General features: G+C 50.0%; 1 protein-coding gene and 1 long non-coding RNA gene across 4 annotated transcripts; both read right to left on the bottom strand.

The window, feature by feature from the left end:
* Positions 1-1,426: 1,426 nt before the first annotated feature.
* C1QTNF3 (C1q and TNF related 3) lies at positions 1,427-19,477 on the bottom strand. 3 transcript variants are annotated; one of them, XM_028518841.2, is made up of 6 exons: positions 18,862-19,477; positions 13,666-13,777; positions 11,093-11,247; positions 9,356-9,485; positions 7,305-7,404; positions 1,427-2,518 (listed from the first exon to the last, which is right to left on the bottom strand). In XM_028518841.2, the coding sequence occupies exons 1-6, from the start codon at positions 19,354-19,356 to the stop codon at positions 2,359-2,361; spliced, it is 1,152 nt and encodes a 383-aa protein (XP_028374642.2). In that variant the 5' UTR covers positions 19,357-19,477; the 3' UTR covers positions 1,427-2,358. The 3 variants fall into 3 exon arrangements, with proteins under 3 accessions (XP_028374642.2, XP_035876117.1, XP_035876116.1); XM_036020224.1 differs by having other exon boundaries at positions 19,081-19,465; XM_036020223.1 differs by having other exon boundaries at positions 2,106-2,518; positions 18,901-19,477.
* Positions 19,478-32,554: 13,077 nt separating this feature from the next.
* On the bottom strand, positions 32,555-53,017 carry LOC118499296. Its single transcript, XR_004901822.1, has 3 exons — positions 52,721-53,017; positions 41,894-41,899; positions 32,555-32,565 (listed from the first exon to the last, which is right to left on the bottom strand). It is a non-coding gene; the product is annotated as an uncharacterized LOC118499296 (long non-coding RNA).
* Between the last annotated feature and the right edge of the window lie 8,044 nt (positions 53,018-61,061).

Raw genomic sequence — 61,061 nt, 5'->3', positions numbered from 1 at the left:
GGTTTCGTTGGCAGAGTTTGCTTTCCCTTGGACTTTAGAATTTAAAACTTGGTTGATGAGCTGATAGCTTTAAATTTCCCATGACCCCTCCCTTCTATTTCCTAGAGTTTCAAATCTAATTCTGGCGATGAGTCAAATTGTGAAACAGGGATTATTATCTTGGCCTTCTCCCAACCTTGCTTACTAATCAGTCTCATCATACCCAGGACTCAAGTGCAAGTGCCCCAAGTGCTTTCCACCGGCCAAAACCAAATCTTGGTGAAAACTGGAATTGAGGCATCGACACAGAAAGACTTCAGCTTGCGATGAAGAGCCCTTCCTCTTCAAGATATTCAGATTTCATTAAGGGGCCTCTAAACACCGATGCCTTTAGAACTCAGGTTGAAGTTATAACGTAAGGTAGCTGAGAAGTGGAGTTTGGGGTGGACAGGTGACGCCGCTCTGTGCCCACACAATACACCGTGTGACTTCACATCATCCGCAGGCAAATATTTTAACTTCGTGTGGACAAATCACAGTGACTTACAATTGTACGACTATTCAACTTTATTAAGAACATTATAAAACAGTATATTTAACAGAGGTGTGTTCATTTTTCACATAATGTTTATTGCATTTTTCTTGCCTCATTTTGATCTAAAGCCAGGCCAATGTCTTCCTCTAGGTACTTTAGTTGAAGTGTATGTTCTTTACATACGGAATTCTTTTGGACAGCATGCAACATCCACATATCTCCTGCCAATGCACTTTTACAGACTATGATATTTGGTAACAGTCAACTTCAACCCCATGACCCCACCGCTCCAGAGGAAGGGGTGAGGGCTGGGGGACATATACAAAATCACAAAAACATTACCAGTCAAGCACGTTATAGCTAATATCCATTCACCTTTAAATCACATTGCATGAGGATTCAGGAAGAGTTTAAAAGTATTTGCAAATGGAAAGAAAAGGGTCAAAGGCTGAATTGAACATGAAACACATCGTTAGCTAATAGGGCGGCCTTCCCTCATTGATTTTCTCTGCCTCCAGCCATATCGGGGTAATCAATCCAAGTGAACCCACAGTTTAAAAGCTCTGTGGAAATTCAAATTGTAACAGAAAATAAATTAGGGGCTCATGACTTCTAAGGGACTTTATTATGTGATATTTGTCAGATAGGCAACTCTCAAATGGTGCATTTTAAATGTGATTACGCATCAGGGGAAACACATGTTTCATTGATGCTTTTTTCACCTTAAATAAACCAGTTTTAGGTACTATCTTCAGATTGTATCGATGGTGCATTCTCGTGAACATTCCTTTGATGACTAATTTAACCCTTGATGGAGAAATTTGGGGGGGCGGGGATAAGCAAAACTCCAGTGGCACAGCTGCTCTGTGGATACTGGTTAAATAATCAAAAAAGCCATATCATTTTTATAACAAAAAGGTTAAGAGACTTGTCGTATGTCTCCTAAGTGGAATGCCCTTGTATTTTGTATCCATTAGTTTGACTGTGTATAACTGAATCTAAGCTTCTTCCATGTGACTTGTCAGCATATGTCCAGTACATCAAGGTAATTTCTAGACTGAGAAAAAGAAGGTGACGATATCCATGCAATGTGGACCTCAGCTCACCCCAGCCGGCTCTGCAGGGCAGTGTCAACAAAGGTCTATGGCGCTCTAAGAAATGTAGTGAGTGGCGAAGAGTCAATTGCAGTATTGTTACTGAAAAACAACGAGTCGGTTATCTGTGGGCATTGTGCATACTTTTGCTATCTAAAAGCTACCAGGAATTCCTAAAAAACAAAACAAAACAAAACAAAAAGACCCTGAACTTTATTTATGGATATTGACCCACTGGATCAAAGTGTAACTTCCCGGTCTTGGCTTTGCAAATGTTTCCGGCACCTCGATCCTGACAGTGCCCCGTCCTTGCCCAGCCCCACCGTAATCACTGCATCCTGTTTGCTGCAGCATTATAATGATGAGCCCCAACCTCAGCCGTTTCTGAAAGCTGCTATTTGATTAAAAACAGAGCCGCCCAAACTCTCTGCAAATAACTTCTCTGATGGGAACAATTATTTCCAACCTGTATCAAGAGGGGAATTTTCTTTCAGGTGCCTAGGGAAGAGTGATAAAAGTGGTAAGTATATCAGTCAAAGTCACATGAGAAAGCTGTTTTGTGTTTTCCTCTTCTGAGCCCCTGAGTCATCCCACATTATTGCTGTATCTGCAACATGATTAGCAATGCAACCAAAAAGTGTCTTTAAAAGATACACTACATAGAACCCTCCACTCTAATGTTCCTCAGGTCATAACAATACCAGTTCAGCTCCAACTCTTCCCCAAGGTGGAGCTGGTCTCTTCATATATTCACTTAGTTTCGAAAAGCAGGAAGCCCGCGAAGGTGGAGAAGCGCTGGTGGTCCCCGTGAAGAGCGCCGTTGCCCATTCTCAGCCAAACCTCGTCTCCTTTGGCCAGCTTCAGCACTGCATGATTGCTGGACGTATCCGATTTCCCTTTTGTTTCGTAGCTAGGAAGAAAAAAAAAAGGCACCAGCTACTTAGTCTTTACAGGGGACAGTCAGCTGTTTGCCAAAATCTGCCCTTCTCTCTCAGCTCTCGGGCATTAGGTACAGTCCTATGCTTAAGTTCCTTAGATGACATGTGCCCCTTGTATTAGAATTGGCCCATGCACTCCTCACAAACACTGCTCCTTGATCGTTTCTCATTATGATTGTGGGGAATGCTAACGACAATGACCGGAATGACCGTGGAAGTTCCATGTTGGAGCCTGAGTTCTGGAAGACCGTGTAGAGGAAAGCTCTCTGTCGTCCACCACAACCGGACAAAACACTCGGGACCGTTCCGTGAGAAGAAAAGGAATTTCTACTCTGTGCAAGCCTTTATGCTGGCCAGTGTTACAGCAGTTTAGTCTACCCTAACTAATTCAGAATTTGGTACTAACTAGGGTGCTGCCATATCCCAAACTAGAGGACAGGCACTCCTCAGTTTATGGTGGGATTATGTCGAGATAAATCCATGGTAAATTGAAATATCATAAGTCGAGAACGTATTTGCTACACCTAACCTACTAAATGTCATAACTTGGCCTGGCCGACTTTAAACATGTTCAGAACACTTGCAGCAGCCTACAGTTGGTCAAATCGTCTCACCCCATGAATGCTCTATCGAGTATCAGCTCTTTACCCTCGAGATTACGTGACTGGCTGGGAGCCGCGGCTCCTGCCGCTGCCCGGCATCGTGGAATTCAAAGTAGGGTTTCTACTGAATGCATATTGCTTTTGCACATTCATAAGGCAGAAGAATTGAAAGTCGAACCCTCAGAGGGCAGGGACCGTCTGCGGGTTGCACTGGCTCATGGTCAGGCAGAGAACAGTGAAGAAAACAAATACCGTGGCCTTGAAACTGGAGAGCCACGTTATGCTGTGGCAAAACATTTCAGAAAGCATGTGATAACTTGGAAGGTAGACCTAAATCGTACAAGGTTATCCTCTAGGTAAGGGAGCTATTGAAAAAGGTAAAGTACTCTTTGCTTCTTTTAGAAAGATGTTGCTAGGATAGGTGAGCTCAGACAGGAACCAACACGTTGGAAGCAGAGGAAGCAGAATGTTGGGGCCTAATAGGGTTGGAAGAGCCAAGTGCTTATATACGAGGAAGAACAGGGCTACAGTTGACCTTGGCCTATTAAGACTTCTCATTCAGCCAGACAGACACAGCCTGTGACACAGTGTGGTAGGTGAGCCATAGTGCCTTTCGAGGACAGTGTCTTTAACAAGGAGTTGGGGAAACTAGACAGCCACATGCCAAAGAATGAAACTGGGCCACTCTTTTATGCCCTGTACAAAAATGAACTATACCTGGCTGGCATAGCTCAGTGGATTGAGCGCGGGCTGGGAACCAAAGTGTCCCAGGTTCGATTCCCAGCCAGGGTACATGCCTGGGTTGCAGGCCATGGCCCCCAGCAACCGCACATTGATGTGTCTCTCTCTCTTTCTCTCTATCTCCCTCCCTTCCCTCCCTAAAAATAAATAAATAAAATCTTTTAAAAAAATGAACTCAAAATGAATGAAAGACTTGAATGTATAACCTGAAACCATAAAACTAGGAGAATACATAGGTGGTGAGCTCCTTGACATCAGTCCTGGTGACCATTTTTGGAATTTGAAACTGAAAGCAAAGGCAAGAAAGCACAAGTAAGTAAGTGGGACTATACCAAACGAAAACGTTTCTGCCCAGCAAGGGAGCCCGTAAACACATGAAGAGACGTCCTACTGAATGGGAGAAGATATTTGCAAATCAGATATCTGATAAAGAGCTGGCATCCAAAATACATTTTTTAAAACTTATACAACTTAATAGCAAAAGAAAAGAAAATACAAAAAATCCGACTAATAAGGGAAAGAGGATCCGAACATTCTTCTAAAGAGGACATACAGTTGGCCAACAGGTACGTGAAAAGGTGCTCAACTTCATTAATTATCAGGTAAGTAAAAACCAAGATCGCAATGAGGCATCGCCTCATACCAGTTAGAATGGCTAGTATCAACAGACAAGAAATAACACGCATCGGCAAAGGGGAGAAGGAAAGGGAACCCTTGTGTATTGCTGGAAGGAATGTGAACTGGTGCAGCCAACATGGAAAGCAGTATAGAGGTTGCGCAAAAAAATCAAAAAAGAGCTACTGTATGATCCAGCAATTCTGGTCTGGATATTTATCCAAAGAACATGAAAACATTGACTTCAAAAGATGTAGGTACCCCCATGTTCACTGCAGCATTACGAAATATGGAAATAAACTAAGTGACCTCAATGGATGAATGAATGAGGAAAATGTGGTGTATACACAAGCAATGGACTATTATTGTTCAGCTATATAAAATGAAGTCTTGCCATTTATGACAATGTGGATCAATCGTGAGGGCATTATGCTAAGTGAAATAAGTCAGACAAAGAAAGAGAAATACTACATGAGCTTGCTTACATGTGGAATCAAAAAGAAAAAAAAATATTATATAAAGAACAGATGGGTGGTTGCCAGAGGTAGTAGTGGGGGCGGGTGGGGGGGGCAAAATGGGGGAAGGGAATCAAAGGTTCAAACCTCCATTTATAACATAAATAGGTCATGTGGATGCAGTGTAAGGCATGGTGACTACAGTTAATGATATCGCATTGCATGTTTGAAAGTTGCTATAAGAGTGAATCTTAAAGGTTCTTATCACAAGAAAAATTATTTTACAATACATGGTTATAGATGTTAACTAGACTTATTATGGTGATCATTTTGTAGCAGATACAAATATTGAACCATTATATTGTGCTTCTGAAATAAATAGAAGGTTGTATGTCAATTATACCTTAATAAAAATAGTTTCAAAAAAATTACCATGCTACCAAAGTATATTGTTTTTGAAAGTCTTCTGGAAGCCACCACGAAGTTGAGAGAAAAAGACATGAAGACCAGAAACAAAGGAAATAACAGGCTGAAAACCTAGAGGTCAAGAAAATACCATGGGATGTGGTTTACTAACATATAACGGACTGGTAGCAAATAGAGAAAAAATCTGCCTAGTTTCTGAGAAAATAGTGTTACCTCCCCTCTCTCCCTCAAAAAAAAAAAAAAAAAAACAAGCCTGATCTAAAAAGAGCTTGGGATGCTCAACTAGACCCTCTCAGCCTTCAATTTGCATCAGCAGAGAGTGGGCTGGGAAAGGCCCCGGGGAGAACTTGCTCACGTTTAGATGTAGCCACAGAGACAAAGAAACAAGGAAACCTGCCTAGAGGACAGAATCGGGGTCCCAAGAGGAAAACAGCCCGGAAACTGACTTGAAGGAAAGGGCTGCTCGTCCTGGGGCTCTGGGCTCTGAGCTGCATGCCTTCACTGTGGTGTAGGGGACGTCCCATGCCGACAGGGACGGGGAGACATGTGTTTGTTCATTAAATCTTTTAACTGAATTTCTTTCATCACCATTTATCCCCCCTGATACTCCCTTACCCCGCCATTACCACACTGTTGCCCATGTCTATGAGTCCTTTTTCCTTTCTGCTCAATCCCTCTACCTCCCTAACCCCTCCCCCATAGCCATCATCCTTCTCTCTATCTATGAGAGGAGACATGGATTCTAAGTGTGGGAAGAAGGGGTCAACAGATACTCAGTAGCCAGGGGGGCAGAGAAGGCCAGCTGTTCACCAGACTTTACGTCCCCCTGCCCCAGGAGCTCCTCTGCCTGGCCTTACTGTGTTTGGTTGGGTGAAGTTGAGCAGAGGACAATGTGACAAAGTTCTCCGAATAGAGAGCCTCATGTGTAAACATTTCTACAAGCTTGTTGCTCTTTCCTCCTTCTGACTGTGGCAAAGACAATGGCCAGTGAGAATTTGGGGATCAATTTCACAGAAGGCAGAACTGCTTTTGCCAGACTACATCATCAAAAAGAAGGCAGGCACCCACCCTCTCCTCCTTCACACAATCTCCTCCTTCTCCCTTTCTGCCTCATACCTTCCCCAACCTGGAACTGGTCAAGGAAATTGCATTCTGGGGTGGAGGAGCCACTACATTCTGGATCTCTCTGTTGCAGCATCTTCATCAACCTGACTCATTTCTTTTTTCTTTGGCATTTCAAACACAACCCCCCACTGGAGGTCAGGCTCCAGAAGAAAATATGGCAACCCCCACAAGTCATCAACAATAACATGGAAATGAGAATAGTCCCAGAGTTTTTCATAGATCACTCACCAGCCAATTTACTTATGGGGAAGATGTTGGCTATCTGCCTTTCTCCCACATCTTAAGCTTACATCAGAGCAAATTGAATTATTTCTTTTTAAAACATTTTTTTGAAGGAGCCCTGGTTCCAGGTTGATGGGGTAAATATCAGAGTAGAAGCACAGCCAACAGAGAAGAAACTACCCCCAGCTCTCAGCCCACCGGCCCACAGGGATGGCAGAGAAGGCTGTCCATGGAGCTGAACTCTAAGCTAAGGGCATTGGGGAGTAGAAAAGCAGGAGAAAAGGAAGAGAGAGAAGGGAAGAGGTCACGAGCTGAGAAAAGAACACAAATTATTGGCTGTGGGGAGTGTTGCTAGTAATTAGCTCAAGGCCTCTTGGCCTGTTTACGCTCACATTCGTCAGGTGTATCTCTTCCCAGTGACATCATCCGGCCATGTAGTGATGCCGGGAGCTCTCAGTGATGACAGGGTCCATGACAGGCTCCGGTGATTCCTGCCAAGTCCCCTGGCCTTGGCCACCCTTTGAGTAAACATGGCGGCATGGATGTTACCTATGATAGAAAAGACCACCCACCTGTACATGCTGAAGACTGTGTTTCCATTGTGCATGAGGTACACATACACTTCCTCAACATCCTCGTGCTTCATCATGCTAAAGGTGAAGAAGTACACACCTGAAAAGAGGCAGACATTTATTCACATTTGTATTACTATACAGAGCACTAAAGACCACAAGGTGGCAGGGAGATAAGCTACATGACTTCACACTTGTTGAAAATCTATGTGGTGTGTAGGTTCTTTTCGGCCCTTAATAGTCTGAGTGACTCTTTGTCTGCTCTCACCTTGAAAAAGCTTTAAATGTTTTGACACAATATTGATTTATAGATAGATAGGGAAATACACGTGTGTGTGCATGGGTTACTATAAAAACATACACAAACATAGCAGTAGCAATGAGCACACCAACCACCAGGATCTTGGTATCTAAATCCTACTCTCCAATAGCAGAAAAGGGTTCCTTGGAAAAGGGGGTGTTTCCAAAGCTGGGACGGGGGAAAAGGCAAAATGAGCCTGAAGCAGCTCATGGTGCTAGAAAGTAAGGAAGCTGTGGGGGACTGATGAACGACTGTCGAATATTCCCACGTCCTAAAGTCCCCAGCATCTATAAATGTTACCTCATGTGGCAACAGGGACTTTGCAGGTATTATTATGTTCAGAATCTTGAGATGGGGAGGTTACCCTGCATTATTCAGGTGGCCCCAAGGGAATCCCACTGTCCTGATATGAGAGCCAAAATGATCAGAACCTGTGAGGGGAAGGTGGTGTGACAGTGGAGGCAGAGATGAAAGTGATTTGGCCAGGGGACAGGGGATGCCGGCAGCCTCTACACACTGGAATCGTCCCTGATGCTTCTAGAAGAACCAGCACTGTCTACACACTGAGTTTAGCCCAGGTGGACTGATTTGGGACTTCTGACCTCCAGGGTTATACAAGAATAATTTTATGTTTTAAGCTCCTTAGTTTGTAATTTGTTACAATAATGATGGGAAATGAATACAGAAGGGCTTAAAATTTTTTTTTAATGTTTGAAGATTTTTAAAAGGATCAGACCCTCCTTGGGATGGTGGCAAGGAGAGAATAGTGTTATGACACATTTAGCCGTGAGGCTTATGGTATAAGAACTTTCAAAGTCAGGGATAACTATGCCCTCTTAGGGATTATTTGATTCAGTTCAAATCAGAGACAGTAATCTTAGTAACCATGGCCATCATTTTTTAAAGATTTTTTAAAGTGTTTTTGTGTAGGAGACCATTCTGCGTGGCGTGGACCCAGCTCCCACTGGGAGATGCACAGGACCCATGCCCACGGATAGGTTCTCCCGTGGGGAATCAGGTCTGCATTGTGCCTAGGTCGCTTTGAGTCTTGTTCTTGCTAAAAAACTCCCTCGCCCTGAATTGAGGACATTTACTGCAAAGTAACTTCCTAAAATCCATGCTAAACCCTCCAAGGATAAGTGTAACCAGTTCAACCACTTTTGCCTTTTCATTTGCAAATATCCCTCTTTTGTGGCGTGATTAGCAGCATTGGCTCTTTTGTTTTCTGTAAAAGGTAACCACCTAAAGCAAGCCTGTGCATAGTAAATGAGGACCATCAGGTAATGTGCGGAGAAACCCAATGAAGACCAGGCCAGACATGGCAAGGGCCAAGGCTTTTGCTCCCCTTGAGAGAAAAGCCATGCTGTCCCTTTTCCTCCACCAGACTCGGTAGTTCATGTGAATGTCTCATTTCATCCATAATGTTGCGGACACTGTGGGTCAGTGTCTGCATCATTTTTGTCTTTTCAGATTCTAATTTATTTACTTTGAAATTCAATAGAAATCTGTAGATCATCTGCTTGTTTTAACCGGAATTAGAAACAATCCTCAATTTTCTTCATGTTTTCTTTTCCTTGTTCCCTCCCCCTTCATTCCTTCCTTCTTTTCCTCTTCCCTTTCTCCTTTCTTCCCTCCTTCCCTTTTTCCTTCCTTCCTCCTTCCCTCCCTCCCTCTCTCCCTCCCTCTCACTTTCTTCCTTCTTGATTGCTAGATTGATTGATTTGGCCATTCACTTGTTTTTACATCTCACCTGACACTGGGGCCCCGAATCTACCAGTCATGACATCAAAGAAGTTTCCGATGTTGGTCTCCACACTGCTGAAGATAATGCCGCTGTTCTGATTGGTGAAGTGTGTTGCCAGAGAAGCCATGAATGCAATCTAAGGAAAGAGTTGGGGGGTCAATTAATAGGCCATTTATTTTAAAGATGTAAAGCTTTTATACACATGAGTTTATTTCAACACTACTTGTAACAGCAAGATGGGGAATCACTGAAACATGAAGCTATGAGGAGTGAATTCAATGAATCATGGCATTTCCTAACGTTTTTCTGCTATGTAGCCCTTAAAATATCATGTATATTAACAGTTCTTCTGAGCGTGTGTTTCAAGGAATGTTAGACTTTAAAATGCTTTTTAAAATGTGAAATTTCTATGATCAAGCCATGTTGGAAAAATTGGGGTGAAATCTTACACGTATACCCATTAAAAGCACATCAGTGTATCAAGAATCTTTGAAGCCCTCAGCTGGGGTACAGCCACTCACAGGTTGGGGGTTAGAGTCTCAGCTTTGAGAAAGTTTATCATCCGTGTTATCATCTACCTTTAAGCTGGCCAAGTGGCCTCTGTCTTCTTTTCTTTGTAAATTTATACTGACACATGGCTCCCAGGTTGCTAAAATTATTAAGCAACATTCATGAAAAAGTTACAAAACCACAAAAGCAGTTCGAGTAGCACACAGGACCTCTAGCTTACGAGGCCCAGAAAAATGACGGAATTCATCCACAGTCAGACCACCACCGACTGTGCCCAAATGAGAGGCGAAGTTTCCCCCTACTGACCTTTCAGACAAGACTTGCTTTATATTTTAGTTCTTGAAAAAGCTCTCATATTACAGCACAATTCCCTCAGTTACTTTAGTTCAACCGTGATGTCCTGTTTCAGGAAGACACACCCGCTGGAAGCAACTTTAACAAAGAATGCTAACTTTCAGTTTCCTAGGTGTCCCCTGGGAGGATTGGTTTAAAAAAATATTAGCCAAAAACAGGTCAGACCTAACTTCATAGTTTTAGGTTTTAGATGTTACTGGCAGCAAAGAAATGTGAAGATCACTTAAAAGAGAAATAAAAAATAGGCAAATAGGTGCTTGGGATACAATGTCTAATTCCAGCCATCATAAATAATGAAAACTTTAAGATGAAATAAATATGATCTGGTCTGGAAATCTGTGGGTGGATAGCAAAATAAAATGTCTCTAGTGATAAAGAAGTTACTAATGAGAAATACTTAAATAAAAATTTTGCCATAAAAATCTGAGTTGATAGAAAATAATATTTGTACCTTAACATGTGACTTAAATATGTAAATGTAACAAATTAATAAATAAGTGCAATGTTCAAATGTCTACTTATAATAGTTTACATATCTAGAAATTTATATATTCAAGTTGCCAAAAACCTTTATATTTAGCATATCTTTGAGTTTGGGAAATGGGAAATGAGCTCATATTCAGGATTCCCTTGTATTTGGTCTATTGAGGGAATCACATGTCATCCTTGAAAAGCTGTTCTCCTCCCTGAGAGTGATTGCAAAGCGCTCGGAGCAGCACGGGCCTTGCACAAACATCCCGCGCTAGGGACGCATGAACGAGCCTCGGACTCACTCTGCGATGGTGCGAGCTTGCGGAAGCACCCCAGCCTTCTGAATCCTGGCCCCCAAGGGCGGGGACAACGTAGAAATCACCTGGAGACGTGCTCAGGGTGGTTTACCTGCAGTTCTGGTGGAATCCCCGGGTAGCCCTTTTCTCCTTTGGGGCCATGCTGCCCCCGCTCCCCTCGCGGGCCCAGGTCGCCTTTGTCTCCTTTCTCCCCTTTGGCCCCTTCGTGACCAGTGGCTCCGTTATTGCCGTTGTTTCCGTGGTTTCCTTAAACAACCAGACAGCACCGCGTGAGGAAGCCCATCACTCATACCACCCATTTTTATACAAACACAGCCCCAAAATGTACACACTCAGCTGTGAAAGGGACCATTGGAAACAGTCCCAGTACAGCCAGGGAGGCGCCATGGAGTGGGGTGTGTTTAAACGAGACACTGAAAACAGACTTAGAGACTCTCAAGGCTCCGAAGCCTGTGATTCTCATCAAGCGAGACTTGGATGAAAAAAAAAATTGTGCAGAAAACTGATCATCAAAGCATCACTTATAACAGCAAAGACTAGAAACCACCTAAATGTCCACCAGTACTGGAAGGGCTAAAGTTTTTTAAAATTATACAATTAGGAGATGATATTATATAGTCACCAAAAAGAATGCTAAACAAAAATATTTAATAACATTAATAATATTCATTATATTTTTAGATAAAAGGCTATAAACCAATAAAGATAGCATAACACCATGTGTGGACGTTATGCACACACACAGTGTCACGTATGTACGTGTGTGTTATATCCAAAGGGGGAAAAGACTAGAACGAATTACATGAAAATGTTTACAGTGTTGCTTTCTTTTTTTTTTTTTTTAAAGATTTTATTAATGGATGAATCATGAGTGATCTTTGTACTCTTACACATACTTTCCTGTCTTTGTGAAGTTTTCAACAAAGAACATTTAAAATCTTTGATAAAAAATTATAATTTTTTTAAAGATTTTTATTTATTTATTTATTTAGAGAGGGAAGGGAGGGAGAAAGAGAGAGAGAAACATCAATGTGCAGTTGCTGGGGATCATGGCCTGCAACCCAGACATGTGCCCTGACTGGGAATCGAACCTGCAACACTTTGGTTCACAGGCCGAGCTCAATCCACTGAGCTACGCCAGCCAGGGCTAAAAAATTATAATTTTTTATAACTTTGGAAACAAGAGTTGGATAACAATCTCAGCCCTTCCCTTCACTTTGCCACCACGGGCAATTTCTGTACCTCTTTTTTTCTTATATTTGTTGAATTTCAGGACCTTCTGTTGTTTACTCTGCCTGCCACCTTTGATCGGTTACCACACCAGGACTGCAACCCTTCCAGCTGGATAGACTCTGACTTTGTTTACAGGTTAAGGAGCTCATGACAAAACTGCTCCTGAGGGGGACATTTAGCCAAGGCCAGCCTGTCCCATCACATGGGAAGAGTTTACACCCGGGAAGACTTGAGAAGGGTCTGACCATCTCCTACCTCCGGCCACTGCACCTGCTGCCAGCTGCCCCTGAGGGTCAGTGACGTTGATTCCATGCCCGTAATCCCAGCTGAAAGTCTAACAGGGTGTTTTCTCATTTTAAATTTGGTTACATTCAGGAGACCACTTAAAGGCATGTAAGAAATTGAATGTCATTTGATAAAGATTAGTATCGACAGGGCAAATCGAGAGAGAACAAGGTTGCAGTGCGGGGGAGGGTAGAAGGGGGGTAAATGGTAATGGAAAAAACATAATTTTTTTAAAAAAGAAAGAAAATAGCTTTACAAAACAGAACCAAACAAGAGGCCTTTTGTCAAGCCCCACAGGCCTGGGGCACCCCGGTGGAAAGGGGACAGCAGAGCGGTGGGTCTGGAGGGCACAGTGGAGCTCCACGGCGTTCCCCGCACCACCGCCGGCGCAGGGACAAAAGTGCTCCCATAGCCCCCGAGCGGCGTGACGGCTGCACGTGACAGGCCCCCGGCCTGGGGGCGGGGGGGGCAAAAATGGAGCCGAACCGAGAGTCTGGCAGAAGAACGGCAGCTCAGTGAATGGCAGTGTGGAGACACCCATCACCCGGACCGGTAACCTCTCCGCTCCTTCACTTCCTAAATTCTCTGGAAGTTGTGTACAGTGTATCGCATGAACCACACTGTGGCAGAAACACTGAGACAAGCGTACAACCCCATTAAGATCAGGGGGTTCCCCGCTCCATGATGCCAAAGAGCCTCCAGCCTGTGAATCCGGAGGGGGGCGCTCCTCGGGCGGTGGGACCCTTCCAGTGGAACAGACAATGAATGTGACAGAGGGTATGCTGTTCCACTAGACTCTCTCTATACACCCAGTCTACCCAACTCTGTTCTGGATTTTCCATGCGTACACTTTTTTTTTTTTTTTTCATATTCTATTTTTAGAGCGGGGAAGGGGGTGGAAAGAGAGAAGTGTCACTGTGTGGTTGCTTCTAGCACGCCCCCTGCTGGGGACCTGGCCCACAATCCAGGCTTGTGCCCTGACTAGGAATTGATCCGCAGGCCTGCGCTCAACCCACTGAGCTACGCCAGCCAGGCATGCGTACACTATAGCTCACACACACCCATTTCAGATTGTTTGGCTTCACCCCGGCTCCTATTTTGGCCCAGTCTATTAGGCCGGCACTAGCGCCTCTCTCCCATCCTTACCTGGAATGCCAGGGGGGCCGGGAGGTCCAGGGGGCCCTTGGTAGCCCCGGAAGCTGTAATCTCCATGACAACACTTGCTGCAGTCTGGGGGCAGCCCTCCGGTAGGTGGAGACTTTAAAAAGACACAGAGAGGAGCTTCAGGGCAAGGCAGTTAGGACTTTTGGACTTCACTGGCCTTGTTCCCTAGGTAACTTGAACTCCGAACAACCCACAACAACATCAGAAAACAGGGTGCGGGGTGGGGATGTTACCGGCAAAGGAGTAGGGGTAGCTAAGGGGAACCAGTGATCAAAAGGGAAAGGGAACAAGAGAGCCAACAGAACAAACTCTTTGGACCCGAGTGCGAGTGGGCCTGGGGGGTGGGGCAGCACTTCTGAGAAGTACTTTTCTGCTGGTACTAAAGACAGCGAAACAGAAAACTCCAGAAACACCCCTTCTTCCCGAACTTCCAGGACCCTCTCTGGTGTAGCTAAGTTGATTTAGATGATCCTCAAATAACGATTATCAACTTTAAACATTATTATTAAGACTAGACTCATATCGGTGGGGCTAAGAGTTCTTAGAAATTCTCAGTTGTAGCTCTAGCTTTTTCAACAGCCACGGCATACTCAAACTGCCTTAGGGAATCGAGAAAGTGAAGTATTCCATAGTCCAATACATTTTTTATTAATTATTTCTCTTTAAGTTTGGTTTTACTGAGAAACCATTCAAAGTAATTTTTAAAAATTAAACTTCGGTGAATAAATATTAACATCAATGGTGATAAGTCAGAGAATTTGTTTATCTTGAAACACCTTTAACTTCCTCTTCAAAACTATGTAACATGGTGCACTGTTTTATATTCCACTTCGAAATGTAAAATGATTATTACGTTGTTTGAACAAATATTGAATGAGTACATAGTGGGTACTGAATGCATTCAAGCATGGCGCTGAGCTACATGCTTACTTAGTTAAAGATAAATTTCTAAAATTTATGCTTTCACGCCAAGGAGCTAGACAGAGTCAGAGCTGCTTATAAAATTTGGAATCTCCTCTAAATTGGCAACTTGCCTGTTAATTATATCATTCAAAATACTCGCAGAAATGTTCCTAGACACCGACTGGAATCCAATGGATTCTTGAAGACAGCATATTGTTGTTAAGGGATTCGGTAAGGGATTTGGTTTTAAGAGGAAAGGCGGGAGGAAAGGAAGAAAGAAGAGAGAGAGAAAGAGAGGGAGAGATGGAGGGAGAAAGAAAGAGTGTAAAGTCCACATTTTCTTCATCATCAGAAATTCAAGCGGAAAAGTGGATCAAAGCTTTGCGTTGCTGTGCATTTCAACTTCACTTTTTTTAAATAAAAAATGGGCTTGCACTCTTCCCTCACTCTCTCATTCCTCTTTCCTGGAGGTCTCTGCCAGGCCATTGCAGGACCACGCAGGGCAGTGTCTGTGGCCCTGCAACAGCTCAGGGCCCAGTCCGGAAGGATCGGGAGCTATGATTTGGAGCTGACTCTTCCTCTAGTCTTCAGTCTACGAGACTCAACTATGGGCAGGTATGAGCATCTATGGAAACCTTTTGTAAAACTGGTGGAGGACAAGAAACTCAGCACAAGTCATTGGCCTGAGACAAGAGCTTTCACACACTTGGAAAGTCAGACGCCCCGGCACTGCCCCGCCTTCTAATCCAAAGATGCAACCTGAGAAGTATTCCATGATTTCCTGGTTTGGGCTTGCAACTGTGAAAACACAGCTCTTTAAGCTCCAAGAAATGCAGTGCCAACAGTGGGTTTTAGAGAAGAAGGGCATGGAAGGAGGTGATGTCCCAAAGTGGAATCATTTGCTTGAGAATGGAACACTGAGAGGTTAAGAATGTCCGAAAGATGACTGGATCAAGACCTGAACTCCCCTCTCAGGTCCATGTGCCTCTAGGGAGTTTCTTCCAGCTCTAAGATGCAAACAAAGACACTCAAGCCTTTCCCAGAGCCTCAAAGAATGACTTAGAAAGATTTTGTGTTTGGAGTCTAATATCTAGGCTTGAGAACTTTAGCCCAGGCAATGGGGCTGCCCAGTGCCGGAGCTGACTAGGACTGGGGTGCATGCCAGAGCTACTTGGGGTACTGGGAGAGCACAGAGCTGCCACCCAAGTGGGGAGGGACTTCTGGTTACTACTACTTGGCCCCTCCTGCAACATGTCACGTGTTCCTCTCCCTGGCCTGGCTCCAGAGAGCAGTCAAATGCAGCACTGTTAGTCTGTGGATGCCCTCAGAACAAGACGGGCAGCATGTGTTAATTCAGACATTTTCTCCTAGGTGAGGGAGAATTAGGAAGTCATTGCGTATCCCCCTCTTGAGTTTACCAACACTTTTCCCAAACTCAGGTCACGTTTGAACACCAGGAACATGCGAGTGGGCACTCTGGGAGGAGGAAGCGGTCTCTAACACCAGTTCTGTCCGTTTTGTAGATGGAGGCCCAGGAGCAGCTACTCAGAATTCGGGTCTGCCATGAGTCAGTAACTTCTAGGATAGGGAGTCCATAGCTCCTTGTGTAACCTAAGGGAGAGGGAAGAGAAAGGAGCAGAGGGGAGCGGGAGGAGAGAGACAGGTGTCCAGGATGGGAAGGGGAGACCGATCAAGGTGAAGGGTGCAGAGCTACAGGGAAGACAATGCCAGGAAAAGGGGGTCTAGGTCTGCCCACCCCTCCCTCCCTGCACACTCTAATCCAGGGGTGTCCGGCCCTTTGGCGTCTCCAGGCCACTCTAGAAGAAGAAGAGTTGTCTTGGGCCACCCATTAAATACACAAACACTAATGAAAACTGCTAAGTAAAACAAACAGGTCTTTGCATAATTTACAATTCCGTGTTGGGCCGCATTCATGGCCATCCTGGGGTGCATATAGCCTGTGGGCTGAGAGTTGGACACCCTTGCTCCATAATGGACCCTATAGACAGACTCATCTTTCTAGAACACAAATCTGATCACCTCACTGCCCTGCCATGAACAAACAAACAAACAAACAAACAAACATTTTGCTGGCGAAGTAAGATCTCAGCTCCCTAACTGGCCAGCAGCACCCCAACCTGGCCCTGCAACCATCCTGTGACTCTGTTCCATGGCCTGGGAGCTCCAGCCTCACCCCTCCTCACGAGCTCTCTCAAGGCTGTTCGCTGTTGTACTTTTTTAAAAAAATTTCTACCAGGATTATTCATCCTTTTGCCTCATCTTTGAGACCCAGCTCAGCGCCTACCACCATGCTGATACTTTTTCCCCAACTGCCCTTTGTGCCCAGACTTGGTCACATGTGTTTGGTTATCTGTTCATCTATCCCCATTGGAATCCTCCGGAACTGATCCGAGAGCAGAGCTGGGTCAGTTGATGCCCGTCCGGAAGCGTGGTAAACAGTAGAGGCACAGGAAATGGTTGGAGAGAGAATGAATGAGGAGAAAGGAAGGTTAAAATAAAAGAAGAGGGTGGGGACGTGGGGAGAAGAGGAGGAACACAGCACAATTCCAAATCCACTGTGGGTCTACATATCCATCCACAGGAAAGTTGTTTAGAAAATGTCTGGAATATCGATGACTGAATTTCCTCAGTATCCTGTTGGGGTTCGTAGGAACTGGGGGAGTTCGAAAGCCCCTCTTCAAAAACAGCCAGAAAGTGGCTTCTTGCCCCCCTTATCTGATTTCAGCGTGTCAGGTGCCTAGGGGGACTAGAAGGTGCGGGGGAATAGAGATTAATTTGGATTTCAGTGGCCTGCTGGGTGTCAGTTGCCAAGAACTAATGATCAATGACAGTCTACATCTGTTTTCTGCTGCTTCTAGCGGCTCACCCTGCCACGGCCAGGAAGCATCCAGCACACACAGATCCTGGCTATGCACAGTCCAGACCAGGGCCTGGAAAAAAGTGATGCATCTTCCCTGCTATGGAAAACACAGTGAGCATCAATCACCCTTTAGCCAAAGGATTGTCAGATGAAAGGACCAGCTCTAAAAGCAGCTTTCAAAAAAGAGATGGTATGTAAAAGTTATCATTTCTTTGGCCGCTCCTTAAAGAAGCACTTTGTTTTTCTTGACAGAGCCCCACAGAACCGTGTGGTTAGAAGTCCCAGGTTAGTCCCCGGGCTACAAATAATTCTGTGTGTGATTTTGGCCTGATCATGTAACCAGCCTCAAGCCCAACTTTTCCATCTGTGGTAGAAGGGGTCTAGATTTCAACTGCATGTACTTGGCGGGGGGCTATTTAAATACATCCCAGCAGTCAATTCTTGAGGAAAAAGCTCCTTGTTCAAATATCATAGAATTCAAAGTAGCTCTCTTGCCCCTCATCCGATTTCAGCACGCTTGACACCTAGAAGGCCAATCAAAATTTGTTTCTTCCTTAAGCTGTTGACCTGAAAGCAATATAATGTATGTCAATGATGCCTCAATGAAAAACTTTAAATAATTTATTAAAAGACAGTTAAAAGCCCTGTTCTTAATGTTTAAAATAAACGGAGTTTCACCAATTTGCCTTTCATGACACTGAAACTTACACTCACTGTCGTAGTACCCTAAAAGAGTTAAAGGTGTTCCCTTATTGCTGAGCTTCTAGTCTGAGAAATGAATCATGCTGTCTGTGGTTATCGGGCATTAAGTCATGCAATGTGGTTTACATTTTAAATACACACAGTCTGTTTGCTTTAACTCTTTGCACCTTTTTTAAACAGGCTGGACACAGACACTTAGCCACCTAGAATGCTGACAATCAGATTGACAAGCCTGGTAAAATCTCACAGTCAACTCTCAAATCCAAGTGAAAAACTGGAAGGGCCGCTTCTCCCTGCCAGGAAGGATTAAGAAAGTCCAGCTCTCTCAGGGTCTGCGGACGACTGCCCACAGCCATGGGCTATCTGTAGGTCAGCACTCCTCCTGTCCAGACAAGGGAAGCAGGACCACGTCGCAGCCTAGCAGGGAGCTCTCGGCCCCTACTGTCCTTTTTGAGGGGGCGACACCACAGCCTCTCTCTCTCCCAGCCCGTCCATGCTACCTCTGCTGATTTTCTCACAGAGACCCACAGTCCCCCTCACCCCACAGAGCAGCAACCCAAACAGAGACCCACAAGCAGCTCAGCAAGGTCCTCAGAAGCATTCACCCCCAGAATCGCAGCTGACACAGAGAGCACGAACAGGCAAACTCACAACGCTTTCCCAGCAAATCCTTAGAAGAGAATTCTGAGTACCTGGGCCCAGAATGGGGTGATCTGGGCTAGGTCATCTACCTCGGGGTGCGGTAGCTCATCTGGTCTCAGGGGTTTTAGGTCTGTAGAAGTGCTATTATCCACAGTCCCAGTTTTAGCATGGCTCCGCTCTCTCACTGTCTCCCTCCGGGAGCCACCACGGACGGTCTGCTGGTGGCTTTGCACTATTCTCGCCACCACTTTATTAGCTCTTCCGCTCACCTCCATGTACTCATCTTGACACAGGCAAAATGGGAGGAAAAACAAAGCCAGCAGGTGCCAACAGATCAGCTGCCCCGGCATGATTCTCGACAGAGCCACGGAGCCTGCTGGAGAAGATGGCCGGGGCTCCAGGCGCCGTGGTCTCCTCGGGCCAGTGCCAGGGCTGGAGCCGAGTGCTGCAGCCGGCCGGGTGGTTTTATACTCCAGTGTGCAATAAATAAGGCCCCAGGCCTGCCAGAGGGAATGCAGAACAGCCCATTCATCACCTCCCCACATCACAGGCCAAACGGGGCTTGTGTGCACGGCTCCCGGTGGCTGGGGTTCATAAACGTCACACCTTGGCACGTTTCTTGCTAAAGTGCAGAGAGGACATATGCAAGCAGCTGGAAACAGGGAGCATGTGTCTGGGGCTTGCTTTCCCAATGAGAGACTGCGCCTCTGCAGACTGAGATCCTTTTGGAAAAGCCTCCCCTCAGGCTTGCCAGGAAATCCGGGCTCAGCTGCATCAATCTGTCTGAAATGGCAGTGGGAGCACATTCAGGGAGACGGAGAGGACTCCTGCGCTCTCTCTCAAAAGCTAATATTTCCCCTGTGGTCGGCTTAAAGTAGCTCATTTCCCCTTCCGGACACCGGCAGCAGAGCCGTTGGGTACCCAGAGCACTGGGCTGGATTCGGAGGCAGAGTCTCTGGGTCCAGCACACGCACTTCCTTGTCCCAGCAAATGTGTTTCCCCTGAGTCTGCAAACATCTGGCCAACGCATTTTTCCCTGAGTTTCCAAAAGCCAAAGTTAAGTCACAGTTAACCAAGTTGCTTATTGTCGGAGGAAGATAGAACAGTTCGCTTTGGGTTCAAGGATCGTCTCTGGCTTCTCTTCCTTCTGACATATTCTTGATTGAAACTGAACGAATGGAGAGTACCAAACCACACACGCTTCTCCACCTACATCAGGAGGGAGAGGATTCCCATGTCCTTTATTCCACTTGCTACCCTTTTATGAGTGCAGCTGAAGAGTGAATGGACATTCCCAATCTCTTTGTGATAACAAACCAAGAGAAGTCATATAGGCTTGTCGTTAAAAATGGCTTCCGTTGACATATTTCATTTAATATTACTGATTCCCTCACTCCCTGAGGTCCCTAACCCTGCCCCAGGAGGACTGACAAGACCCTGGGACTTACAGGGCGTGGATGAGTGGCAAGCATCTGGTGCTGAGTGGACAAGGGGGCACTGTCAGAAAGCCCAGGTTCAGAGAAGCCAGGCTTGAGGGTGATGCGGCAGAGCAGCTGGAGAGAGGGAGGGCATGCCAGGGCCGCGCACAGCTGCCCTCCTCACTCAGCAGAGGGGCCTGAGAACCAACTCCATCTCCTGGCACAAGTTGTGTCCCTCCCCCAAGAGCCAGACAGCTGCCTCCAGGGCCCTCATTTACGCACTGAAAGGGTCTGGTGCTGGCGGAGGAATGAGAGAGGGAGAGGTATTCTGTAAAGGAGAAGCTCCCCAGTGTGCAGACGTAGGGGCCTTGGGAGTCACGCTGATTCGAAGCAGGCAAATTCCCGTTGGGCGGGAGGTAGGACACTCTGCCAGCCCCATTCCATAAGGCTGCCCTCAGTTCTGCAAAATCTCCTCCCTGCGTTCTGTGCCCAGCGCTCTCAGCAAGTGGGAAGGGAGCACCCACCCTAAGTGGGCAGTAACTTTTAGTGGAGACGGGAAGGATAGCATCCGGGGCCTGTGAGCAAAGAGGTGCGTGGATGATTGCTGTGGGAGAAGAGACCCCGAGCAATGTCTCAGTGGGTGCGGTGGGGGGGGTGCTCGCTCACCAGGGGAGCCTGGAACCAGATTTCCAGGGAGACCACAAAGCAAGGAATGGCTTTGAAATCTAGGTCACCCAATTCACAAGTTTTCTAAGAGCTGTCCCTGGCAGCTCCCGCGGCCTGGGCCATCTGGCTCAGTGGCTACAAGTCAACCTCTCCTGACTCTCAGCCACACTGAGACTTTCCACTGGTGGTTTCCACCCGCCCGTCTATTCTAGCAGTTCTCACTCTTGGCTGCATGGTAAGATCAGCCCGGGCACTTCTAACTATATCACCGTCTGGATTCCATCCTAGGCCAATGGAGTCAGAATCGCTAGTGGGGCCTGGGCACCAACAGCTTTTAAAAACTTCACCGGCAAGCTTCTAATGTGCAGCCAGGGTTGGAAGTCACTTACCCATCCTCTCTTACCCTGACTTAACAAGAATAACTAATAATAGCATCTATGAATTTTTGAGCACTTACCCTGTGCCAGCCAAGTGCTTCTTTTCTTCAGCTCACTGGCTGTTCTCAGTAAACCTGTCATCCCCATTGTACAGACGAGGAAACAGAGGCTCAGAGAGGGGAAGTGACCTGTCTGGCGTAACCCAGCTGGGAAAGGGTCATCAGGATTCACCTGCATCGTCCTGCCTTCCTCCAGAGAAGCAGGGAAAGACCAACGGCAGGCTGACCGCAGACAGAAGGCCAGCTCCTAGCTCAGGAGGCCTGCCCACTGGAACCCAGGGTCAGAGAGTTACAAGTCGAAATGTGTCACCCAAAAAGATGTTGACGTCCTAGCCCGCAGCACCCGTGGGAATGGCCTTATTTGGAAAGAGAGCCTTTGTAGATGGCCGTGTTAAGATGAGGTCATTAGGGTGGGCCCTACCCAGATATGACTGTGTTTTCCTAACGAGGAAAACTCTGGACCCAGAGACAGACACGCACATAGGGAGATCGCCCTGTGAAGATGGACGGAGGGGTCAGGGTCGTGCAGCTACCGGCCAGGGAACACCAAAGGTTGCCAACCAACAAGCAGAGCGGAGCAGAAGGGCACGGAGCGGCTCCCCCACAGAGCCCTCAGAGGGACCCAGCTCTGCGGACACTTTGATCTCAGACATCTGGCCTGCAGAACTCTGAGACAATCAGTTCCTTTATTTAAGCCACCTGATTTGTGCCGCTTCGTTAAAGCCGCCCCAGCAAACCGATACAGAGAGCGTGCAGGGAAGCCTGAACAAGCTCCAGCCCAGAAGATGGCTGTCTCAGAAGATTTGGCCAACCGTGCAAGTCCGTGAATGGAAAGTAGCAACCCCGACCCGGAGAAGACTCCCCATCCTCTCAGCTCAGGTCCTTTTCTCTTCATCCAGCTCCTTCCCACTAAATGCATTCCACACCTTGGCTTATTGTTAAATCTTACTACGGGTTGCCATTTCATACATCCTCTGGCAATGCCCCTTGTTTAGAGAAGTGAATCAGCTGCGCAGCCCAAGCTCTTGCCTCTGGGCTGAGTATTGAAAACATCTGGAATCAGGAGACTCACTTCTGCACCACTGTCTCCGTCTGTGAAAGCCACGAAAGATGCCCGGGGACACCTGTCTGCAGAGACGCGTGGGGGCTGCCACCGCCACAGGCTCCGGCTCGTTCCGCCGGCCCCACGAGTCCAGACGGGACGCTGGCAGCGCCCGCACCGTGCGCGGTGGCGGAGGTGCACATGGATACGCGCACAGAGGCAGCTCTGTGCGTGAGCTCTGCCAACCGACCGTAGGCCAACGCGTGCTGAGCTTCACAAAGACAGCTGTTATGACATGCATAGGTGCCCTGTGTGGCACCCCCCACCACCGCTGTGGCTTTGGCAGAAAGGAGATCAGCCGTGGTCTGGCAAGGGACAGTGAAGAACTGTGTGGGACTGAACACGCCTTTATGTCAGCGCCAGCTTACAGGGCTGCTGGGGAAGGCAGCTGTTTGCAGGGTTTCCAGCAGTGGGGTGTGGCCGCCTCGCTCTGCCCCTTCCCGCTGGGGGGTCCTCGGTGAGATTCTGACATTGAGGCTTGAGCCCTTCAACCTGAACAAATTCAAGGCACATGAAAACACCCATAAAATTAAGCTGCTCCCTGAGATGAGCTTGGTTAGCTGTGTTGGCCATTGATGTTGAAGGCGTTTTCAGGGAAGTTGCATTTGGAGAACAATTAAAGGAAAAGAACGTGTGTTTGTTTTGTTGTTGTTTGTTTGTTTTTGTTTTGTTTTGTTTTGTTTTTCAGAAAAGAGACATTGTCTTTCAATATCAGCTATGGCCATTTAAAGAAAAATGTTTTCACATGTGGCACCAGTGTCAGGCGAAATCAGACGAAGCACACAGGGTGAGCAGGCCGGTTGGCCGGGCGTCCTCACCTCGGTGGAATCGCACAGTTTAGGGTCTGACCCTCGCCAAGCCCGTGCGGGGGCCGTGCCGCCGGTGTCTCGGGAGTGGCTCCGTCTCCACGGCCAGAAGGAGGCTGAGCCTGAGTAAGTAACCACTGCATTCAAAGGAAAAATGTAACTCTCAAGTAGACTCGACAAATGTCATGTGTTTACTGAACAACAAATTCTCCCTGTAGGACTTCCATGTGAGAAGATGATTCTAACCAGAGCGATGTGTGATAACCAGGAACCCGTGTGCACATGCATGTCTGTGGTAGACATTGCCGGCTGACAGAGCATGGCTGGCTAGTGCCAGCCAGTATTTGTGTTGGTAATCAAGGTCCAAACAGGAACACAGAAGCCACCTCAGGCATTTCAACCAAGAGACTTTTTTTTAAGATTTTATTTATTTATTTTTAGAGAGGGAAGGGAGGGAGAAAGATAGAGAGAGAGAGAGAAACATCAATGTGCGGTTGCTGGGGGCTGTGGCCTGCAACCCACGTATGTGCCCTGACTGGGAATTGAACCTGCGATGCTTTGGTTTGCATCCCGCGCTCAATCCACTGAGTTATGCCAGCCAGGGCTTCAACAGAGAGACTTTGATAAAACAAGTGAGTTGAACACAAGGATGGCAACTGTGGGAAGCGAGCTGGGGGTTGAAAGGGAAGAGACTGGTGTTGTGGGAATTCAGAAGCTGGAAGACGGGGTCCTGCGGAGGAGCTGGCACTCGGATGACGGGGGATGGGTCACTGCCCCACTGAAGCTGGCACCTCTGTCAGGGTGCCCTGAGGCTGACTCTGGGGACACAGAAAGACGCTGGCCTGGAACCAACTACAGCTACCAGAGGAAGGGCCATTGCTCAGATGACATAAAAACAGCAAGCGAAAGTAACAAACAAGTGTTTCCTGGGACCCTGTGCCTCCCAGGACCCCCTAATGGTTGACCAAAGAGAAAAGTAAGCTGCGGACTCTGGCCCCAGCGCCACAAGGCAGAGCTTTGAAGGCTGCAGAGCTGCACCAACCTGCGCTCATGGTTCCTTCCTGCCACAGGGAAGAGGTACTCAGGTTCCAGGGGCAGCCCTTGAGATGCATCATCCAGGTGGGTCTGTCTGAATTCTCCTTTTATAAAGTGTATGCAGTTTGTCTACACCTTTCCCAATAACTTTCTTTCTTCAGACAGAGACAGAGCCACCCAAAACCTTCCCTGTTTGCCCCTGGAGACGCACCCGGGACATCTGTGTTATTAGATTTAGCATCTTCATGAGTGACCTTCTGAGTCAGTCCCTTCCAGGTGACTTGCCCGCTACACACTGGACACCAACATAACAACCTCCCCCAGGACCAGTCTGCCCAACCCCACGTTCCTCACTCAGAAACTGGGGTTCGTTTCTGCCGATGGAGACCCATAGAGCTTGACCCCGACCCTGGAGAAGCCCGAGGCAGAGGCAGCACTGACACTCGGAAACCCTGTCCTCACGTGGGCCCCCGGGTCATCTGACAAGGCAAACTGCCTCCACAGCATGAAGGGGAGACCAGGGTTGTTTTCTCCGAGACCTTGCTGAGCTGTGAAGCAAGATCCTAAAATTCAAGCTAATCCTCAAAAGGGAAGATGGTTGTTGGTCAGAGCTGCGTGAGTGGTCAGGGTCCTTCAGACAAGCAGAACCAGCAGGCTGTGCACGCACGGAGAGAGAGGTTTACTTCAAGGAATTTCCTCACGAGCCTGCAGAGGCCGTCAAGCTGGAAACCCACAGGGTCAGCCGGCTGCTGATGTCACGGTCGCTGATGTCACTGTCGTGAGTCTGAATGAGGGCGCCGTGGGGCTGGGATTCCTCCCTCTTCAGGGACGTCCGTCTGTTCTCTTTGGGACTTTGACTGATTGGGTGAGGCACACGCCCGTCTTTAAAATTCCCTTCACAGCGAATCTAGACTGGTGTTGGACCGCGCGACGGGTACCAAAGCCCCGCCAAGCTGACTCGTGAAGTTCACCATCACAGGTCTCATCGTGGAACGTGGGTCAATATCCCAGGACAGCTGGGTGCATTTGGTAACCACAAAGAATAACTTAGAAGTGCTGTTGACCAGAAGATAACCTTCTCATCCTGAAATATCCCTGGGAGTCTGGGACAAGACTTTGGGAAGGGCCTATGGCGGTCACCTCCCTGTCTCTGCCCCCGGGCGCCCCAAGCTCAGCCCTCCTTGGGCTCCGTGGACTTCCCCACCCCAGTCACACTCTTCTTCCTGCTGCCCACCATCCACATGTGTTTCTCCCTCCCGGTCACTGTCTGCATCCTAAAAAGCTCTCTCTGATGCTGGACGTCTTGCTTCATGACGCTTTGCCAGGCTTATTCAAATAACACAACAGTGGTTCTCTTTCTTTTTAAAAAATATTTATTTCAATTTTTCAGAGAGGGGAGGGGGGGAAGGAAGAGAGGGAAAGAAACATTGATGTGAGAGAGAAACACTGATCGATGGCCTCTTGCCCCACACCCCCAACAAGGGACTGAACCTGCAGCCCAGGCCTGGGCCCTGACTGGGAACCAAACTGGCGACCTTCCAGGCTACAGAACGGCACCAGTCGGGGCCACAGTGAGTTAGATCTCTCGCTGTTACAATACACGTCTGAACTCCTCCTTTAGTGCTGAGCATCATGTCTACAGCAGACACTATTTGGGGCCCAAGCATTATTACTCCCGTTCTTCCTTATAATAGAATCTAATTTTGCTCTTCTTTCTAAAAGAGCAGGTCCCAGGTGCAGGGGTTGAATAGTGTTGCCAGTGATTATTTTGGGCGTGGACACTGACACAGCACAACGTCAAAGAAATCTTCTCCAGTACCTGGGGGAGGGACTACTTGCTCTTACAAGGGTACACACACCAAGGGAAATGCACCTTTTCTGTCTTTCCTTCCACTTAATATCGTCCTGTACGTACATGCATATGGCAGAGCAGAAAGATGTGAAGAACCTGATCCTTGATTGGCATCCACCAGCCACTGAGTATGTATCTAATCCCAAACTACTTAGCTGTCTTGCCAAGTGAGGTAATACATTTGCATTGGGTGCGCCTTTGCTAAAGAATCCTGCCTTTCTTGTGTTATTACTTAATACTCTGTACATACTCATCTTGTCTTTTCAACTAGATCAAAGAGCCTCGAGGGAAAGAACAACACTACACAGAGCCTTACTCTGCAACTTGCACGTCGCAGACACTCCACAAGTGCCTCCTGGGAGAGCAGTAAGAGGATGGAAAACATACACCAAGCGGGTAGACTGTGCAGTCTAACCGATGGGAGCCCGCCTGAGCCCCGGAAGTGGGAGGGCTGGACATCCTCCCTGCCTGTGGGTGTCCCCAGCCTGACTCCCACGAGTGTCCGTCACGCTTTCCCCAGGGAAGCCTTCCACAACGTTTCACAGCAGAAACGGTGTCCTGTGTTTCCATTTCACTGTTCTCGTCCTGGATGTTTTCCAGCCTCCTTTGCCATTCGCTTGGGACCCAGTGAACAGATAGATGGGTGATGAAAGAAAGAATGTGTGGGTGGGTGGGCGGGTGGATGTCAGAGGGATGGGTGACAGAAGGAAGGACGGACAGATGGACACATGAATTTTGGCTTTGGCTTCAGACCCAACTTTGGTTTGAGTCCCAGCTCCTCAACTTTCTAGCTAGGTTACCGCAACCATGCTAAGCCTCACTTTCCTCCTCAGTAAAATGAGGCTGACGATACCCGTTTCACACGCTGGTCATGAAGATTCACAGAGGGAGTTCTGTAGTAAGCCCCTCTCTTCCCGGCACAGTGCCTGGCACTCACTGCCTACCGCAGTGCATGGGGGGTGGGTGGGGGGCAGAGCTGGAGAAAATCATTAGGGGGGTAAAATCAGGTCAGTATAAACTGTATCATGCTTCCTGCTAGTGATTAAACAATTAAAATAGCGTTTGAATTGTTAAACCTCTTAAGAGGTTTCAGATCAGTAAAAAAACATTCAGTTTCTCTTTTGTAAGTGCCGGGAGAAATTTTTCCTCCATTGAATTCAGGGTGTTGGTGTTCGGTAAATAGACTGGGAGCCTTGTGTCATTTAAAAATATATATATATTTTATTAATTTATTTTACTTCTCGAAGATGCATTTGAGAAAAATAAGGATAGATTTCTTTTCTATGCAGAAAGAGAAAAGGCTCCTGAAGGAATATAGCTCTACGAATTTATAAATAACTCAGATAAAACTTTTACTCCATCTTGAAAATTAATCATTTGTTCCAGCAAATAATAGGGCTGCTCTGGTCTCGTCTGCTTTCTTGGTTTGCCACAGCTGTTCCAGGACCATCTGGAGGTACCGAGGGGCGAAGTGTTTCCACATGAGTCATGCTGAGTCCAGACGCCCCACCCGAGCCGCAGAGGGGCAGATCTGGGCTTGGCGGCCGGAGTCTGTTTCTTTGTTCCAAGCCTGAAACCAGGCCACGCCTGAAAGGCATTCTCGAATTCCAGACCAGCCAGCCGTGTCCCCCAGTGAGGTCACTCCTCTTGCTGGTTCCGGTCCATTGCTGTGACGTGCTGCTCCATCTCTCAGGGCCTTTGCTCTCCTTTGTCTGCATGCCGCCCCACAGATCCAGTCAGATGCCCACGCTCCGAGACTGCACCCTAGGCTGGCCACATTTGGGATGGACTTTGGTGGTGCAAAAGCAGCCAGAGTTTAGGTACCTCGCTGGGCTGTGTATCAGAGGTCCCATCGTTTATGAGCAACAAGGGGAACCCAGGATTTTAAGAAAAGCAGAGCCGGCTACAGGCTGCCCATGTCATCTGCTCCTCACCCTGTTAGGTCTGAGCCTAGGATGGCTCAGAAAGAAGTAACGCACCCAAGACAATGCGGCTCATCAGTGGCAGCTCCAGAACGAAAGGTCTGCTGACTTCTAGGCCAGTGAGTGACCTTCATGCTTCACAACAAACGATGCATTGTGTATCTAGTGCCCTGAAGTGCTGCTCTGCAGTGTTTAGGTTCCGAAGGAGGATTCATTATGGGCCTTTCCTTGGCTACATCTCACTCAGGCTGCGAAGCACAGTCAGATCCCACCACCTCCACCAGGACTTCCCGATGAGGTCGAGTGATAGCAGAGAGAGCACCAGGCCCAGCCTGGGGACGCCTGGCTTTGGTCTCAGCTCTGCTTTATGAGCTGAGAGGCCTTACGCCCTTGGTGTCCGCACACAGGCTGCTGAGCCCCAGGGCATGGGCTCCAGGCAGGGATGGGAGGGGTGGGGGCTGCTCCATCCTCTGTCCCTGGTGTGTTCCTGACCTCTGGCAAAGTGATCCCGGTCCTCTGAAATAGGTGTAAAGGGATGCACGGCTCTTGTCTCAACCCTCAGCATGTGGAAAGTTAAGCTGGGAAAGCAAGGGCACCAGGTAAGGAGTGAAAAATAAAAGAAAATGTATTTCTGTACCTCGGTTCTTAGAGATCCAGATGGCCTATTCTAGGGTTGGCAACCTTTTCTGCAAAAGGTCAGATAGAAAATATTTCAGGCCTTCCTGGCCATACAATCTCTGTCTCAGCTACTCACCTCTGCCAGTGCAGCTCAAAAGCAGCCGTAGACAACACAGAAATGAATGAGTATGTCATGTTTCAATAAAACTTTATTTATAAAAACAGATGGCAGCCCTTAGGGTGCAGACCCCTAATCTGTTCTGAGCCAGATCTTCCCAGGGTCTTCTGGACTGAATTAAGGACGAGACTGTCAGGCAAGTCTCTGCTGTTCTAACTCTCCAGGAGGATGCACAGTGGGGAGAGACGATACAAAGGACAGCCAGGGATGATTCCAAAACAGCTGTGGGAGTCCGCATCTTCTATCTACGGCACTTCTTCATAACCCCGCTGCTTGTTTTCTTCTTGTCGTTGTCGACATCTTCGTGATATTTTTATCGGCTCCGCTTTCTCCTCTCCCTTCTCCTCCTGCTTTTTCTCGCCCCCCATCACACTCCCATGCGGACAAAGGCCTCTGCATCGACTGGGGATGAGGATGTTCAGCAAGAGAAGCCACCACCAGTTATCTGTGGCAGGAAGTCTCGCACTGGCCAGTGCTGAGATGCTCACGGAACTGACTGGCCGCTAGAGGACCCAACTTGAAACACATGCAAAAAAAGAAAAAGGCAATATCGAGGGTCCCCCAGGAGAAGTCAATCAACGATCTCGCAGTAGAACCTGTCAGGCCTGGGGTCACTGACCTGGAGTCAGATCCTACTCCTGGGCACTCCTGAAGATGCTGCGTCTCAATCCTAGCCAACTCTTCGTTCTTTGTCATTTATCCCAAGTTCAGGTCCTGAGGGGGAGTAGCCGATTGCCGGGCTCTAAGCCGCACACCCGTGCCGTAGCTGGTAGAGGACGGGTGCGGGGGGAGGAGAGGGAATCTCTGTATGCCAAGTCCCATGGGGTGCCGTAGGTCATGGAGTCCCACCAGTACCACACATGACAGGAGATTCTCACCATATGGACAGGACAGAGACATGGGACAGCCAAAAAGTGACAGAAGTCAGTTGGCACAGATGAGGAATTCAAGGCCACAGCTGACCCCTGGGTGAAACGCCCAATTGCATGTAAGGACTGAGGGTAGATTCTGAACTGACCGCACTATTGCTGTTTGTCGTCTGCCTGTGGGTCAGGTGTGAGGGGCAGGTGTAGATTGTCAACATGATCAGACTCACCTCCTCCGGCCACAGAAGAATCTCCAGTTCACGGCAGGAAGCATAAGCCTGCAGACCGATCGCTGACATGGTTTATGCTCCTCCTGGTGCTGGGTGGGCTGTGATCTGTGTTCTAAGCTCCACGGGGGCTTGACCGAGAAATCAAAGCTCCAGGGACAGATGCGACATTCTGGCAGCTATGCCCGGGAAAATCTCACATTTTCCAATATGCAGTGGGAAATCTGCGTACATCTGTCCTCAACCTGAAATACACAGCAGCTGGGACACAGCTGCGGATAACAGCCCTGGGGTAACAGAGTTCATGCCCCCTGGCATCCACCCCCCATAACCTGGTCATTCTGTTCAGATGGTTGCAGCTCTAGGTAACAACCACTCAGGGGTGTATCACTTAAGCTGGTTGTTGTCACTAAAATTTCAGGGACCTCTCCAGTTTAGGAATACCATCCATCCATTTTCCCCAGAAATGCATGATTTTGTTACAGAACAGACCCGGTGGCGGTGGGGCGGAGGGTCAGCAGTGAACAATATACTATCACCAAAAGGAGCTACCCTTGTGCCCTGGGGGTCCCCCACCTGGTACTAGGTTCACCTTGCCCACCTCCAGGGAAAGACCTCTCTCAATGCCAGAGACTGGTGAAAAGGAAAGGGATTCTTTATTTAAAGAGTTATACAAACTTAAGAGTAATGACTTAATGTCTTCATTGAGATCCCAAAGTCCTTTAGAATACCCACAAATGCACAGTCCTTCCTCCCCCTCCCCCCGCCCCCAGTCTGGGGTACCATATCTCAGAAAAAGAAATAGAAGTCCATGGTTCTTCTCTGCCCAAGCCTCATGGTCCCAGAAAGATGCCACATGGCTGTCTTGCCTGGGTTTAAATCCCAGCACAAATCTTCCTGTGCTGCACCATGTCCTACTCCTCCCACAACTGGCCACAGCTGCCTGCATTCCCGTATTCTTCCAGCTTTTCTGGGCTGCCATATTAAGTCTGGGCAGATGTGGCCCTGTGGTGTGGAGCCAATTATCTCCAAGCTCTTATGCAGGCTCTGTAACCAGGGGGAGTTTCCTCCAGTTACATCATGGGTTGATGTCACTCCCATCCCCTTGGGTCAAAGCAGGGCCACAGCTGTTTAACAGATCTACGAAACCAGTTAAAGGTTACAGATATGTTAAATGACCATGCCAGAGGTTATCTGCAAAGCTGTTGCTGTGCAAAACAGCTCTCAATGGCCCTGCTCCCTGCGTCCCATCCCCCAGCTCAGACTTGTGGGCATGAGGACATCCTATATACATGTTTTTCTAATATTTCCTGAATACCGAGTTCTGGACCCCATTACAAATCCCTCTCTGGCCCCTCCCCCCCCCCCCCCCCCCCCCTTGGTTGCACCCTGTTATAGTTTCACACTTGTTCTAGAAAATGTAGTTTACCAGGAAAAGGTCCTCTGCTTTGATTGAAAGTCATGCAAGGCGTTGATGAGGTCCAAGCCATTGTCTTATGGCTTTGCACCAGATGACACATCCGGGAGCAGGCGAAAGAGGAGACTGAACCGATACAGACTCAGCCAAGCGCAGTTTCGGGTGCCTGTCAAGGCACAGTTTCTCCACCCTGCCCCTGACAGCTGTTTGCACGTGCCCATCACATTGACGAGTCCGCCTGTCCCAGGCACGCACATTTATGTCCAGTAGTCACACTGAGGCTCACCTTTTGTTATTTTTGACATTATTCTGTGTTGCAGAATTGTATTTATTACTTTTGATCGTGTCTTTTTTATTCTCATGAATGAGTCAGCATAGTTAAATGCATGTGATGAATGGGGACATATGACAGAAAAAAAAGAGAAGGAACAATGGAAAGTGGACGTTTAGCAAGCACAAGAAATAACTCACTAATCCCATCAGCAGACTCCAGCCCCCTCCCTCAGTGACTATGAGCCCAGCTGACCCCTGTTGACCCGGGTTTCCTGAAAGAGCATAACACATGTTAAGAGTGCCGTGGTGTTTCTGGAACAATGCTTTACTTTCCATACGAACATTTGTGAAATGTATGCACAACAACTCACCTTCTTCTGAAACTGTCACCCCGCCTCCTAACCACCGGACTGACACAGGACAAGCAGTGGTCCAAAGACCACACTTTGAAAAATACTCCGCCTTCCTGCCAAGATCCCTGGAATCACTGACCTCTCACTTGAAGGGAAGTATAGGAATTATCCACAACAATTGTGAAACTTGTGGGGGGTGGGTTGGAGGGACATGGAGAACCTTCCCTGTTTCTGCCCGAGCCGTGACCTCTGTTGTAAGAATGAAACATACGTGGGCTCCCTCCCAGGGAACAGGCCCTTCTCCCCCGGAGACCAGTACTTCACCAGTCCACTGTGTTCCCTCGGGGCGATCTGGCCCTTCTCCCGCAGGGGCCGGTTGGTTAGTCCAGCCACACAGGGCCCTCGGCACGTATCCACTCTTGCCTAAAACATATTTATGCACAGCCCCAAAATGCGACTGTGGAATCTCACCCGAGAGGAGGATGCTGCGCTCAGAACTTCTCCAGGGGAACCCCGAATGCGTCTCTGGGATCCCCCATCACCTGTGCTGGGGAGTTGGCGAATTCCCGTCTAGTGATGCATGACCTTGATTCTTGCTTTCGCTTGGCTCTTGCTTAATGACGTGCTTCCTCATTCACATATGATTTGGGGTGTTCACGGTCTGCGAGTCCGAGCCTCCAACTTAAATGGCCACGATCTTGTGTGTGCCCCTTAAGGGCACATAACTGGTGCCATGAATAGGACGCGAGGACAAGATGCCGTTTTTTCATAAGCCTGAAGTGAAGTGTGTGATTCGTGAGGTGCCCGGCTGGGAGCCCCTGTGGTTCTTCCCCACGTGGACTGTGGCTGCGCATACCAGCTTGCCCCCAGAGGCCTCTCGTCCAAGTTCTTCCTCGCTCAGATGACATCGCTGTCCGGCCCCGTGGGGCTGGCCTGGCCCGAGCAGGATGACAAAGCAGACCAAATGCCTGTCATCTGGGCTTCGGTGGACCCTTCTCCCTCCCTCTTCCCCACAAAGGCCGTGTGTGTCCATGTGGCCTTCCCTCTGCCCGCCAGGGCAGGACAGGACGCTGTGATTGCTGCTAGCTCAGGCACGGAGGCGTCACCTTCCATGATGGTTCCATGTGGTTTTTTTTTAAAGATTTTATTTATTTATTTTTAGAGAGGGAAGGGAGGGAGATAGAGAGAGAGAGAGAAACATCAATGTGTGGTTGCTGGGGGTCGTGGCCTGCAACCCAGGCATGTGCCCTGACTGGGAATCGAACCTGCAACGCTTTGGTTTGGAGCCCTCGCTCAGTCCACTGAGCTATGCCAGCCAGAGCTGATGGTTCCGTTTTTAAAAAGGGAAGGACAGGGCGATGTTTCACCAGTGTTACCCTGAACGCCCGATGCATCGCACATGCTCAGTAAACAGTTGCTGAATAAGAGAAGGCACTCTTGTCCCCTGGCCTCTCAGCCCTGCTGCCTGTCCCCAGGCTGATCCTGCTGACGACTCCCACCCTCCGCCGGGGCCGGGGGACCTGCCTTCCTAGACTTTAAGCTTGGCCGGGACTCTTCCCTGCTTCAAGGCCTTCAGCTTCTCCTCCTGCAAAGCAGAGACGCTGCCACCTGTTGACCCGCTTGATTTCAGCCCCCAACGGTCACTACCTCCACCGGTCATCCTACACTCCAGTTAGGCTGGCCCCCCAGCCCCCGGCAATCCTGCCTTCGTGAAGCATCCATTCCTTCAACCGGTTCAACGAACGGTGCTTTGGAGCGCCTGCAACGCCCTGGGCACTGTCCCAGGCACCGGGGACTCCAGAGTCGACAACAGCGCGAGCCCCTCTTCCCAGAGAGCTGACCTCCGATGAGCTGCACTCGGCACATTGCATGGGCACTTCTGCCTCCCTGGGGTTCCCTTAGCAGGCGACCCTTTGCCTCCGTCTGCACCCTCTACTGCCCCTAGTGCCGTCGCTGACCAGAGGAGGGGCGTGTTTGTCCCCTCAACCTCAGCAACCCCGCCCTGCCACTCTTGCTGACCCCACGCGGCAAGGTTGGATGACCTCCTCTTCCGGTCTCTTCCACCCTTGTACTCTCTCTCCCCCAGGGCCTGGATTATCTTCCTAGGCTAGGACGCTCGTGACTAATGAAACTCTTTTCTCTTTGGGCCTTAAGCATAGCAGCTATTTAGAGCAAAAGTTTCAGAATAATCATGAGCCAATCACCGTGGAATAATGCCGCTCAAAACCAACCCGCTTAGGTTGGGACTGTGACCCTGCGTGATCCTTTAAACGACGATAAGGGTTGGGGTTATAGCTTTTGGTACGTCTTTCTGAAAACACTGCATAACATCGCATCCTTCATGTGCTCAAGAAAAGGCAAAGCGAAAAGGGTGATTTTCACAAAATTCACCAGGTGCTTTCCCTAACCCTTGCATAATCAAATGATACTGTTTTGAAGTATCATTGACAGGTGGTGCCTTCCTTTGTGCTCATTAGTTTTACTCGTATGGGTACTCATTGGTCATGGGCTTTGCTGTGATACAAGAAGTTTCCCAATATCGTTTCCTGAGTCCACGACCTGCTGGGCCTGTTGCAATGTTTGCCATGTCCCCTGGCAATCAGTGTGCCCGGCGCCTGCTTTCTGCTCTGTTACCCAGAGCTCCGGGAGACTCAGTAGGAGGACTCAGAAAAAAACCAGAAATCATTTTAGACTGAGATCTACGGTGGACTGCTAGTTTCCTCACACCCCAACACCCCATATCCACTCTCTCCTGCTTACTTAATAACATGAACACATTCAGGGTATAACCACTAGTTAGATATAGATTATATTTCCCAGGTTCCCTTACAGTTAGGGGTAGCCTTAGAATGAACTTTTGGCCAATGGGATATAAAAGGGAGTCTTATGTTTGATGTTTTCATTTTTCTTCTTTCTGGCCAACTAGAATGTGGATGTAATGGCTGGAGCTCAAGCAGCTACTTTGGACCATGAGATGGAAGCCCTATGGGGAAAGTGAAGCAATTAAATAAAATGAAGTTGGGTCTATGACTATTGTGGAGCTAATGTACCAACTCTTGAGTAATTATGGGCTACATTTATATATAGGAAGTAAACTTCCATCTTGTTTAATCCACTTTACCTCTTTAAAAATTAAATTTTCTGTCACCCGGCTGAACCTAATCCTAACTGATACAAGATTTTTCCTGGTGCATTATTCCTCTTGGTCCCCAGTTCTACATTTTTGTGCACGGGGAGAAAAATAAGTGTCACTTCAAAACTGAGATTAGAGCTGAGGCCCTTTGTCTTTCTTCAAAACTTGACCCTCGAACGGAGGAAACCTAGACTGTGTGAGATGCGACCCAGGTTACAAGAAACAGATTTACAGTAATGTTCTCTATAGTAAAGTAAGAGTGGCATGAGCCTGAATGAGCAGAAAATTAAGGCAATCAACATTCAGGAAGCCCCTGACTACGTGCAGGCGTGATGCAAAGCACCGCGGCAGGCAGAACAGCCGCCAGAGACGCTCCCACATGAACCCTTAGAACCCGAGAAGATGGGCGCTCCCCGTTCTGCAGGAAGGAGACTTTGAAGACGCCAGTTGGATTATGGAGGTGGGGCAGGGAGGAGCTGTAGGTTGACTGGAGGCAGAAGAGATGCAGCAGAAGGGGACCTGGACAAATTCAGCGTGAGAAGGACTCAACGCACCATGGCCGGCCTGAAGCAGGAGGGGCCCGTGCACCAAGGAGTGAGTGCAGGGAGTGCACTGAGAGGGCTCTGGGCTAAGGGAGGCTCCTGGCGGACAGCCAGCGAGGAAAAGGAGCAGCCGCTCGACAACCTGCTGCGTCAGCGTTAAAGAGGAGGCTCTGGGCTGCTGACGCGGCAAAAATGCTCGTGATCTATGCAGCGTTCCGTGTTCGGCGAGGAGAGGACACACACAGTAAGCACACATGTGTCCACAGTATGACATTTTCCAAGCCACACGACTCATCTGTAAAACCTCCCTTTTTAAATCCGGGCCAAACCTAAGCTAAATTCGTATCTTGCGCTGCCATTGCCCTCGGAACTGGGAGCGGGACTGCCAGCGCAAGTGGTGTTTGTTTCACTTCGTAACAACTCCTCTTCCATGCAGGAAGAATCTCCATTTCAGCAGGCCGCCGTCTTTCCCCATGGGTTTTCCAGGGTGGGTAACAACAAATAAGCTCTCGGGAGAAACTTTGTATCTGACGGCTGCAGCTGACGTGGGCCCTGAGGGACACGGGAGCACTGGCGGGTCCTGCCTGCCCTGGGGCCGGGGAGGCCTGGGGAGGCCTGGGGAGGCCAGGGGAGGCCTTGGGACTCCCCTGTTAGGCTCTGCTGCCTGCACGTGCCTCGCAGCTGTGTCCATTTCTACCCACGGATGCTTCTCATTTACTTTGTTGACTCCATGAGCTTCACCCTGGAAACCAGACAGGATCAGTCTGTTTTCAAAACGAGTGAAGGGAGGGAGGAAGCTTGGATGGAAGAGGCAGAGACTGCAGTTCAGTTCTTGGGAAACCAGCAAGGCCGATGGGGAGTCCTCACACCAAAGCCGCCCATCCCCGCCGCAGGCCTGCTGACTGCCACACTCGCTCTCCCGCTGTGAGCCTGCGAAGGAAGACTGGTCTCCATGGGAACCCAATGGTGGGTTTCCAAGCCCAGCAGCTGGGGTGCTGATGGGCACTTTTAAATAACAAGATTAAAAATATTTACAAAGCATTTCATCCTCTAGTTTGAAAGAAAGATCAGGGTGGTTTTTTTTAGAAGGCCATTTATAGCCAAGGCATGGTAAGGACATGGAAATATAATACATTTGGTTGCTAGAAATTCTTTCATTCATTTGGTCGGAAAGTCGGGGGTTTTTCCAGGCTCCAGCAGACACCATCCTTCGCACTCAAAGGGTTTATGCTTCCGTGGGGAGACAGATAGGTATTCATCATTACTGAGTGTGTAACTGCAAATACATTTTTTAAAAGATTTTATTTATTTATTTTTAGACAGGGAAGGGAGGGAGAGAGAGAGAGAGAAATATCAGTGTACGGTTGCTGGGGGTTATAGCCTGCAACTCAGGCATGTACCCTGACTGGGAATCGAACCTGTGACACTTTGGTTCGCAGCCCGCGCTCAATCCACTGAGTTACGCCAGCCAGGGCTGCAAATACATTTTTATGTGCATATGTACACACATGCACATTTTTAAAGTAATTGGGGCCATATATTAGTCCCTTTCTATACATTCTTTTACTGAGTCCTTTAAACTGTGGAACATTTTGTCCTTGTATTTCGAGTCCTGGCCATGACGACAGTCAAAGGCCTCGGGCTGGGAAGTTACGTGAAGTGGGTCTGTTGCTCAGCGCAGGCGGGAGCTTGCCAGTGACGGCCACCTGTGAGGCGGGCCTCCCTGAGAATGATGGTCTGAATCTGCCACTCCAAACAGGCCGCAGTGGCTTGAGGAGGATCTCCAACTGAAGGCAACGGAAACAGCAGACTGACCCAGTGTCTGCCCTTGACCTAGCTTCGGTTGGTGAGTCCGAGCCCTCCCTCTGCTCGTGCGGACCTAGACTTGCGTCCTCCCGTGTTCCTCACCGCCTTGCCCAGTTTCGGCTGGACTGCTGCAAAGTCAGCCCAGTCAGCACGCCCCCTTCCGTTTCTGGTCACTCTCAGTATCTAAGCAGGTTCCTGGTCCTCGATCATCCTCCGGGGATGTCCCATCGCCTTCAGCAAGAACCCTCTTAGGCCAGGTCAGTGAGATCCCCCTCCCCCCTGATGCTTCCTCCCTAGTAATTTTCCATCCATTGCCCTCCCCCCCACCCCCGGCTGCAAAGTCCCACTCGCCCACACTGTAGTCCCACTTGACCTCAAGTCTACACACGGGCCTCTTTTCCCCTGTTGCAATAGTCCTGAATAAAACCTGCTTCCACCACTTTAACAACTACCCTGCTCTGGTTTTTCTTTAGTAAGACACAGACAAGCCCTCTCTTTGCCTCTTCCCATTTGCCTAAAAGAAGGGCAGAGGTATCCCTTTGTGGAGGTGTCACAGGTGGGCACAGGTAGCCAGGTTCTTAGTGATCGAGGACAAAGAATTGAACCGAACACACAGAGTTTTTAGCATAAAGAAAGAGGGAAGATTTATTAAGTGATAGTACACTCCAGAGGACACAGGAGTGGGCCAGCTCTGAGCAGAGATTGACCCCGGTGGGCTGGAGGGATTCTATTCTCATAGGGCAGAAGCTCCCTGGCTAGTCTTTGGCGGGCTTCTATTGCACAGGTACAAGGGGTTGCATTTCAAAGCTCCTGCGCATGTGTGGTCTCCCATGATTTTCTTGATTGGCTACTGGAGAAGGGAGTCCCACAATGTTAATTCATTATAATGATATTACAATGAATCAGGGGTCATGTGCAGACACATTCTTTGAGCTACCACGACTCAGAGTCATTCCAGAAAACAGGAACATCCAGTCTTAGGGGGTCTTTGTCACGTATGGATGTCTTTTATCTTAGCCCTGCCGGGCCTCTGGAGTTTCCTTCCTGACTATCTCCTGCCTCAGAGCTGTCCCCTCCCCTCCCTCAAACCGGGGGGGCAAAGTGACCCAGGACCACCAGGAGATGACTCTAGGCAGGACCCACAGCTAGGAGTCTGCCTGAGGGGTCTCACTGAACCCCCTGGCTCTTCCATTAGAGTCTCAGCTGCTAGAGGAACTAGAGGAACAGCTGCTTTTGCACAATTTACCGCCTGGAGAAGCTCCCAGTCCTGTTCCTTTCTGTCTGTGGCATCTCCACAATTTATCGCTCTTGGTAAAAATGGCATCTACGCTCTCAGGCCTAAACACTTCTCTGGGTCTTCGTTTCCTTTATATGAAAGTCTCCATGTGCATCTAAAATACTAACATCAAATAAAATGTAAAAAATATATATATATATAAATAACATAAAATGTGTATGCCTTTTCTCCTGTTAATCCATTGCCAGCTTCATCTCCAAGGCCCCTGCTGTAGAACCTAAGAGGGTAGAAGAGGGGTTTTGCCCCACCCCTACACTTCAACAAGGGTGAAAACAGCTGGGGGGGGGGGGGGGGGGAAGGGCTCGGCTGGGTCTCCCAAGGGGAGCGAGCACCATCCATCGGTGTCTGTTCCGCCTTTGAGAAGCGGTTCACTGCACAGAGACCGATGGGGCAGGGGTTGCTCCCCGCTCTGCCCGTCCTGAGTGCTGTGGCTGGACTGAAAAGAAAGTTCACAGCACAGCAGGTTGATGAAAGAAAGGCCTAGATCGTACATGTGCTTGGGAGATGGTCAACAGGGCCCTGAGAAACGATGAACCAGGCAGCCCGTTACATTTTGTAGCCAACGAGACGACAAACTTGTGAAGCACAGGCAGGACCAAGACCCTCGGGCCTGGGGGCTCATTAGTGAGCCCGAAACATGTTTGGGCTTGGGGAATAAGTTAGAAAAGGAGTCGCAAGGCTGATTTATTGTGAGGTTTTCAGCCCTGGGCTCCTTGCCTCGCCATAAAGGCGGCTCTCTCTCAGCCCCCCCACATCAAGGGAGGGGGGCCCCTTGTACAGGGAAGATCTGCGTCCTGCGTTCAAGGGGACAAGACAGGGTGGATGTGCCCCTCTCACGCCCACTGCGTGTCAAGGAACCTGAATCCAAAGTAATCAATACGCCATGGTGGGCTATTTCCGAGTGGTCTGCCCTGGGCCCCAACAGGATCTGACGGCTATTTGCAAACCAGACTCTTCCTTAAAGAGACTCTGACATTTGAGAGTGGGAATCGCTGTCCTGACGTGGGTACTGCTGGCCTTGGGTGAGCTTTCGGGCCGTGCGAAGCCTGAAGTCCGGGTTGGTGACCACACCACACACTCCGCGCTGTGGCTACGGCGGCGGCTGATTGGCTGCTTTGAAAGTTCCTTTGACCGGGGTTTGGTAAGACGGGTCTGCCACAAAAGACCCAATGCTAGCATCCATCTGTTGCTCCTTATCGAGGTGATGGCTATTCCCAGAGTCTCATGGACCCATTTGTGTAACTTTTTAAATTTGTCTAGATCCCCCAAGTTCAGTCCTTAGGGCGGGGGTCCCTGCCTTCTTCACCCCTCAGTGAGGCCCACAGATTATTGGCCCAGGGGGCCCCCATAATCTGCCACTGCGCAGCGCCACCACCGCCAACCCCCGACTGGACCAGGCCCCTGAGAGGCTCCTCTCTAAGGCCCTGGGGGCAGCGCTGTGACCAGGGGGAGCCCTGGTCGCCGCGGGGGAGGGAAGGAGCTGCACAAACGGGCTTTCAGGCCCTGGCCGCAGCCGCGCAGCCGCGCAGCCAGTTCCCGAATGGGATCCCCAGCTGCTCCCCCTGCCCCGACCACAGCCCACGTGGCGACGGGCGGACCCAGTCGGGGAGCCACGCCGCCCTCGGCCCTCGGCAGCCGGTCTGTGATCTCAGTCTCCCGCTATCGCAGGCAGGCACATCTGCAGGAATCATTTCACCCTGCGGAGCAAGGAAAGGAAAAACGCCACCACACACGGGCTGACCCGTCAGCCGCGAAGGACTTTCCGCTGAGCCGGCCCTTTGCTTCCGAATGGCGGTGCCAGCGAGGTCGTTCTGCAGCAGCGGGAGCGCCGGCCCCAGACGCCCGCCGCCCCCGCGCCGGGAATCCGCCCGGAATCCGAGGCCTTGTGGCTGGGCCGGAGCCGCCGAGGATTTCACGGGGAGCCTGCACAACAGTCCCTGTCTGTCCTGAGACCCCTCAACACCAAAAAGTGGGGTGAAAGTGCAGCAGGGGAGACGTGGGCCTGAGGAAGTGCCAGATGGGGACCGCCCTGCAACCCTGCAGGGGCTGGCAGGTCGGGAAGACGGGGAGATCGAGTCCCTCCACCCCTTCAGGAAGGCAGGACCCACACTCTCTGTCCCCCATCAGGGGGCGACGTCAGTCCCCGTAAGACGTTCGTTTCTGCGTCACAGCCTTCTTCTTCGGTCCTTCTCCCCAGGGGGAGGGGGGCTTCATTTGAGGTTTCTACATTTTATAGCGCATGCCCATCCCTCCAGAAAATCACCACAACCAAAATAAATGCCCGGAGCCCGAGCTGGAGCCCGGGTCCTAAGCAACAAATGCACCTGAGTTGTGTCCCCCCCCAAAAGACAGGCTGAAGTCCTCGCCTCCTGCACCTGTGAGCACGGCCTTACTTAGAAACGGGGTCTGCGCAGCTGTGATTGAGATGACCGTTGAAATGAGGTCACACTTAGGTACTTCCTCCTACGGGAGCAGAATGGGCCCCACCCCGGTGATGGACGGCCTCATACAAAGAGGGGATTGGGACGCAGACACACCCGGGGAGGATGCCAGGTGACGCTGGAAGCTGAGACTGGGACGGCGCGGCTGTACACCGAGGAAGGCCGAGAACTGACGGCAACACCAGACGCTGGGCAGAGGTGAGGAGGGAGTCTTCCAGGCTCAGAGGGAGGATGCCGCCTGCCGAGCCCTCGACTTTGGACTCCCGCCCTCCAGCTCCGCGAGAGAACACGTTCGTCTCGTGTTCAGCCACCCAGTCTGCAGGGCTGCATCCCGGCAGCCCCGGGAGGCAACACGGGGCCTTACTTTCCCTTTTGGATAGGACTCACATGAAATAGGGTTTTTCAGACTCCTGTGTTTGTAGGACACAAATTCATAGCGACCGCAGGAACAGTCAATGTACGGAATTACACATCCTATGCATCCCAACTGTCAATCATAACGTGCACTGTTAAATCAGCCACGATGGCGTGAAAATGGACTTTCTGTTGAACATGAGATGACAAAGTTGTTGTCATACGGAGCAGCAATCAAAGAGTATACAACCAACAGGTGCAGAAAAAAGTATTTGGAATTACGTTAGACAGTTATTCAGTAAAAACACAATGTTAAGATGTGTCCAAAAATATATATTACATATATCTCCATGTTCTGATCCCCAGCACTTGCAAATGTGCCCTTGCTTAGAAAAGGGGTCTTGGCAGAGGAATCGAGCTAAGGATTTGGGGATGCGCTCATCCTGGATTATGCAAGTGGGGGCCCTCAACCCCATGTCCGGTGTCCTCATAGGAGACACACAGGGGAGGCAAACAGAAGAGGAGGAGGCAATGCGACCACCGAGGCAGAGATCCGCAGGATGCGGCCACAAGCCAAGGAGCAGCAAGGCATGCTGGGAAGCCACCGGAGGCTGGAAGAGGCCAGCACAGGTCATTGCCCTGGGCCCTGGCGGGCATGTGGCCCTGCTGACAGCTTGATTCCAGGCTCCTGGCCTTCAGAATGGCGAGAAAGTAAATTTCTGTTGTTTTAAGCCACTAAGTTTGCAGTAATTTGTTGTGACAGCCACAGGAAACTGATATGATCCGTTGTTTTTTTTTTCTTTTTAAAAATATTTTATTTATTTTTTTAGAGAAAGGGGAAGGCAAGGAGAATGAGGGAGAGAAACGTCAATGATGTGCAAGAGAAATATAGATCAGTTGCCCCTTGCACAACCCCAACTAGGGACCTGGCCTGCAACCCAGGTATGTGCCCTGACCGGGAATTCAACCAGCGACCTTTCGGTTCTCAAGCTGCCACTCAGTCTACGGAGCCACACCAGCCAGGGCATTGATTTTGTAATGTGTTATTTCTGCTCTCATTCTGAATAAACAATCACTTCCATGCCTAACTGTGTACTCTAAAGCCTGGTATTCTTTTCCTAAGTTTGTTTAAAGGCAGTGGGAGATGCATAACCCCAGCCCTAATCTCTTCCCCGTCCTAGAACCACGTGAGTGAGAACCTAAAGAGCTCACCTGTGGACAACAGCGACTGTAGACGGAGTCCTTCCGGGTCACCACTGAGCTGTGACCCATTTGCAGTCAGACGAGTCAGGAGACTTCGTTTCCTCTGAGCTGAGCATAGAAGCAGGGATGTTTTGCTCCAATCTCCAAGGCCAAGACTCTTAGCTTTCTTTTCATTTCCATACTCGACTCCTTCACAAATCCCATACTTGTCTTTGCAAGCCGTATGGTAGCTGGGCTCAGGCCTCCACTGTTTCAGAACCACTCCCTGCCCAAAGCTACGGGGGCATCTGACATCACCAGGAAAGGGGCTCTGACAGTCGGAGCCACCCACCGATGGGATAACTGGGGGCCTATTCCTGCTGAGGACGCTCTAGGACCAGTGTAGAAGTCACGCCCGATTACTCACAAGGGGGCAAGAGCAGCCACTGTTTGGGGGTCACTGTGGTGTTGGGGTGAGGGCAGGGCACAGGGGCAAAGATCCAGAAAGAGCGAAGAAGTCAGGCAGGAGTGCACTGCAGGGGCTCAGCAAAGCCCCTGGCCAATGCATGGGGTGCCTGGCTGCTGCAGAGAACAGGAAATGGTACAGAGAGTTCTAGCCACCTGCCCAGGGTCCCGTACACCCCAGGCGGCAGAGCTGGCTGTGAACAGCCAGGTGGGAGTCTGTGCTCTGAGCCACAGCTGCGCCCTGCCACCTGCCCCACGGCCCGGGCCTCACTCCTCGGCCCAGGAGGCAGCCCCTGTGCTTTCTCTCCCGCCCTCCCACCTGCCCTGCCCCCACTCCTAGGCTCCAGGCTCCACAGGCTCCTCACACTCCTCTGCCTCTTGCCCTCTCCCCCTCCCCACGACATAAATGCACGACCCCGACCCCAGTGGTTCGGTTTCCCTGGCATCAGAACCCCCTGGGGGCTTCCGTACCACAGGCTTCCTGGCCCCCCCGCCCCACAGCTCCTGGCTCCAACGGTCTAGGGAGCGGCAGAGAGTTCGCGTTTCTGCCGAGTTCCTGGGTGACGCTGCAAAGGCCACGGCCACGCTCTGGGTGCCACCGTCCCACTCTCGGGCAGGGCTGCTGTCTCCCACCCGCCGGGGCATGGGGGGGTCTTAGGAGCAGAGGAGCTGGAGATGAAAGGGGAGCACAGAGTTCCTAGAATGGGACTCCTGTCCTCCATGAGGAAAGCAGGTCCCCATGGGCCCAGTGAGGTGCCCAAGGCCACTTCTCAAGTTCTGAGCATGTCACCAAAAGAGGCGACTGGGCTCCAGATGGAGGAGGTCACTCAGCCATCCCCTTGGGGCCTGCCCTGGAGGAGAGGGACGGGGCTGAGAAAAAGGAACCAGAGGAAGAAGGGGATTGAGGCCCACCCCTCCCCCCACCCCAGCCTGGGAGGGGAGCTGGCTTGGTCTCTGGCAGGTTGAGGCCCCAAGGGTACCTGGAGGAAGGAAGGAAGTATAAGAAGAGTGAATGCCAGGCTTTCAGGAAAGCTGAGGGGAAGCGGGTAGAGCTGGGTCAATACATTTACTGACTTTATCCCCGCGTTTACCAGCTCTTCAGACAGAGAGTCCTTTCAGTCGGCTGAGTTCAAACTGTGTTAGCGCAGTCAGAGGCCGTTCAGTGCTGCAGAGGCTGAACAGCGCCTGCATTGAACCGCTCTGCACACTTGGATGTTGAACGTGTCGGCTGTGGCTGGCACACGTTCACAAGCGCCTACTATGTGGCAGGCCCCGGTGAAGCCATGGCGAGCCTAAGGCCCTGCGCATTTTGTCCAGCTGAAAAATCATGTGTGTGCGCGCGCGCGTCCTCTGTTCTCTGAGGATGGACAGCCCTCACCGCCCCACTTCCTCCACCACCCAAACTCCCCCTGCGCCCCTGAAGGGTTGCACATTTGGCTTCGCAAGCACAAGAACGACTCACACTCCGCGTATGACGAGACAGCGCCGCCCCAACGGGCATCTCCGGTGCTTCCTCGGGCTCCGCCAGGCTGGTGACTGACCTGATGCACATGGCACATGCGCCGCGGAAATCCTGTTGTAAAACAAACAAAAAACGGTGTTCACCTCCGCTGAGCACGAAGCTCAAAGGAAAACGAAGTCAAGGATTGCCCCCAAAAGTGAATTTTCAGAGACTGTAACGGGAGGGAACAACTCATCTGCAATTGGACACGGGCTTAGCTGGGCTTGACTGTAGTTTTTGTTGGGTGAGCAGCGCCCTCTGTTGGCCCCTTTCAGGAAAACAGGCTTTGTTTTCCCTGAGCGTTGGATTTCAGGAGAGAGCTGTGGACTAAGGTCCTCGTGGGGAAATGCCAGTAGTTTTGACGCGCTACCTGGGTGTTTGTCCCCGGGGTGCCCGCTTTTTCCCGCCAACACCTGTGGCAGCCACCCATTTCCCAGGCCCTGCCTTCCTAAGTCTGTTTTCTCAGGCTGCTCAGAACTCCCAGCCTGGGCTGCTTCCCTGGCCTCCTTCCCTCTCCTCCTTCCATCCACCCACGTGGCTGCCCGTCTGCCTCTGGGAACCCGCGGGGCCCTCATCCTCTCCTGGCCTCGGGCTTCTCTCCGATAGCTGTGCGGAGGCACTCGCGAAGACAAACAAGACTGAAGAGCCTTCTTCCCGCCCCGTTATTGTTCCAAAGACGATAATGGGCAACTTTAGGAGATGAGACCCTGTCTTTGTTGTCTGGCCAGGGCTCTGAACAGGAAAGAGACTGGGGGCCAGGACGAAGGGAGGGAAGAGTCATGTATCCCAGAAACAAGGGGGAAATGCTTCTAGAAGATTTCCTCAAGTTAGAGCAATAAATAAACTGAACTAACAAGCACAATAGCGACGGACTCATAGATGGAGAGCAGGCGGACAGCTCTGGGTTGGGGGAGGGATTGAGCAAAACAAATAAGTAGATAGAAAGAGCTCATGGAAACTGACAACAGTGTGGATTGCAGGGGGAGAAGTGGATGGAGGAGGGAAGGGGTATAGGGGGATAAATGGCATTGAAAAAAGAAAACACTAGAAGTATAGCTAGCAATGACTTTACAGCAATGGGGCACGAACATTTCAGAAAAGCATCAAGCATCTTGAGAACCAGACTCCTCTTCCCTAAAACTGCCCCGGTGCCCCTCCCGGAGGGCTCACGGAGCTCTTGAATACATCGTCTTGCTACCACGATGTCATCACGTCATGAACTACGGAAAGCGGCCTGGCCCAATCCCCTTTCACCAGATGAACACTGCTGCCTGCATGAGTGAGCACTTGCCTGAATTAGAGCCCGAAACATCCGAAGAGCAGACTTGCTCTTAAAAGTTTCCTTTGCACCTTAAGATCCCCCAGGCCCCACTCTGTAGGAGAGCCACAGCCGGCCTTCGCCAACAGGGGGCGCCCTGCAGAGGCCTCTCTGCCGGCCCGGGGAGACGGATGCAGGGACAGAGCCACAGCTGGGCCTAAACCTTTCAGAGAGTGTGCCAGCGCCACTGGGTGACTCTACGGCGGGCTGTCAGTGTCTTCCCGTGAGGCCCACGCATGGGAGGTGGTTTGCAGCTTTTTTGTGACCGAGGGCACCTGAACTCTAATTTAAAGATGAATAAACAAAAGGAGGAAGGATGAGAAAATGTTCACACCTATTATTCAGACTTATTAACACTCGGGTGAGATTTTGCTCCTCCATGACCCACTTGCCCAGCAACTGCCAACCCCGGCAGCTTGGGTGACGTCCCTAAAGCCCTAGCCTGGAAACCGACACCGCTGAGCTCCCTTCGAATTTGTGCCAAGTGGAACCTGCTTAAGAATCCCTTATATTTCCACAGTAACTTCCATGGTCACAAACGTTTTCTCACTGGATACGGCAATTCCCCTGGGAGGGAAGTGGACTGGATATTATTCCCAGTCCACGGCTGATGGGAAGGAGGGTCAGGGAGATTAAGGGCTGCACTCGATGTAGCAGAGAGAGAAGTCACAGTGCCACGTGCAACTCGACAGCCCAAAGCCAGTGAGGGCCAGTCACTGCTCAGGGGGACGGCTGAAGTCCCGTGCCTGTGCCAGAGGTTTTCCTCGCCGCCGTCATCACTTACTGAGTTTCCGTACGCACCTGGGTCTGTCTCTGGACTTCGGGTCCTGTTTCATGGGTCTGCCTAGGCACGCACTAGCCACGCTGTTTTAACTGCAGAAGCTGTATGAGATGATTTAATGTCACGTGGACCCCCCCCCCATGCCTTCTCCTGCAGTGTTTTCTGGCTACTCTTGCTCGTTTCTTTTTCCACATGAAAATGAGCATCAACTTGGCCAGCCTCTTAACCAAAACTTGCTGTTTTTTTTTTAATTGGGATCGAGATAAGTTTATACATTTGCCGATGGGGTAATAGTATGTTGATAATGTTGAATTCTTTCATTCAAGAACAAGGACTATATTTCCGTGTGTTTAAGGCTAATTGTGTATCTTTCAGAGAGTTTTCTTGTTTTATTTGTTTAGATTCTCACATTTCTGATTACATTTATTCTTAAGGGCTTAATATTTTTATAGCTATTGCTCATGGAGTTCTCCTCTAACTGGTTATTATTTGTTCACATGGCTGTTTATTCTTTTAAAACACTTTTTTATGTTAGAATAAGTTTAGACTTACAGAAAAGTTACAACATAGGACAGAGCTACAACACACCCCCCTCACCCGGCTTCCCGGGGGTGGCCACCCTGCCTGCCACGTGCCCTGTGTCTGAACTGAGAGACTGATGGTTCCGCTTCACTGTGGAAACCTGGACCCGGTTCAGACAGCACTGGTGTTCCCACTGCATTTAGTGGTCGTGTGTCCCTGCTCTCCCAGCCTGGGACAGGCTGTCCGTCCTTGTCTTCCACAGTCCTGACAATTTGGGGGGCACTGCTCGGGCACTGGGCGGATGCCCTCAGTGTCGGTCTGTCTGGTGTTTTTCTCTGACTAGCTCGGGAACGGGGGCTTGCAGGAAGACCGTCCCAGGGGTGGGGACGTGGGTTGGTTTTGCACCTGTTATTTTTACTCCCTGCTCCGTTGTTGAATTCTTGGTTTGTGTTGGTGTCATCCCTGATTCACGCTTCCAGTGATGGTGTCGTGTCAGCCACACACACACACAAACGATGGTTTCACGTCTTCGCTCCCATTCCCATGCTCTTGTTGTTTCCGTCCCTCCCTGGAAGGACTGAACCCTGAGGGCGTGGACGCAAACGGTAAAAGGGAACCAGACCTGATACTGGACGGACGAGAGGGTCGGAGCCGAGGGGTTTCGATGGTTCGGGAGGCTAAGGAGGAGGGGGAGGGGAGGCGGGCTGGCCTGGGGAAGTGAAACGACAGTTTATATAATGAGCAGGACAGGGCACAAAGGAAAGTCCAGCTGGCTGCCACCTGCATTAGAATCACCGCTTCTGTTCCTGCAGAAACTGCCGTGGCCCATGTGGGACCTAACAAGACTCCCACGGGCTGATGCCAATTCACCCATATCTGAAGCCACACTTGGGCATCCGAGGAGGCCCCAGCTAAGGAGGGAAAGGCCCCTGCAGAGCCCAGGCTTCTGCAAGGCAGCCCTGTCCCGCCCCCATCTGCGTCCATGAGCTGGGGAATCACCCCTCCTCTCACAGCCTCGGCCTGCACACCTGTGATCCCCACCTAGAAAGGAAAGAGCAGGCACCTGGGGCCTCAGTAGACTGAGGGGAGAGGGTGGGGGGAGTTTGGGGCGGTGGGGGGTTTCAGGTACATGTCGCTGCTACAGTCTTCAAATCACCTTCCGGAGAGCATCCACCAGGAGCAAAACTTCAGGATTCCATTCAGGGAGCACAAAAGGCCTCGATCCACCCGCTGACCCGCTTTCTCTCTTCCCAGGGTTCAGGGGTCAGGTGGTGACTGTGATTTGGGGGCAACTGTGAACCTTGTCCCAACTTTGCCATTAGCCAGTGGCTTTGTGTTCAAAGCCACTGTCCTTTGAGCCTCTATGGTTCATTTAAAAAAAAAAAAAAGCCACCTAAGGTGTTGGGTAGTAGTTTCCCTCTCCCCACAGAAAAGGAAAATCGTGTTAGATAACTGAAGGCATTTGTCAGCAAGAGAACCCATACAAAGTCAAACTACGTTTAACCACCACCACAAAATCAGGACTATTTGCATGAAGACAGTAAGACAAGTTCAAGTTCGGGGCTTTGCTACTAACGTGGTGAGGGACCAGGGGGGTTCATCACCACCCTGGGACTCAGTTTCCCCTCCTGCAAAGTCAGGGGCTTGACCCGAGGGCTTTTCTATTCATTTGTTAGCAACACCCAGTTTCCCCGGGAACTCGAATGTAAAAGAGGATGTAAATCTGCGGTACAACTGCATGCAGGTAACCCGCTTCCAATGTGCATGCGATTGTGTTACAAAGTCATGAAACAAGGCCGTCTGTGTTCCTATTTTGGTTGCACTGTAGCACAAAGTTTCTAATCGATACAAGGAAGCGTTTGCAAATACTCACAGCCTTTACAGTCTTTTACTCTTTTGGTTTTTTTCAATTTTGTCCTTTTCTGTGGTTTGTTTGCTTGTTTTCAATAATTGCCTTACCAAAGCCAGGTACTCCTAAACTAGGGCAGAACAGGGTTAAATGTGAGGTCATTGTGAAATAAAACAAACCCCAGAGCCTGCTAATCAGGCAGCTTAAGTTAATGCACCTGAGTGTGTCAATAATTTTGATACGCATTTTAACAGCATTTTTAATCACAAGCTTAAGTACGTTTTTTAAATGACATTTGAACAAAATATTTGAACAGCCCTGGCAGCCCCTCCGCAGAGCCCTGGCCCACAGAGCACGCAACACACACTGGGCCAGCTGTTATTCCCTAAGACGTGCTGTGGTCTCAGAGTGAGTGGTCCCTGCCTCTCCCCCCACTCCCTACCCCCACCACAACCCCGGCCTCTGCCCCTGTAATCACTCTACAAATATGTAGTGAGTTCATACTGTGAATCGGGCTTAGGGACACTTCAGTGAATCTCCCCAAATCTGTGCACACCCCCGTACAAGAACGTCACCCTCGGAACAGCCACACTGCACGCTGTATCAGATGCGGCTAGCTCTTTTTCGAGTGATAGAGCGGCCCACTCGGTGAGTTGCCTGCTCCTGGGCTGTCGCAGAAGACGGTGGGTCTTCCGTCCACCTGCTAACTGACAACTGATGAGGACAAGAGGTCTGTTTGTACCCGGACCCCTCCCCCCACCCATGTGCTGGCTGAACACAGGGACCAGCTCTTTAGTCCGGCCGCGTTCCCAGAAGAGCCAGCCCTTCTCCCTGGAGCTGAGGGGAACACATGGGCAGGTCAGCTGCCCACACTGGGTCCACTGGATTTTTCTTCAAGGTGCTCTGCACAGCCTTGGTACACCTGGAGAATAATGTGTTGTCAAAGGAGCTTGTTCTGTTAAAGCCTTCTGTCTGTCCCTCTAGAAACAGTCCTCAGAAGCCCCACTCAGCTGAAGGGAGAATATTTAATTCTCCAGACTCTCAAGAGAATGTCCGTGGGAGTTCAGGTGACATCGTTTGCATTCTGTGATGTGTCCTCCTAACAACGCACTAGGTTAATAGTCCCAAGGTCAGGGGTAAGCAGAATAAACAAGCCCGAGAGTTCTTGTCCAATAGGTGGCGCTGTCCCCTTTCCCAGGAGCACAGACAGGCCCTGGAGCCGGTGTAGGACTGCCCCTGCATCAGATGCAATTCAGATCTGCCGTTGGGAGCAAATTAATCTGATTGGAAAGGCTTGTGGGAGGGTGAGGTAGATACCCTAATTAGGGAAGTGAGGGAATTAAGCAAACGACTTTATCAACTCTCCTGACACTAAAGAAACTCAAAGCATGAAGCTGGCAAAGCAAGCTACTCCAAAATTCATGAACCCATTTGGCTTCACGAAACCATTCCTGGAAGTATAAAAACACCCTTTGCTGTGGTTAATTTAGTCAAGAATGGCAGAATGGTTAGAGCTATGTAATAAACTGCTTGCTATTTTCCTGAATCTTGGAATGATTTCTGAGAGTATGTGCAGTTTTTGTCCTTATCCACCAGGGGGCATCAAAGGCCTACAAACTGCCTTCCAAGAGCCCTGGATGGTTTTAACCAGGAGGAAGAGGATGAATTAGAGTCACGGAAATGGGCCCTGGTTGCATTGCCTGACTCGTCTCGTGGACGTCTATAGAAGAATGAAGTATCTAGGACCTGAGGAAGCAGCTGCTGGGTGTTCAGGACCGCAATCTGTGGTCCCCTTACTGCAGCCATGCCAGCTGCAAGACTCGGATGCGTGGCTCTCACCGCTGTCTCTCCGTTCCTACTGTAGGGATTCCCAACCCCCTACCAAATCCCTCCTGCAGGGGTTTCGAAGGCCCTCTTGGGATCAGCTGTCCACCCCTGGATCAGTCAGCCCTGGGCAGGGGGCTTGTGTCACAAAATGTGGGCGTGGCTACTGAGTCCCAACATGGAGAAGCCAGAAAACACAGGTTCTAGTTTTGAGGTTCTGACCTGTCCTTGAACATGGGCCGTTTGTTCACGTTCCCTTTGCCGTGTAGGGCCGAGTGCCGACTCAGAGCAGGTACCCCCCGATTCTGAACTCCACATTTTTTAATTTTAATTTTCAAAATTATTTATTTACTTTTAGAGGCGGAGGGAAGGGAGGGAGAAAAACTCTGATGTGTGAAAGAAACATGGATTGGTTGCCTTTCACACATCCCCAGCCAGGGACCTGGCCAGAAACCCAGGCATGTGCCCTGGCAGGGAATCGAACCAGCGACCTTTCAGTTTGCGTGAGGACGCCCCTCCCACTGAGCCACACCAGTCAGGGCTGGACTCCATATACTTCTATTATTACGACCTAAGTTGGTGAGCTCTGTTTTTGATTCATGTTACTCTCCTCGGCTATGTGACGTCACCCCAATCTCGCATTTCAGCCACACCGGCGGGAGACCTGGTTGCCAGATCATTATTACCCCACGAGTTTTCTCCTGTAGTGTCTGAGCTGCTGCCCTAGTCTGCCAAAATCTTTCCCATTTTCATTCTATTACCCATGATGGGAGAAAGCTTTGCCAATACTATTTTTGGCTATTAATTTAGCAAAGTTTTGTTTTGTTTAAGAAACTGAGTTTGGCAGGAGAATGAGATAATAGTCAGTGAGCTGCCCAGGGAAATTGTAGGAAATGTGTACGAGACCCGGAAATACTGCTTCTAGGAATGTGTTATGCACAAATTCTTAGAGCTGTCAACACATTTGAATATTCAGATTTTTTTCTGTTTCTTATAATTGCAAAAAAACATTACAAACACATTTACCATCCAACAGTATGAAATTGCTTAACTTTTGATATATTCCTTCAATGATTGATTTTTGCCACCAGTAAAAATTTATTTACAAGGACTTCAAGATAGAGGAAAATATGTATCATGTAACATATTGAATGTATATAATTCATATAAATTTAGCAGAAAAGTCAGTGTTGTCAACAATGTTTTGCTTTTTCTTTCTTTTTATTGTTAATAGAAAAGAAACAGAAAGAAATAGACCACATGTTACCTGTGTTTTATCTCTAGGTCATGATATTTTGGTGATGTAATTTTTTATACTTTTCTCTTTTTTTAAGATTTTATTTATTTATTTTTTAGAGAGGGAAGGGAGGGAGAAAGAGACAGAGAGAAACATCAATGTGCGGTTGCTGGGGGTCATAGCCTGCAACCCAGGCATGTACCCTGACTGGGAATCGAACCTGCAACACTTTGGTTGCCAGCCCACGCTCAATCCATTGAGCTACTCCAGCCAGGCTATACTTTTCTACATATTTTTTTATTTCTAGAGTGAGAATGTATTTCTTCTCTGAGTTTTTTTTTTTTTTAAAGAAAGTTTGTTTCAGGACCATTCTCCGCTCTTGACCATTGATCGATTCTTTGCATTTTCACATCAGAGGAAAAATCTTAAAAATATACATTTGATTTCTTTTTAGAGAGAGGGGAAGAGAGGCAGACAGGGAGAGGTACATCAGTCAGTTGCTCTCTCACACCCCAACCCGGACCTGGCCTGCAGCCCAGGCATGTGCCCTGACCAGGAATCCAACTCGTGACCTTTTGGTTCGCAGGCCAGTGCTCAGTCCATCGTGCGACACCAGCCAGGGCTGGAACTTTTAATCTTTTAAACTGTCAGAGGGCCCAGGGTTCCCTCTACTCTGTCCCCGCTACCCATCTTTTACGGTGGAACCAGCCCGAAGGGGACATTTAGAGCGTCCCATTGAGTCCCGGTGCAGCGCCACAGGGACCACCTGGGCAGGAAAGCTCTGAGGCACCGCGTCCCCGCCCTCCTGGCTGTCGTGCAGGTGCAGGTGCCATCCGAGCCTGAGAGATCTGCCGAGATCTGCGGAGAAGGCCCGACAGGACGCTCTCTCGAACTCCATGCTTCCCCGTCTAGGGTAGAAGTCTTTCCTCTCCTGTCAGGACCTCGGGAGGGCCTCTGTTGGCGTGTGGGGGGCTTCCAAGCTGTGGGCTTGTGTGTGGGGTGCAGGGGGCACAGACAGCGAGCACACGTTGGCATCGTCTTCCCCTGGGACTCCAGTTCTGTCTGGCGGCGGTTTCCCTTCCAGGAAATGTCAGACAAGTCCCCAGACCACCTCAGGCTTGCAAACAAATCGTTAATAAAGGGACTTGCAGCCAGGCTGGAGCGGGAGGGGGAAACCCTGAGGCCATTCCCCAAACAGAAACGGAAAAACGAGTGGTACTGGGAGGACAAGGGGGCCTGACACCGTCCTGTTTGCTTGGGGAGCCGGAGGCTGCAGGGGGAGCGAGGGGCTGCAAGAAATAAGTGTTCGGGGCGCTGCAGAGCCCCCAGAGGCAGGCGAACATCAGGCTTTGGGAGGCAGCCAGGGCGACCGAGGTCAAGTTGACTGGGTTTCTAATGGCTCCTCTGAGACCCAGCAGCCTTGGGCCGGGATGACGGGAGCAGACAGTCGCCTGCCTGAGTTCCCACAGCACGACTGGGACGTGCTTTCTGTGTGGTTTAAGAGCCCTGGCGTCTCTGAGCGAGGAGGCCGCGCAGCTGGCCTCCCCCCCCCCCCCCCCCAAGCCCCTGCAGTCCGGGGTTCGGAGAGCCCTCTGCAGAGAGAGTCCGGCAGCCCTGAGTCGTGACCAGGGCCAGAGCTCGCTTGCCTGTCACCAGGGTGGCGGGGTAGCCTTCCAAATGGGTGGGAGCACAGGGCTCGGTCCCTCCCCAAGGCTCCCTGCTGTTTTCTGGGTGGCCTGCGCCCCAGCAGGACTCCCAGAGGACACATCACCCCATCTGTTCATGGGGGAGCAGGGGGAGGACAGTTCTGGGGACAGTCCATGTAGGTCCCACCCCTTGTCCTGGAGGATTTGGTTCTCACAGCCCCTGGAGAGTGGTTCCGGTTTCGGCTCCCAGCGGAGCCAGAGACTAACCCTTGCCAGGGTTTTCCGGAACCCGTGCCCTGGCAGTGTGCCAGTGTTGGTGACCGGGTGGTTCTGCTCGCCCCTTCCTCCTGTTTAGAGTATCACCCAGGATTCACTTATGTCTTCATTCATTCAACAGACACTAAGTAGCCACTAGGCATAAAACCACAGCCAGGGCCACACCCACAGAGAGGACGGGGTCTGGTGCGGGGCTAGCCACAGCTGTGACAAGACCGATAGGTCACTGTCTTCACATAGAGAAGGGGGCGGTGGGGGAAATAGATGTTGTTTTCTTTTTCTAACTTAACACTCACATGGTCCCTGTTGTGCACAGGGCACTGTTGCCAATATGAACACATGTACCGCCTCCTCACAGTCCCGTGAGGCAGGGGTATCCCTACCCCCATTTTACAGATGAGGAAACTGAGGCACTGAGACAAAGCAACCTGCCCAAGATTGCACAGCTGGGAAGGGCTTACCTCCGGCAATCTGGCCCTAACGCCCACGCCCGTGAGCACGGCACCACGCTGCCTCTTGAGCAGATCCACGCAGATCCACGGATGATGCTGGGACGAAGCGTGTGTTCAGCGCTCAGAGAGCACTGGGCGGATGATTCACGTGGGTTTGGAGTGAGGCTGCACTCCTTCGAGGAGGCCACGGAAAGGAGGACGTCTTTTCCTTCAAAGGGAACTTGCAGAAGCCCATGCCCTCGGGTGAGGAAAGCTTTGGCGACACATGCCCGGCCCTCGGAAGGAGGTCGGTGCTGTCACCAGGAGGTGGTGAGCAGCAGGGGGACCGTGGGGATGGTGAGTAGGTGGAGTCAGGCCACAGGTAGAGTCCTTTGGTGGTTCTTGAGGTGAAGTGGGAAAAGCAGGTCTGTCTTCAAGGACCAGGCGTGTGAAATACAATGGTCATGCAGGGAAGTTGCACGTTTTTACTGTGAAAAGGGCCCCGTTGCCCACTGCACGTGTCCTTGATCGTCTCAAGCACCCTGGGAGGAACCGGCCCCTTTGTGCCACCACCCCACCCCGCACCTCCCCAACACCCACGGCCTCCCCTCTGCCTCTGCCAGCACAGCCTCTGTGACGCTCTGGGAAGCCACGTGTCCAGCCTGTGTGAACACTCCTGTCCCACCCCACGGCAGGGACGACCGACCACACACGCCAGCTTGGCCACTGAGACATCTATGGAAATGCACGGGGGAGTGGCGGGGGGGGGGGCGGTGCCTCTGGGAAGCTTCTCCCAATAAGAGGGAAATGCAGCGCCTGGCTGGGTGATAAAGAGTTACAGTTAGTGGTACTGGTGGCGGGCAGGGACAGGGCCCTCCCTGTACTCTCCAGCCACTCTGTCTAAGGGATCTTGCTGACCCCGGGCCTGTGCCCAGGGCAGGAGGGCAGCGCAGCACAACAGAAGGCAGCCCCTTGACAGGCTCCGGGCCATTCCTACGTAAGGGCCTCACTGCTAGCGGAGAACTGGAGAGGTCAGGAAGTTCACCCTCTGCCTTCCGCAGGGCGCCCACCTGAACGGTTCACACGGCCCAACAAACAGCTCTGGGGCAGCCCGAGGGCGTGTGCCCACCACAGCCAGGTGCGCCCAGGTTAGCGGTAATTATGTCTGCAGAGAGAACCCAGCCTGAAAGATCTACGGGTGTGGCTTCTGGCACATGGAATGGAATGAAATCAAATATAAAAAGCCCTACTCAGTCCAAAACCCATAGAGGTTTCTAGCCTATTGACAAAAGTCCTTGCAGCCTGGACTAGCGGGAGACTGAGGTGACTGGAAAGGTGGGAGGTGTTCGGGGGCCCCCCAACTTTCTGCAGGAAGGAAGCAGGTTTGGTGCCGCCCCTGAACCTGACACCTTTGCCTTCTTCAGAAATGTGCCAGGGAGTGATGAGAAAGGAATTTCTCTCAAAGAGCAGGGTCAAGAGTCATGAGGAAAAAGGAGACTTGGGAACTCCTTCCAGGGAGCAGAGCTGGGGCCTAAACAAGGATCTTTACCCGCGTCCAGGGTGGGGAGACCCGGCGACATTTGCCTGGGGGATTTCAGAATTGCTCTGGGCCAGCAACTGCCGCGTGCCTCCCGTTCTTCCTCTGCGTGGATGGGGATATTTATTCTGATTATCCTTCACCCTTCACCTCTGGAATGTGTAAGGCAGTTAACTAGCCTTTTTGGTTCACAGATCTCTGCATCCTACTATGTGAGGGGCTCCTTGGGGCAGGCAGAATTTTAAAGATGTCCCCCCAAGACTTCTGTCCCCTGGTTGTTCAATGAAATGCTAATCTACCTACTGCTGTCAGTGGTCTTTACAAGAGGCGATTAAGATGATAGCTGGCCTTACTGTGGGGACACTGTCTTGAATTATGTGGGTGCACCCCGTCTAATCTCGTGAGCCCCTGCAGAGTTGAAGACTTTTCCCGGTGAGAGCAGAGATGAGGGGGGAGGGGAGGGGAGGTTAGGGAGGTCCAAGGCATTGCTGGCTTCCGAGGTGGAGGGGGAGAGGAAGGCGGGCAAATTCCAGAAGCTGAGAGCGCTCCCCAGACAACAGCCAACCAGGAAAGAGGGAGCTCAGTCCCACAAGATGCACGGAATTTAATTCTGCCATCGACTGAACGACCTCGGAAGTAGATTTGCCTCCAGAGTCTCCAGAAAGGAACGCCTGCCAACCAATGCCTGGATTTCAGCCTGGAGAGACTCTAAGCCGAAGCCCCTCCGAGCCATGCTGTGTCCGGGGTTCTGAGAAAAAGAACTGTAAGATAATCAATTAATACCGTTTTAAGCGATACACTCTGGGGTACTTTGTTATGGCAGCAACGGAAAACCAACACACTTCCTCCCCCATGAATGGCCCTCAAGAAGGAGCCCCCAGGTCTGCTGGCTTGCCTCTTCCACTTAACACTCATCAGAGCTGCAAGATTCAGCTGGAGAAAGGCCAGCTTACAGCTCCAGCCCCAAAGGACAAAACGAGAGAAGTCTAAGGAACACCGAATGAGTCGCAATTCTGATCTGGGTCCCTGAAATAAAGCCTTCTACTGCCGTCACTGAGGAGCTGTGCAATCTCCACACCTGGGGAGGGGGATGCAGGTAAAATACGTTCGTAGGAGGAACTGCGTCCAGCCCTCGGATCCAGATCTGTGTGTTTATGGGGGGCTGAAGCTCTGAGTCTAAGGCAGGTTTCTCGAATTATGTGGGGCCTGGATAGTGGAAAGAGCAACATGTTGATATTTCTCAGCTTCCGTTTCCCCGTCTCGGAAACCGGATGAAATGATCACCACCACAGATTACGTGTCTTGCTGTGGAAGGTCAACCGAACGATAGTTACCCAGCTTGAGTTGTCCAAGTACAATTTTTGCAATTTTTACCATATATGCATGCTAACCATTCCACTATTTACCTAGTGTTTTCCTTTAATTAACACACTCCATTCTTTTTACAGTAAAACCATCCCATAGCCATTACACATTTTAGATCTTTACCTGTGTAATTCTGAGTATCACCTCGCACGCTGTTCTTTGGGAAATTATAAGCTAAAATAATCAAAGCACAATGGATAGAAGAAGATCCTTTACAAATGTAAGGACTGAGTTCTGTACAGGAGCAGGCACAAGTAGCTGTAAAGTTGTAATACAAGTAAATAATACAATAATCAATCAATAATAATACAAGAACAATCTCTGAGTTTTATGCACTCCCAACTGTAAACTTACTTTCACCTACTCCCGTGTTTTCAAGTGTTATTATGAATTTTATTGGCAGTTGACAACCGTGAAGAACCATCCAGGGCCAGATGTGTGTGCTCCCAATGTCCTGACGGCCAGGGTCTGTGCCCGAGCTTGCTCGGCAGGTGGCCCGCCAGTGTGGCAGCTGGGCAATTCCACAAGAGGGGGCAAACCCCACTCCGGCTTTCGGGGTCTCTGTGTTACACTGGCTCTGCCACTCTGCTAATGCTGGAGTCGCTGTGTCCTGACCCTTCCCTCGGCTGAGGTAGGGCGGGTGGGCCCAGGGCTGGCGGGAAGACAAACCTCTCTCCCAGACTGAGCGCGGGCGGCCGAGATCCCAGAGCAGAACTGACACACGCATGCGGACAGGCAGCCTGAGACAGGCTCACACCGCATCGTCGCCCTGGCAAGGAACAGGAGCGGAACAGGAGCAGAACAGCACCCCATGTTCCCCAGAGGCATGCGGGGCGGGGGGAGGGAGGGCGAGGAAACTCGGAGGAGCCTGGCACTTAGAATCCGTGTGCACGGCCACCCAGCGCCGGGTGGGAGTGAGAACAGTTGAGCAGAGACGGTGCGGGAAAATGTCTGTGAGCCCCCGAACCTCAGATAGGAGGGCGAGGGGAGGAAGCCCGAGATGACAAAGAGTATGTTTCTGCCACCCAGAGGATTAAGGGTTAAGGAAAAAATAGGGCCTGGGGTAGCAGAAGGGCTGAGTGTCTTGCACACCCGAACCGGACGAGGGAGGTTTGTGGGTGCTGCTACAACAATGCCAGAGGGCGAGCGGCCACTTGCTGAGTGAGAGCTGGCCACGCGCCCCTACCCCACATGGGAGCGGTCTCTCCTGGCCTTCTCAGCAGCTCGGTTGTGTTGGTGGTGTTTGCCTCCTCTATGGATGAGGAGGCAGGATCTTAGAGATACTAGTAACACAGCCAAGATCTCCCTGCCCGTGGCGGGCGGGGCCACGACATCTGGTCCAAAGCCCAGACTCTTAATTAATTAATCAATGAACTCATGTTCCAGGGGAAACACAACTTGTTATTAGCTTCAGAGGGTCTATTAGTTGAGATTGGAATGCCCGTAAAGATTTGCGATTAGGTAAGCTTTCTTGATGTCTAACACACATACAGGAAAGCGCACATACGTGTACAACTATAAACGATCACAAACTGAACACACCCGTATATCCAGCACCCAGAACAAGAAAAGAGCGTGAGCAGACCCTCAGAAGTCCCGTACTGCCACCCTCCCAGTCGTTGCCCACCCGAGGCTGGTCCTTACCCCAGAGCCCACCACTCTGTGCTCCATAGAATCGGAAGTCAGTTATCGCAGACTTGGCCTTGATGGATCTGGTTCACGAGACTAGCAGCCCTCACTTCTCTTTTCATCACAGAGAAGAAATCAAAGCTATACGTGTTCAGTGTGTCAGCTTTCCTCTGTCTGCCAGGGTTTGAAGTCCATTCAACTTGGCAAACATTTACTCAGCTATAAGCTGGGCACTGGGTGTTTGCTGAGCAATGAATTAGAGAAATAAATTAGACGATCGTGTCCCTGCTTCCTAAAATAGCAGAGGGATGTAGTTGGGCACCTGAGTCCTGTTAGACCTCTCCGAAGACTGCAAAGCACTAAATACATGCAAGGTAGTGTCACCGATTTTTTACAGCTGGCGTTGCAGGTACCTGGTCGGGCACCACCAGTGTCTTAGGGTTTTTGGGCTGAGTGCTTTTTGCAAGGATCTCCTAGATCATCAGGGGGTGATGCTGGATTAGAGAAGAGGTTCAGAGCTAGTTTAGATTACACTTTTTGGAGCATATTTTCCAAGGCAACGGATGATAAATTACTAAAGTATAAAATTGGCATTCGTGTTTTCCCAAAGTTCTTGGGTTATCATGTAAAATGTCCCAGGGTCAGGAAATAGGCCTGGATGTAGCTACCTGTTTATCTGATCATGTGTTTCCTGAGGGTCTCTGTCACTGGGCCCTAGAATCCTCTGGTCAGAACACTCCAGAGAGCCCTGGCTGGTATGGCTCAGTGGATTGAGTGCCAGCCTGAGAACCAAAGGGCTGCCGGTTCAATTCCCAGTCAAGGCATGTGTCTGAGTTGTAAGCCAGGTCCCCAGTAGGGGGCATGCGAGAGGCAACCACACATTGATGTTTCCTTTTCTCCCTCCCTTCCCCTAATGTAGACTTAACAGACAAACACACCATCTTCACTTCCACATTCACACTTGACAGTCTTTTCCATTCTTTATTCCAACTGCACCAAAATCTTTTTCTTATAGATGTGTAGAGCCAGCTGTGAGAGGAAGGACGTAAACAATTAACCTGTGTAAGATAGATTACATATGGAAAATACAAATTAAAATGTTTCATTTTAATAGTGGAGGACTACAGGCCAGTTGACCGGAGTTGCCATTTTTCACACATCAAGGCTCAAATGTTCTAGTCACACGTCACGTGGGTAAGGCTGTGTCACAAGGCACGGTCACATGACGTGCCGAGGAAGTTGGACATTAGCGCAATCTTTAAAATTTTTCAGTGACGTTTCCTATTTTGATATATGCCACCTAGCTGCACTACTGCCTTGTCATTTCGTGTTTTTAAATTTGTTTTGCATCAGCTCCACCATCTGCTGGCTCATTTATTTCCCCCCAGAGCATGCGCGTACGTCTCTGTATCTATCCTTAACTGAAAATATAAAAATACATACTATTTCTCATATCCTTTTACCCAAACAGCTGCTATCATCAGCATTATTATGTTGGAACCTTGAAATTCATAGTAAGCGTGGAGAAGTGTAGTTCATTAATTCCTTAGTTAATTAACGATGGGCTGCGGTTCTTGGCTCCGCAGCGGCCCTTGCGCACTGTCAGAGGCCTCTCTCCTGGGGAGCCCCGCCTCCCATGCCGGGGAACAGAGAGGGACAGAGTGTGCACAGCCGGGCCGTGGGGGGACTCTGCAGGCAGATGCTCGGGCTGTCCCAGGCTGGTGACACAGAGAAGTGACGGAAAGTGTTTGGTATTAGAAAGAGGGAGTGGGTGACTCTGTACTGATTAAACGAAGCGGGGGCACAATAGGAAAGAAATGGGAAAAGACTTTGAATGGGGTCAGCACTAGCAAAGATTGGTTCTGGTTTCCCTCTACCTTGGGCAAGCTGACCTGCAGAATCCCTCCACCCTCCCAGTAAAGTTCATGTCCGCCACTAGGTGGCA

Source organism: Phyllostomus discolor, chromosome 3 (assembly GCF_004126475.2).
Source record: "Phyllostomus discolor isolate MPI-MPIP mPhyDis1 chromosome 3, mPhyDis1.pri.v3, whole genome shotgun sequence".
Classification (NCBI taxonomy): domain Eukaryota; kingdom Metazoa; phylum Chordata; class Mammalia; order Chiroptera; family Phyllostomidae; genus Phyllostomus; species Phyllostomus discolor.
The sequence above is the reverse complement of the archived record's forward strand: the minus strand, read 5'-3'. Positions and strand labels throughout refer to the sequence as shown.

Excerpts from the sequence above, each read along its gene's own strand:
- C1QTNF3 (XM_028518841.2), bottom strand. The coding sequence starts at position 19,356 with ATGTGGGGAGGTGATGAATGGGCTGTTCTGCATTCCCTCTGGCAGGCC. Across the intron at positions 13,778-18,861 it reads TCACCCCATTCTGGGCCCAG|TCTCCACCTACCGGAGGGCT; the intron begins GTACTCAGAATT and ends GTCTTTTTAAAG. Across the intron at positions 9,486-11,092 it reads GGATTCCACCAGAACTGCAG|ATTGCATTCATGGCTTCTCT; the intron begins GTAAACCACCCT and ends CTCTTTCCTTAG.